The sequence below is a fragment of the Trichomycterus rosablanca genome, chromosome 8 (assembly GCF_030014385.1).
Source record: "Trichomycterus rosablanca isolate fTriRos1 chromosome 8, fTriRos1.hap1, whole genome shotgun sequence".
NCBI lineage: Eukaryota > Metazoa > Chordata > Actinopteri > Siluriformes > Trichomycteridae > Trichomycterus > Trichomycterus rosablanca.
Window position 1 is genome coordinate 11116893 of NC_085995.1, and position 72089 is coordinate 11188981.

The 72089-nt window shown below is 38.8% G+C and overlaps 1 protein-coding gene across 1 annotated transcript; it reads left to right on the forward strand.

The window, feature by feature from the left end:
• Nucleotides 1-4794: 4794 nt before the first annotated feature.
• Nucleotides 4795-52744, forward strand: slc7a11 (solute carrier family 7 member 11). Its single transcript, XM_063000971.1, has 12 exons — nucleotides 4795-5035; nucleotides 18938-19064; nucleotides 37820-37935; nucleotides 39494-39619; nucleotides 40893-40992; nucleotides 41082-41126; nucleotides 43399-43522; nucleotides 44266-44369; nucleotides 45906-46002; nucleotides 48190-48339; nucleotides 49720-49897; nucleotides 52573-52744. The coding sequence occupies exons 1-12, from the start codon at nucleotides 4795-4797 to the stop codon at nucleotides 52626-52628; spliced, it is 1464 nt and encodes a 487-aa protein (XP_062857041.1). The 3' UTR covers nucleotides 52629-52744.
• The last annotated feature ends 19345 nt before the right edge of the window (nucleotides 52745-72089 follow it).

A 72089-nucleotide genomic window follows, 5' to 3' on the forward strand; every position in this document is an offset into this window, starting at 1 on the left:
ATGCTGATTCTTTTAGAAGTTTTTTCCAATTACAAAAAAACTTTTTTTGCATTGTCATTATGATGGTAGCTAATACTGAAACAGTTCTGGGTTTGGCTTGTTGTGTGGTTCTATATAAAATACCAAAAATACTATAGACAAAATGACTTTAGGAGTAGATTGTATTCTCAAATAGAGAACAAGATTATGTATGTTGGGCATCACCTAATGGACATAAGGGAGTGTTTGTTTTATAGGTGTTTATTGTAGAGAAATTTACTCCTAGTGACACAGAAGGTTTGTTAAAGGTGGTGAGAGGTCAGTTCTAATATTTGTTTTTTAATTATTACTATTATTTATTGCAATATAATTAAAAAAAACATACATACCTGATCAGCCATAACATTAAAACCACCTCCTTGTTTCTATACACACTTCCCATTTTATCAGCTCCACTTACCATAAAGAAGCACTTTGTAGTTCTACAATTACTGACTGTAGTCCATCTGTTTCTCTGCATGCTTTGTTAGCCCCCTTTCATCATGTTCTTCAATGGTCAAGACCACTGATGTCTGACCACATTCTTCAGTAACGAGTAATCTAACGCGTTACTTTTTCCAATCCAGTAATCAGATTAAAGTTACTTATCCAAGTTACTGTGTGTTACTATTTTTGTCATTTTCCTTAGTAAAAAGATATATTTTTGCTTTCTTCTTGCGTCTCGGGGAGTGACGTCTGTCCTATGCGACAATTAAGTCACGGGCTGCGTCCGGAATCGCATACTTATAGTTACAGACTCATTACAAACCCCACTCGCCAAAATGTAGGATATTTATCGTCTTTTTGTTATTTATTTGTCTTTAAAAAATTTTATTTTATTTATCTTACTTACACTTGTGAACAGAGGACTCCGTTTTCCGCTATCTTTCTTGTTTCTTATTCCGCTTCAATCGCCTACGCAGCTCCAGTTGCATTATGGGATACATTAGCGGACCGCATTATATAACTAATAAAGTAACTTGTAATCTAACTTAGTTACTTTGAAAATCAAGTAATCCATAAAGTAACTACTGATTACTGATTACTCCTTTAAAAAGTAACTTAATCAGATTACTTTTTCAAGGTAACTATGCCATCACTGGTCAGGACCCACAGGACCACAACAGAGCAGGTATTATTTGGGTGGTGGATCATTCTCAGCACTGCAGTGTTGCTGATGGTGGTGTGTTAGTGTGTGCTGTGCTGGTATGAGTGGATAAGACACTGCAGTGCTGATGGAGTTTTTTAAAACATCTCACTGTCACTGCAGGACTGAGAATAGTCCACCAACCAAAAATATATCCAGTCAACAGCGCCCCATAGGCAGCGTCCTGTGACCACTGATGAAGGTCTAGAAGATAACCAACTCAAACAGCAGCAATAGATGAGCGATCGTCTCTGACTTTACATCTACAAGGTGGACCAACTAGGTAGGAATGTCTAATAGAGTGGACAGTGAGTGGACACGGTATACAAAAACTCCAGCAACACTGCTGTGTCTGATCCACTCATACCAGCACAACACACACTAACACACCACCAACATGTCAGTGTCACTGCAGTGCTGAGAGTGGTCCACCACCTACATAATACCTGCTCTATGGTGGTCCTGTGGGGGTCCTGACCATTGAAGAACAGGGTGAAAGCAGGCTAAAAAAGCATGCAGAGAAACAGATGAACTACAGTCAGTAATTGTAGAACTACAACTCCATGGTAAGTGAAGCTGATAAAATGGATGGTGTGTGTAGAAACAATGAGGTGGTTTTAATGTAATGGCTGATCAGTGTAAATGTATACATAAATGTCACCTGTATGTTAGGTGTAGCTAATAAAAATTTAAATCATTTAATCACAAACTTACAAAGATTTTTATTCCAGTCTGAATTGCATACTCTCTGGACAATAGTTTCCATAACACTGGATAAGCTATTACACAATCTGGCAAAATGACAAACTGATTCCTGGCATTTCCTAATTGCATAAATGCACACTGAATGATGATACGGCAACTTTTTGAATGAAACAATTATAAGCTACAACATGTTCCACTGCATTCCGTGTGGGCATGTTCCTACATTTTTCAGTTATGAGCTGGTAGCACCATTAAAGTAAAATGTAGCTTATAAATACATTAGAAATTGGCCAAATGTCTGTTTTGAGATCAATGTTTTAATTTATCCCAAACTGGTTTGATGGGGTCGAGATCAGAGCTCTGTACAAGTCACGTAGATTTCTTCACATAAAACCATGTCTTTATAAAGCTTGCTTCATGTACAAGGCCACAGCAATGCTTAAACAAGTGAAGGTCATTTTCTCTACTGTTTTCATGCTGTTTACATTGTTTACACCTGTTAGCAATGGTTGTGGCTAAAACACCCTAAACCTTTAATGGTCTCACCAAGAAAATAATGTTTAAAAATGATTTATTTTTATTTATTAGTTTCTTGAGACTATACCAACAACAAGAAATTAATATTTTTCTAGTGCACACAGTATTTTTTAATGAACCTCTACCAAACAGTTGAGATGATCATAAAATAATGGATGACTTTTCAACTGCTAGCTTCAAGTTAACATAAAGGTTAAAAACGCTGTTTTCTTAAAACCAACTTCTAATTTTTTGAGTTTAACATGTGTCAACCAAAGAGTAGATATGGCCCAACCAAGATTATTTAAATACAACGTATTTTTTACCCAAGTATTTAGACTCAAAGTAAGCTCAACCAAATGGGTTAAGACAAGAATTTAAAAAGGAGGGTTGTCCACATACTTTTGGCCATGTTGTGAATAATTGCTTTGGTTCTGATTTAGTGTGATTAAAATTATTGCCTGATATAAGCAATTTATAGTATTCCTATGCCATAATAGATTTTCAACTGTTCGCCCCAGCTCTGTTTTCCAAAATAAATTTGAATATCTGCTGAACGTTTTCTGCATGTTGTTATGATGGTTGCTAATGCTATAACATTTCTGGGTTCAACTTTAATTAGACAGACAAAATGACTTTAGGCCATATTTGGACACATAGAGAATAAGGTTATGTATGTTTTGCATCACCCAATGAACATAAGGGAGTATTTGTTTTGTAGGTGTTGGTTGTAAATAAATTTACTCCCAGTGAAACAAAGGGTTTGTTAAAGGTGGTGTGAGGTCAGTTGTAATATTTTATATTATTATTATTTTAATGCATTAGAATAAAATTAAAATAATATAAAATAATATTTATTATTATTATTTTATTGCAGAGCTTTGCATTAAACTAATATTAAAACAATATAAAACAATTACTATTGATAATATAATAAATAATATAGTAATATACTATTAAAATAATAAATAAAATGCATAATAATTAAATAATGAAATAATTAAAAGTACATTTAAATTAAAAATAAATAAAATTAAAAAATTAAAAATAATGCTTTAAAATAATATTAACACAAAATAATATTTATTGTCATTATTATTTTATTGCAGAGCTTTGCATTAAATTAATATAAAATAATATCTATTATTATTCTTATAATTATAATTATTATTACTATTGATTATAATATAGTAACATAATATTACAATAATAAAAAAATGCATAATAATAAATAATAAATAATTACCATAAAATTAAAAATAAATCAAATTAAATAAAAAAAAATTAAAAATAATGCTTTAAAATAATATTAAAATAAAATAATATTTATTGTCATTATTATTATTTAGTTATTTTTTATTGCAGTAGCTCCATATACCCACAGATGGGAGGGATTAAACATACACACAGCATTTACCTGTACACAGAAAGGAAGAATCGAGATAATAGAATAATTTATTTCAATAGAATTAAGAAAATATAAATATTTTATTTTGTAATAGAAATATTACAAAAGGGCAGTGATAGCTCAGTGGTTAAGGTACTGGACTAGTAAACAGAAGGTTGCCGGTTCAAGCCCCGCCACCACCAAGTTGCCACTGTTGGGTCCCTGAGCAAGACCCTTAACCCTCAATTGCTCATTGTGTTCAGCTCATTGTGTAAGTTGCTTTGGATAAAGGCGTCTGCTAAATGCTGAAAATGTAAATGTAAATATATTAGTGTTAATTTTATACACCTGCTAATGTTTAACTTTATCACAGCTTGGCCTCAAAATCTATTTAGCGCCTGTGTGAGCAGACAACCTAAAGCAACATTAAAAAGCATTCCATGGGGGTTTTATACAACAGTTAAAAAGAAAGCCTTCCTTTCAGCTCTTTTTTGCTTTGTAAGAAGAATTCGCCTTTAGGCCGGTGCTCAAGAACTTAGTAATCAGGACACATGAGCTAGAAACTGGGAAAAAAAAGTGCATAGAACCATGTTTGACCAGTAAGAAAAAAAGAGAAGAAAAAGGAACTGGTTCCTTCCTCCAACCGTCTGAGTAAGTGTTATGTTTGCTCACGTAAACGAGAGCCTGTGACACTCTGCTGTTGCATCATGACTAAGACTCTTTTGATCTACACGCAGCAGCCACTCCTCCCCAGCCCTCCTAATTTAAGGACAGGACTGAAAAAAGGAGGACTGTGAGTGTACAAAGGAAATGGGGAAAAGGACTTTAACTTTTCAGCAGTTAGTTTAGTCTGCAGGCAGCGTATTTTTATTTATTTATTTATTTGAATAGTGGAAATACCTAGTTCCTTTCAGAAGAGGCCCAACTCTGACGAGTATAAAACGCTAGCCGAGTGTGTGAGACTGTGTGTGTGTGTATGCGTGCATCCTAGTGTGACTGTATGCTTGTGTGAGTGAATAAGATGGCGCCTTTGATTCAGAATGGGCATGCAAACAACTTTACAAAGGCAAGTGGGAGCCCCCAGAAAGAGAAAAAAGTGGAGCTCAAGAAGAAAGTCACGCTACTGCGGGGAATCTCCATCATCGTTGGGACCATCATTGGCGCAGGGATCTTCATCTCACCGAAGGGGATCCTGAAGAACTCGGGCAGCGTGGGCATGTCCCTGGTGATGTGGGTGGCCTGCGGGGTCTTGTCATTATTCGGTGAGTACTGATGAATCACCCAATATGTGCTTAGGTCTTGTGTTGTGAAGTTGAAAGCTTACTAATGCAAATCTAAACACAATGTTGCCCAAAGTCACAGTCAAGAACTTTCCAGTTCTGAGTGTATCATTTTTAACGTTCATGACACACTCTTATTGTCCTAGAACTAGTTATGTCTGCTGGGAAGGAACACCCATCTGACCACATGTTGAAACCATGTGTAGTAATTTAACAGCTTCCTCACTGTGAGCTGCAGTCAGTCATTAGCTTAGCGGCACACACTATACTACGCTAAGAAGAGAACGGGTGTTCTTAAAGGGACATGACCCTTTTTTCCATGGTTTATTTATAACACACTCAAAAAAGAGGCCTCAGATAAGAAACACAAACAAAACACTTCTTCTTGGCTTTTATTAGCCTCTTATTGTTCTAACTGCAAATTTAGATCAACACTGTAAGGAATATATCTGCCTATATTTCAGATGTTATAACTTTTTTAAATAGCATTTTCTACAATCAAGTTATCATAACATTACATTAAGTTGAACTTCATGGACAAAAGTATGTGGACACCTGACCATAAAATTGTTTGATAATCTAAAACCATGGGCATTTATATAGAGTTTACTCACTCTAAACAGTGAAACCGGCGTACTACATTTACATTTATAGCATTTAGCAGACACTTTTATCCAAACCGACTTATTATTATGACTTAATATGATATGAGCAACTGAGGGGTAAGGGCCTTGATAAGGGGCCTAACAACGTAGAGCTTGAACCGGCAAACTTCTCATTACTAGTCCAGTATATTAATTAAAATAAACCAAATCATTTGAATAAAATATTTGGATAATAATATAACAAAGATCTGGCTACATTTTTAAATAAAATTTAAATTAAGGCATTAACATTTACAAATGACTTTAACACTTATATAACACTTATATAACACTTGGGTGTTGCAATTGTTAATTACACCAGCCCACCACTGCTGGGATCCAGAGTTCGAATCCCCAGTGGTGCTATCGGCCGGTTTCTGTCTACACCAGAGGTGGGCAATTAAATTTTTAAAGGGGCCACATAAGAAACTGAGACTGTTGTGAAGGGCCGGACCTATATGATGAACTTAATTGGTTCCAAAGGGCTGTTCTTAAGTCAAAATGTTCATTAGTTAAACCTATTTTTCCCATAAGAAATAATGTAAATAGAATTAATCCGTGCCAGACCTCCCAAACCACCGTCTTACCTAACCTTTCTAATGTCTTAAATGGTCTTTTTTATTATAAATACAACTATATTTGGCCTTAAATCTTAAATTATTATTATTATTATTTCCTTCTTTATTTTAATAGCGTTGTATTTTGTAGGTGTAATTTCATGAAAGAATAACTTCCTTCTTCTCTCTTACTCACTGTCTTCTCTGTCTGATACACAGTGACAGCTACTGGCAGGAGTAATTTTACAACAACAAAAAACTGCGCTTTTTCTGCACTCTCTCTGGGGACATTTTAATATAGAATTTTACAAAATATAAAGAAAACATCGGAAAAACACCGTCCGCTGTCCAAATGTTTGCTCACTGAGAGAGAGAGAGAGACGCTTGGAGTCAACTTGCTCGTGATGTCACTTGTTTCGCGGTTCGGTTCGTAATCCGAAATTTGTTCATACGTTAAGTTGAAAAAGATCGCTCGTAACCCAAAATGTTCGTATGGTAAACCGTTTGTAACTCAAGGGTCTACTGTATTATTTACAAAAATAATACAAAAATCTTGGATTTCACAGGTTTTTAAAGAGAATTACCAAATTTTACAACAGTCATTAAATAACTCTTATAAATTAAATTATAGAATCAATGGAAGTTACAAAACACAGCACAGCCTACCTTAACAGCTCCCTCTTAAAGGCAAAAATATTCGTCTGTAATATGACACACTCCCCTTTGCTTCCACATAATAGGTTGGGACTTTTCCAAATTCATTTTTCTGAGTCATGTTTTTAGCTGCTTTAGATTTCAACATCTTGGACATTTTTTCTAACCGATTGCTAGTGTAACCGAGCGTCTTTAGAGTTTGCTGAGTTTATAAAGTAGGAAATAAACTGTACATAGACTAATTATTGGAAGCGTAACACTTAACAGGCTTGTTCTTTTGAACAAGCGCAGCACAGACTACATGTGAGATGATCACATGTGTAGAGAAGCACACTTTAAAGGGACAAAATGCATTCAATACGTAAACACATCAAACATTATCAGCACACTACAGCATAGAAAAGTTTGTTACACTAACATGATTGCTAGGACAACCTCTCTCTCTGGGGACATTTTAATATAGAATTTTACAAAATATAAAGAAAACATCGGAAAAACACCGTCCGCTGTCCAAATGTTTGCTCACTGAGAGAGAGAGAGAGAGAGAGAGAGAGACGCTTGGAGTCAACTTGCTCGTGATGTCACTTGTTTCGCGGTTTGGTTCGTAATCCGAAATTTGTTCATACGTTAAGTTGAAAAAGATCGCTCGTAACCCAAAATGTTCGTATGGTAAACCGTTTGTAACTCAAGGGTCTACTGTATTATAACAAGCAGTGCATTAGTTGTATTATGAAAAGCAGTACATTGTACAGTTCTGATAAGCTGTTACTGTTAAGAGTAGATGTTACAATTCAGGCAATGAAAATAAAAAGTAGGAAGAGCAAAAACATCAACATTATTTCACTATTTAATCAACTTTTTTGAAAACAAGTGCAGGCTTTTAAATTAGTTTTACACACTTTAGTGCTATCGCTATTTAGTTTGGAGTCTATTTACCTTATTTGCTGTTTTTCAGTCCTTTGTTAATGTTGGATATTCTTTTTGAATATCACAAAGCTGGTCTTGTCTGCCTCAGTCCTGGATGTGTAAGACTTAGTAAAAAGTCCTTGTTGATTTTGCAGTTTAGCTAGCAAAGCTTCAGGTGTGACGCTCTGCATCAGTCAAGTTCTTGTATTTCTCTGTGTGTTTAGTACCATAATGGCGATTTTAACCCTAGATTTAAATTGTGAGCCTTAAACAGCTTTACATCTGAGTAAATACTTAGACCTCCATGTCTTATTAAAACTCGACCGTCCCTATGAATCACATTCAGTTCTGTTCGCCAACACATTACGGTGAAGCTGGATACACTCATACACATTGAAACTTACATACATTTAAATAAATAGTGGTCTAAATAAGAACAATCCTATTGTATTAAATATGTGATGTACATTCATTTACGCCACTGACCTCATGCGGGCCGGTTGGGGACAGCCAAAGGGCCAGAAATGGCCCGTGGGCCTTTCAATGCCCAGGTGTGGTCCACACACACCTTGGATTGGCATCCTGTCTGGGGTGCGTCACTGCATTGTGCACAGGGAATCCAGGGAAGACATAGTCACTGTGAGCCTGACCAGGATACAGCATTGGTTAAAAATGAAAATAAAGTGAAAATAACACTAATCATGTTGATTAATCTCTACTTATAATTGCAGACTAATTTTAAGGTAACCGCTTAAACTCCATAATATTGTATATTTTCCTCTAGAAGAACTTTTTATTTATTTATGTTTACTTATAAACATAAGCTATTCACTTAACTTTAATATATTCACTTTATTTTTTTAATTGTTATTTATGTGAACTTCATGAGTTTTGAACCACATAAACACCTTAGACTGTTAGACTGAGCATAATTACCCATTTAAAGTATCTCTAGATTTTGTAAAAAAAAAAAAAATAATAATAATTTGGTTGCAGTATTTAATTGCTATAAATGTTGAGCAGTTGTACTCCACCAGTTAAGGTACTGGCCTGGTAATTAGACAGTCGCTGGTTCAAGCCCCACCACTGCCAGGTTGCTGCTGTTGGGTTCCTGAGCAAGGCCCTTAACCTTCAATTGCTCAGACAGTATACTGTCCCAGTACTGTAAGTCGCTTTGGATAAAGGGGTCTGCTAAATGCAGTAAATGTAACTTTTTCCTTATTATCAAAACACTATTTCCCAAGAGTGGCACTGCAAATAATGTGGGTGCCACAAAGCTCCAGAGTACCTGGGTTTCAATCTTGAAATGTGCCCAGCATGTGCCCAGTGTTTCCAGGTACAGTCTATTTGCAAATACAAAGGATAAATGTGCATAATACATTATAATCCTCATTTTACAGTATATGCAATTTTAAATCAGTTATAGCACCAAAGAAAATGTATGCTAAAATGCAATTCCTGCTGTTTAGTTTGGTTGAGCAATAATACAATATAACTAAGGTCTAAAATAGAAAAAAGGTCACTTGTGCAACAAAAAACAACCCTGACCCAGGGCATGGATTTTCCAAGACCTTTGAAGGTGTGCTGTGGTATCTGGCACCCAGTTTTATGATAGGGCCTCTGTGGATCTGACTTATTTGTTCAGCACACCCATTGTAGGTGGCTGTGGCTACCCAACCTCATACAAGCAGCTGACATTTTTGCAGACAGATTTTTGTCAGCAATTTGTGCTACATTAGCCCTGCGGAATTTGACAAGATGGGCTAGCCTTCGCTTCGCACTAGCATCGGGCACCCCTGGCCCTGTCGCCAGACTAGTTTTTTTTAATACTGTTTATTAGTTGGAAGGAATGCTGTGTATATAAAGTCTTATTCTTTTTTTACCATTCCTTTATAGCATTTACCAGTTGTTTTATTATGGTGAACTTATATATGCATTTTCAGTCTCATAGTTGCAAGTTTCTGCTTTGTCTTGGTTTAAAAAAAAATCCTAGTTGATTATTGTTGTCTCTCTTGTAGGTATCTGGGGCATTCTGTACACTAATGTTCTATAGTATTCAGGGTTTGTCAGGTCTTGCAGACTGGAGGTTCTTCATCCTTTATCAGGTGTGAATGTTGTCTTGTGTGCCCAATGAGTAGGATCCTACTTAGTTTAAGGGAAAATGTGCTTAATTTCACAGACCCCGTTTTACAAAAATCTTGGATTTCACAGGTTTTTAAAGAGAACTACCAAATTTTACAACAGTCATTAAATAACTCTTATAAATTAAATGATAGAATCAATGGAAGTTACAAAACACAGCACAGCCTACCTTAATAGCTCCCTCTTAAAGGCAAAAATATTCGTCCGTAATATGACACACTCCCCTTTGCGTCCACATAATAGGTTGGGAGTTTTCCAAATTCATTTTTCTGAGTCATGTTTTTAGCTGCTTTAGATTTCAACATCTTGGACATTTTTTCTAACCGATTGCTAGTGTAACCGAGCGTCTTTAGAGTTTGCTGAGTTTATAAAGTAGGAAATAAACTGTACATAGACTAATTATTGGAAGCGTAACACTTAACAGGCTTGTTCTTTTGAACAAGCGCAGCACAGACTACAGTGAGATGATCACATGTGTAGAGAAGCACACTTTAAAGGGACAAAATGCATTCAATACGTAAACATCAAACATTATCAGCACGCTACAGCATAGAAAAGTTTGTTACACTAACATGATTGCTAGGACAACCTCATATTGCATACTCCGCCTCTTATACGCTACTCGAATGAAAATCAGGTAGGATCTTACCGATGAGACATCTAGTGCACACCACTTAGTTCCCTAGATTTCCTGGGAATGTCTTTAGTCAGAAACCTATGTTGGGACATATTTCATTTAATTTCTTTCTGATGTATGTGTTACATTCTGTCTGCTATTTATTTTTAATGTATGGGGCTTTGTGTCGTTGCATTGAGCCATTCAATATTTCTATTTAATAAAATTTTATATATTTCATTTTTTTAGACAGTTTTTTTCAGCATCTTAATGTGTGGGAGAAAAAGACAACTTGGTGGTTGTCATTCTATGGTGCTCATATTTTTTTTTTGGTATCCAATGCTTAGGTCATCTACAGGGGTTGGACAAAATAACTGAAACACCTGGTTTTAGACCACAATAATTTATTAGTATGGTGTAGGGCCTCCTTTTGCGGCCAATACAGCGTCAATTCGTCTTGGAAATGACATATACAAGTCCTGCACAGTGGTCAGAGGGATTTTGAGCCATTCTTCTTGCAGGATAGTGGCCAGGTCACTACGTGATGCTGGTGGAGGAAAACGTTTCCTGACTCGCTTCTCCAAAACACCCCAAAGTGGCTCAATAATATTTAGATCTGGTGACTGTGCAGGCCATGGGAGATGTTCAACTTCACTTTCATGTTCATCAAACCAATCTTTCACCAGTCTTGCTGTGTGTATTGGTGCATTGTCATCCTGATACACGGCACCGCCATTGGATGCACATGGTCCTCCAGAATGGTTCGGTAGTCCTTGGCAGTGACGCGCCCATCTAGCACAAGTATTGGGCCAAGGGAATGCCATGATATGGCAGCCCAAACCATCACTGATCCACCCCCATGCTTCACTCTGGGCATGCAACAGTCTGGGTGGTACGCTTCTTTGGGGCTTCTCCACACCGTAACTCTCCCGGATGTGGGGAAAACAGTAAAGGTGGACTCATCAGAGAACAATACATGTTTCACATTGTCCACAGCCCAAGATTTGCGCTCCTTGCACCATTGAAACCGACGTTTGGCATCGGCACGAGTGACCAAAGGTTTGGCTATAGCAGCCCGGCCGTGTATATTGACCCTGTGGAGCTCCCGACGGACAGTTCTGGTGGAAACAGGAGAGTTGAGGTGCACATTTAATTCTGCCGTGATTTGGGCAGCCGTGGTTTTATGTTTTTTGGATACAATCTGGGTTAGCACCCGAACATCCCTTTCAGACAGCTTCCTCTTGCGTCCACAGTTAATCCTGTTGGATGTGGTTTGTCCTTCTTGGTGGTATGCTGACATTACCCTGGATACCGTGGCTCTTGATACATCACAAAGACTTGCTGTCTTGGTCACAGATGCGCCAGCAAGACGTGTACCAACAATTTGTCCTCTTTTGAACTCTGGTGTGTCACCCATAATGTTGTGTGCATTGCAATATTTTGAGCAAAAATGTGCTCTTACCCTGCTAATTGAACCTTCACACTCTGCTCTTACTGGTGCAATGTGCAATTAATGAAGATTGGCCACCAGACTGGTCCAATTTAGCCATGAAACCTACCACACTAAAATGACAGGTGTTTCAGTTATTTTGTCCAACCCCTGTATGTACAAGCTTCAGAAAGTGCACAGTGGTATCTCACATGCTACAGTGTTTATTTTGAGGTTTAAGAGGTTAACTCCTATTTCCTGTGTGTGAGCAGGTATTGTTGACTTTTACTTTTAGTGCCTGTTTGTTAAGAAGCTATAAAACTCGAGAGACAGCCCCTAAAGCCAGTGTGGTCTAGGTCTCTTAGGATGCAGAGTCTCCAGGTAGTGGTATACACCTTATCTAGGTTAAAGAATACTACCACGGCATGCTCTTTCCTAAAGAGTGCATCTCAGATAAATGGTACATGGTCCATTGTCTTACAAATGTTGCTTGTCAGCATGATCACTTTGGGTCTTTTCCTAGTTGGGGAAATGAATGACCATTGCTTCCATCCATGTGGAGCTGGCTTTTCCAGATTTCCATATCCAGTCAAAGACTTGAAGTAATAGGGACAGAAAACCGTTGCTGTGCTTTGGAATTTCTGGAAAGTCTTAGTCATCTGGTTCAGTGTTATTGGAGAATAAAATGATCTTGTTTTCCTCTATCCACATCCAGAATGGAGTTGAGTTTCCGCTAGCTGTTTCACAGTTCCCTTTTTACTGCTATTACTGGATTTGTGATCACACACCTGCCTTTTTTTGCAGTTGGGGTGCTTGCTGTTATGCTGTTAATTATGGTTCTCCAGCTTTGCTTTATAGCTGTGTTGATTGTCTTTTGGAATAGGGCATGGATATTCTTTAAGATAGTTAGGTTTTCGTTGTAGGTTTGTAAACTATTTTATAAAGTCGGGGAAGCCATGTGGCTCAGTGGATAGCACTGTCGCCTCACAGCAAGAAGGTCCTGGGTTCGAGTCCCTGGTGAAACAGTCTGGGTCCTTTCTGTGCAGAGTTTGCATGTTCTCCCCTTGTCCACATGGGTTTCCTCCCACAGTCCAAAGACGTGCAAGTGAGTTGAACTGGAGATACAAAATTGTCCATGACTGTGTTTGGTTACATGCATGACAGAAACGGTAGTTACTGGTTACACAAGATTCATCAGTTCAGGTCTTTAATGTCAAAATGTGTAAAACATGACATTAAAATCCTAAATAAATACATTTCATTTGGTCCGCAGTTAGAGTTGGTAGGGTGAGAGGGATTAGAATATTGGACATGTGAACTGCTGTTGCTTGAAGCTAAATGTTAGAATAGATATTTAGCCACACTGCCTATGCACATTCAGTCCATAGTTGTGATAGGTGGTAAAGCACTTCAGCAATTTGGTAATGTCTTGTGTCAGCCGAGTGTCCTGGAGACAAATAACTATTGGATTATGGGTTGTAGCTCTTTGCTGCAGTTAAGTGAAACTGGCTTATAGGCTTTGAGAGTTCCATTGTATGATCGGGTTTGTCAGCAACTGGTTCGGGGACAGGGATATACAAGATTTACTTCTGCCTCTAGGGGATGCGCTTCGGTTTTAGGGTGGTCTGTCTTCTTTCATCTTGATGTTTTTGCAGGCGTCTCTTCTCTGTAGGGTATGGTTTTTTATTTGTATTGGGTTGTTGTTATAGATGGCCTATCTTTTTCGGGGCCTTGTTGCTGCTATGGATTGACTCACTTTGAATATTAGAGTCACCCTCACCACTGTTGCAGATGTTTTAAGGGAATCTTTTTTTCTCATGCAGCAGAAGGTTGGAGTTCTCTTGCATGTGTCTGATCCGTGTCCATATTTCAGATATTTGCAGCACCTAGGGTTAGGGTATAAAGCTCTTTGTCAACTATCTGGTATCCAGTCAGGGGTTTTGCAGAGGGGAGGGGGTTATTTTTTTAAAAGTCTTCAGTCTTCATGAGTTTGTTTTGTCTCTATTTATAGCACAAGGGGTAAATCCTGCAGCCGGATCTAGGTTATTTACATAGTCCGACAGTTTTCTTCCTAGGTTATAGCTGGTAAACTACAAAGGCTTCTGAGATACATAACCAAATGCAGGGTTTACAAGCATGATACAATGTATCAAAATAGATCTCTTTAGATTGAGAGTGCAAGGAACCAGACTCAGATACTCAACCAATGCAGAGGAGTTCAGTCCATTACAAAGAAGTGGACGGAATATTAAATTACAGCCACACTGCTTAAGCAAGTCCATTCTCCTTAAAACTAAAGGGGGGTTGTTAGAATGGGAACTGTGTTACTCTGTTTATTCTAATTGTGGTCCTGAATATGCTGTTCATACATCAACCATACCTGAGTGGCCTTTAGTATCAAGGATAAAGCCCTTACTAAATAATTATATGGAATATGTGTAATGTAAATCTAACAAGGCATTTCCATTCCTACTGTAAAACATGGTGGTGGTAGCATGATGTAAAATTATTGCAGCTGAATGGATTGATGGTAAAGTAAACCGTTTACAGTGAAAACCTGTTCTGTCTGCCAGGTACTTAAATGAGTGAAAATCTCAGTTGTTGGCAAGACAATGAGCATAGTTTAATAAAGAATAAAGAAAATTGATGCCCCAGTCAGAGCCCTGAATTAAACCAAACCTGCTCCAACTAATGTAGCACCGGTTGTAGCATAACAACTCATTACTCATTACATTATGCAAAACTTAAAGTTATAAAAAAAGGCTTTTTCTAGGCAATTTAGGTAAAAAGATAAGTTGATGTGCAGGGTAGTGTAGATCGGGATAAAGCATGTACTAAATAATTGTATGTAATTCCATTCTTACTGTAAAACATGGTGGTGGTAGCATGATGTAAAATTATTGCAGCTGAATGGATTTATTTACAGTTTACAGTGAAACCCTGTTCTCTCTGCCAGCTACTTAAATTAGTGAAAATCTCAGTTGTTGGCAAGACAGTGAGATAAAAAATGGGCATTGTTTAATAAAGAATAAAGAAAACTGATGCCCGAGTGAGTCAGAGCCCTGAATTCAACCAAACCTCCTCTAACTCAAGGGTTTTCACGGGCGCGACATTACGAGATATTTAATAACTAATACTAAAGCAATTAATTTTTTACCATATTTATTTAGTCTCTCTGACCACACACACACACACACACACATTTAATACGTTAATCCAGCTCGATCTGAAAAAAGGACCGTTAGCTAGCAAAACTTAAAAATAAGGCAAACAGTGAAGATAAATCGGTGACAAAAACAATGACTGGTGTTATAGGACATGTGTGTGTGTCTTTAAGAGAGGTGTATAGTGGGAGATGCTCTGTTCACAATATCGCTATAAGTGATTCAGGAGTCGATTCGTATGAAGTAAAGCGTGTGCATGTTCTGAGTTTCTCTCCTCAGTCATCTCTCCGTTTTCACTGTTATTAATGAATGCTGCAGTTTCAAATAAACACCAGCTACTACGGAACATTTTGTGTGACTCGCTTTTCTTACAGGTGGAACGCTTAATTAAATTGGCTATTAACACAGAGTGGTAGATCGGCAATTCGAGGTCGGCACACGGAATGTCCAAAAAGGTTGAAAACCCTTGCTCTAACTAATGTAGCACTGGTTGTAGCATAATAAAAAAATAATTCCATCACATTGTGCAAAACTGCAAGAGTTATTTTTTTAGGCAATTTAGGTGGGAAGATAAGTTGATGTGCAGGGTAGTGTGCAACATGATAGCCAGTTTGGTGTCTTATCATCTGAACTAAAATAAACAGCTTGTTTAGGATTTTGGCTGCAAACCTTATTTGCAACACCTTGTTTACCAGCAAGATGAACAAACGAGATTGATAATTACCCTACATGAAAAACATGTAATTGTGACTGTTTGCCTTCCTCTAATAGCAGGCGTTCTTGTTTGTCTTCATCTAATGACAGGTGGCATTCTGCCCTTTCATGTTTTCAGTCAGTTACTCATCAAATAGCTTATCTAGAGCGACTGGATTTCTTGTGTAGTCATGTAGGATCATGTAATGTTAATTAACACCAATTAAAACCTGCTGTGAGATTAGAATAAAATGTCTAATATATGCTTCACGGCTAAGTGAACATATATGGCTAAAAATGTGTGGTTCAGGTTTAGACAGACCTAACAGACAAACCCCATTTCCGGTTTCAATATGACTGTGCTACTCTGCACAATGGAAAGTCCCTAAAGTCAGGGTTTGAAAGGTTAAGCATTGGGAAAACAATGGGCTGAACAGAGCCATGATCTCAACCATATTTATCACACTCTTGGCATGAATTGGAACATTGGAATTGGAACATTAGTTGAGAGCCAGGCCTTCTCCACACGACCTCAAGAATGGCACAAATTCCCAAAAAATATAACCAATATCCTATAAAAAGCCTTTCCAGAGGAGTAAAGATTGTTAACGCCACAACAAAAGATGCCCATGATTTTGAAAGAGAATGTCCAACAAGCTCATTATCAGGAGTCCACATACTTTTGTCTCGATAATACATGTCTGAGCGCATTAGAATGATGTATACAGTCTTGACAGTTATTTTCTTAGCAGAACCAAGCCAGTCAACTTTGATGGCTGTGTGTAAGGACCATGAACTTATTTGTTTGTCAGAGCAGCATTGTTTAACTGTGTGTGTATTCATGTGCAGGGATAATTTTAAACGTGTTAGGGCTCTGTGCCGCTGCTTTCAGGCTTTGAGAAGCACAGGAATTCAAGGCTGGTGTTTTGGCTAAAGCTTTTAGGCTAATCTATTACTGCTATCATTTGGAAACAATACTAGGGCTCAGGGTGAACAAACAAGCCATACACCATATGCTCACAAATGGGTCATTCCCACTAAAGTAATACATTTAACGAGTATATATAGGTCATACATACTCAAAGTATATGCACACAAGTTATATATTAATCAGGCAAAACATACTTACATGCTTACTTTTAAATGAAGCAATACTAAAAAAGAGGAACCACAAAGAGGAACAAAAATACTAGTGACATACTGTAGAATATTGTTAAATGCTTATTATTATTATTATTTTTAGAAGTTCTAAATGTGTATACATTTATAATTAAATGATACTTTATAAACTAAAACATTGCAAAATCAGAATACTTTGTAGTGTTTAAGCACAGGAAATTAATTTACATACAGTATTTGGTATCAACTCTCAAAGGTTTGGGGTTTAAGAATTCAGCGCCGGAAATTTACTACCAACAATTTAATTATGTAAATATATAAACTTAATCCAGGATGGGAATTTGTTGCATAGAATGCTGTGAAAATATATTTGGTAACTTACTAAATAAATACAACCCCAAATCAGAGAAAAAGTTGGGACAGTATAGGAAAAAAACAACAACCTAACTCTTTAACTAACTAACTAACTAAATAAAGATTGAAATAGAGATTTCAAGAAGTCATCTTTTCCAGGAACATCCACACATTTACAACAAGACAATGCAAAACCACATGCTGCACACATTACAAAGGCATGGTTGCAGAGGAAGAGGGTACAGGTACTGGACTGGCCTGCCTGCAGTCCTGACCTGTTCTCAATAAAAAAAAAAAATAATGCGACGACAACCCCATATCGTTTCACACCTTAACGCGTGTTTGCAAGAAGAATAGAAAAAAATAACACCTGAAAAAGTGTGAAAAAGTAAGAAAATACATAAATAAATGATGATCATATTTCTACCTTAGGAGCCTGTATTACATCGCTTGGTTTGCTCTGTGCCAAAACATCTTTGTGAGAAGACGTGTTGTGAGAAGAAACGGCAAATGTAGTTAATCTAATAACACCCACTAAGCTAATTATATATTGGTCATTCTTTTAAAAACACAAAACATACACATCAGTACCATTTACACTGAAGCTATCTACTTGTATTTAAGTTTTTAGGTCATACATACACACACACACACACACACAAATAGCACACACATGGACAAAATATACTTAAAACAGATGACAGTTCTTCAACTTGTATTTACTGCTGTCTTTAATTCATGTCACTCCTCAATTAACAATAAAAGGAAAAACAATAATTATACAAGCTCATAGAGACGTGTATAAAATGTAAATATTCATAAAATTAAACGAAAACAGTCATGGACAATTTTGTATCTTTAATTCACCTCACTTGCATGTCTGTGGGTGGAAACTGGAGCTCCCAGAAGAAACCCACGCAGACACGGGGAGAACAAGCAAACTCCACACAGAAAGGACCCGGGCCGCTCCACCTGGGGATCGAACCCAGGACCTTCCTGTTGTGAGGTGCTACCCACACATGGATGATACAAGTTTTTCTGCATTTGACCATTAATAATAGCGCATTGGTCCACTATATTCAGGTAACATCCACTTAAAATATAGATTATCTTCTAAACACCCCAGTTTAGAAGATACCATATTCTTGGCACCATCTAGTAGGCATAATTGGCAGTGCCTGCAGCAGACAGAATTGGCCAACGAGTCTGCTGAGTGGGAAATGGCCGGACTCAGTGGATGTGTAAGGACCCTGGTTAGCAGACCTAGGCGTCTGTGCAAAAGTGGATGAGTCTCATGTGCGATTCCAACAAAGCAAAGGGGTTGAGGAGTGCGCACGCATCGGAAGGGGCAAATATACCATCCTCGAATGCAATCAGGGATCCCCAGCAGCGGAAAACTATTCGGCTACGCTAAATCGAGAGAAAAAGTGAGAAAATACATAAATAAATGATGATGATAATATTTCTACCTTAGGAGCCTGTATTACATATTTTTTTACACATGGTTTTCCAAAATTTAAAGTAGTGTTAATATAATTCCACTGTGCTTAACATGTGCTGTTAAAATTGCTCAACAAAACTGTCCCTCTGTTTATCTCTCCTTTAGGTGCTCTGTCCTATGCGGAGTTAGGGACCTGCATTAAGAAGTCTGGTGGTCACTACACCTACATTCTAGAGGCATTCGGTCCGCAGGTGGCTTTCCTAAGATTATGGGTGGACATAATTGCTGTAAGGTCAGTTAAACTTCTTTCAAGTCCGTCTTTATCCAGTTGCTTATGAAACTGAACCAAAACAAACACTGAACACGGACGAGTGCTATACATGGGAAGTTGTGGGAATGCAGAGGCTTATGTTAGGAAATGTAAAGCAAATACAGTAGTACTGCACTTTACTATTCACTGAGCTTAAACAGTAGAAGGTGGTCTAATGCATGATCATCTTAGATAAACTCAGGCATACGATAAGGAACAGACACAGACTAGGAAGAGAATCTCAAGTACAGTGCGATTAAAAAAAAGTTTACATTTTAATTAATTTAATAAAATTTTAATAATTAAAAATCTCTTCAAAAAAAGTTTTTACATTTTAATTAATTTGATAACATTTTAATAATTAAAAATACTTCTTCAAAAAAAGTTTTTACATTTTAATTAATTTAATAAAATTTTAATAATTAAAAATACTTCTTCAAAAAAGTTTTTACATTTTAATTTGATAAAATTTTTATAATTAAAAATATTTCTTCAAAAAGTTTTTACATTTTAATTAATTTGATAAAGTTTTTATAATTAAAATATTTCTTCAAAAAAAGTTTTTACATTTTAATTAATTTAATAAAATTTTAATAATTAAAAATACTTCAAAAAAAGCTTTTACATTTTAATTAATTTGATACAATTTTAATAATTAAAAATACTTCTTCAAAAAAAGTTTCCGCACTTTTTTAACTCTATTTTTTAAGGTTTTCAAAAACAAATGACATCACTTTACTACATAATCACCTTCCAATGCATTTTTCCCAGCGTTTTACCAACTTTTTAATGCCATCAGCAATAAAATGTTTTTGGTTAAACGCATAGCCACTGATGCACCACTGCTTTCACATCATCATCATCACATGAAAATCTTCTTCCCCTTAAAGCTTTTTTGAGTGGCCAAAAAAGGTGAAAATCAGATGGTGTGCCACTCAGGTGGCACAGCGGTAAAAACACACGCTGGAACCAGAGCTGGGATCTCGAATACATTATATCAAATCTGAGCTCTGCCTAAGGCTGAGCGGCCACATGAACAACGGTTGGCCTGTTGTTCAGATTTGGGCGGGACTAAGCAGGATGGGGTCTCTCTCCCATGACTGGTGCAATTATGACTGGCTAAGCTGCACTGTTCTCGTCAAAAGTGCAGGTGATAAAATGCATACGGCATGCTGCCCATGTGTCAGAGGGGCGTGGGTTAGCTTTGTTCTCCTCAATCAAAGCAGGGATCGGCATTGGTGGAGAGGAAGCATGATGCAATCGGGCAATTGGACGTGCTAAAAGGGAGAAAATGCATTTAAAAAAAAAAAGAAAATCAGATGGTGCTAAATTCGGACTATAAGCTCTCTCTCAGTCTCCCAGACACGACCAATTACTACTCCTCCAGCCCTCACCGTTTCCAACCAAAATATAAAAGTGCGGAAACTTTTTGAAGATCCCTCGTATATAATACAATGGTTATAAATACAGTTAACATATTCTCTGAATTTGTCTTTGCTATGCAGTAACACACCTGGACAGGATGCTAATCCACACAGAAACTCACCCCCACCCCCACCAGGCACATAGCAAACATAGCATGCCTGACCATCCAATAGCACTGCTGGAGATTTGAACCCTAAATCCCAGCAGTAGTGTGCTAGCGCAATTTACTGCTGCCACTCGAGCACACTCATTAGACACTAATGCTTAACAAAAAGTCCTGGCTAACAATCAGCATCCTAATTCATGCCAGAGGTGTTCATTGGGGTTGAAGGATTAAGGGCAGGACATTTAGCAGGTCACTGGATTTCCTTCATATTCAACTTGTCAGGCTTATATACCCCTTTTCCACTGACATGGAACGGTTCCAGTTATGGTTCACAAACTTGATTTTGAACCGGTTCTGCGTGTTTCCACCAAAAAAAGAGCTTCCAAACAGCAAACTAGCATTCTAATCTGGCACCACGGAATACTAGGTTTTTCAGCGAGAACCGCGATGTCATCTGTGGGCGTGTCAAAGTGTAGAGGTTTGGGTGCTTTCAAATTAAAAGCTGCAAAACCGCTGTGCTGTTGTCTTGTATAGAGCTTGACTCTGCACTTCCATCTTTTAAAGTTCACCTGATTGTATTTTGAGCCAGTTTGCTGCTGATATTCGCTGATATTTCTAAAGCGCCTGGAATGAGATAACCTGTGTGATATGACGTGGTAAAAGTGACCCAGACAGTACAAAAAGTGCTTAATGTGAAAAATAAAGCGGAACGTGGCTTGTTGTACTGAAACAAAAACGCATGACAACGAACATCTGTACCAACAGCACAAATGCTCGCATATAATCTACACACTCCGCCATCATGTTACAACTCTTTACTTTTGTTGCGCAATGCCCACCGTTGATGACGCATGATTGGCTCTCAAAAACAGGTGGAAACGCTGGTCGGTTCTCTAAAAACGCCAAGGTAAAAAAAAACCAGAACAGAACCGGTTCAAGAACCAGAGTTCTTTTGGTGGAAAAGCGCTACTAGGGGCATTTTATGGGCCTTGCTGTGCACAGAGACAAAGTAAAGCTAAAACTGTAATGGGCCTTATTAAAACTATTGCCACAAAGTTGGAGGCATTCAAGTTACGTATATAATTACTTAGCATACCTATTACTGATAAGTATAACTGAAGCAACTGAACTCCACATGGGTGTCCACATACTTGTGACCATAGTCATTGAATGAGTAACTGTGTGCTAACATTATCTTGATAAAATCACATGTATTGTAGTATATTCTGAAATATTTAGCTGTTACATGACTCATATTCAACTTTTAATACTGGAAATTGCACTCTTGCTTTGCACAAGCCTGATATGCAGAGGCAGTTACCCCTCTGTCTATTTGTCACCATTGTTATATTAACATCAGATATTAAGAAATATTCTGAAATATTTCATCACTAATACTTTTTTTTTTTAGCTTAAGACTCTGATACACAAAGCAGCACATATACTCAAATCTGTGCTTCCCTTTATCTTAAATTGCTTATAAGCTGTTCTAGTTTAAATTCTTTAGTTTACTGCATACTGTGATAATGCGCTGGTGTGACACACTATTCAGGACAGTTGTTGTGGTTTGAAACAGAGTCAAAGTGGTGAATACTGGCAAACAACCTGGTTTCATCCATCTGTTTTATTATTTTTAGCAAAAATGCCAAAACCAAAAACCATATTAAATAAGAATTCCAGAGATAAAAATACCACTGAGTTAAAGTACACTTGAAAGGGACATGATTGTAATTACAGTTTTGTTATTTTAATGATTTTTGGAGCTGTCCTTTTTGTCTTCTTTTTGTGACCTTGTGTGTGTGTGTGTGTGTGTGTGTGTGTGTGTGTGTGAGAGTGTGAGTGTGAGTGTCTTTTTTGTGACGTCTTAAGCTTGTTAATAAACAATGTCCTAAACTATGACAGTGATGCACAGTTGGCTGTTGGATATCAATACTGTATTATTATTATTATTATTATTATTATTATTATTATTATTATTATTATTATTATTATTATTATTATTAACCTTTGTAGCTATTAATACTATATTTTCAATATATATAAGTTCAATTATTATATTATTATAATTCTTATTATTATTGTTATTATATTATTTACTATTGTAGCTATTATTATTATTATTATTTACTATTGTAGCTATTATTATTATTATTATTATAACTATTTACTATTGTAGCTATTATTATTACTATTATTACTATTATTATTATTGCTATTATTATTATTGTAGCTATTATTATTAATGCTATTATTATTATTATTATTATTACTATTATTATTATTGTAGCTATTATTATTATTATTATTACTATTTACTTTTGTAGCTATTATTATTACTATTACTATTATTACTATTATTATTATTACTATTATTATTATTGTAGCTATTATTATTAATACTATTATTATTATTATTATTACTATTATTATTATTACTACTTACTATTGTAGCTATTATTATTACTATTATTATTTTTTTATTTTTTATTATTACTATTATTATTGTTGTAGCTATTATTATTATTATTATTATTAACATTTATAATCCACTTTCTTTCATCTCCACAGACCCTCATACAATGTGTGTCATAGTTAAAAAGATGCAGTCAAACAAACCTTGTTAATATAATATAAAGTAATTATTAAAAAACCAGGACTGTTATAAATGTCTCATACAAGTGTATGGAAGCTGTAAAAAGGTCTATTATCTTCAGGGACAAGAAAACAATTATTAACTGTTCCTCTAAGAATCTTTATCATTAGTTATCGTTTTTGTGTTGTCTTCTCACTAGGATTTTGGAATATCCTGTTCTAGTAAGAGTAGCAACTGTTGTGCATTAATGCCGTGTGAACCAGTTATGTAGTCATAAGTCTGTAATACTTCTATAGCTATTTCAAGTTCTTTGCCTTTAAAAGTTGGGACAGCACAGAGACACAGCTGGAGGAGTGGGTGATGTTTAGCAAAATGGGTCTTAAACACCTGGTTCCATTCTCAACTCCAGTTAATGTGTGTAATGTACACCGATCAGGCATCACATTATGACCACCTTCCTAATATTGTGTTGGTTAGCCTTTTGCAGCCCCATACGCAACAAACTGTGATGAACTGTGTATTCTGACACCTTTCTATCAGAACCAGCATTAACTTCTTCAGCAATTTGAGCTACAGTAGCTTGTCAGTTGGATCGGACCACATGGGCCAGCCTTCGCAAACTGTTTGCTTTAAATTGTCTCACTTGTAAATAAGTAGGTGATTGTGGGCGCCCAGGTGGTGCAGTGGAATAATCCGCTAGCACACCAGCGCTGGGATTCTGAACTCCCGAATTTGAATCTCTGCTACCGGTCAGCTGGGCGCCCCCCTAGTGGACATAATTGGCAGTGCCTGCAGCAGACAAAATTGGTCTGCCGGGTGGGAAAAATACCAGACTGAAAAGTGGGTTGGGTGTTCGAGGCTGTATAAGGACCCTGGTTAGTAGCCTGAGGTGCCTGTACAGAAAGTGGAGGAGCACGGAGATCAGTGCATGACTCTCCTCGCACGAATACGGACTGAGTGGGCGAATAAGAAGGGGTCGGTGGACTGCGCACAAGTCGGATGGAGCATGAGGCAGGTTAAAATACCCTCCTCGGACATGACCGGAGTCTTCAGCAGCGGAAGACAAATTGACTACACTAAATTGGGAGAAAAGGGGTAAAAATAAACAAAAAATAAATCAGTTAGTAAAGATTAATGAAAACTGATTTCTAAAAGGACGCTCAGATGGCGCAGTGGTCTATTATTACGCTAGCATACCCAGGTCTAACCTAGACCCAGGTTCGAATCCTGGCAGTGCTATAGGCCAGTTGGGCATCTACATGCATGATTGGCTATGTTTACGCTCTGCAGTAAACTGGCACCCTGTCCAGGTTATTCCTGCCTTGTGCATCATGTTAAAATGAGGATAAAGTGGTGATCAACATTAAATGAAGTAATCTATAAAAAGATTTGTCAAAAATTTATCACATTTAATGGTACACTTAATTTTCATTATCTTTCCAAGAATTCATTCATTTTCTGGATTTAAATAAATAAATGAGGGGGAAAAAACTGTCAAAGACTTTAATAGGCTTCTTTTGTGAATCCCACACAGTGAGAGAATATATAATTGGAGCTTTTTGCATAGCTTCATCTGTTGCCATGTTTCATCTGAGGAGGCAATATTGTGAACAAACCCAATTATCACCTTCAATGCTACACAGTTATGTTATTCTAAACAATTAGCACATGACAGCTATGCTGCTAATGAACAGAAAAACATGATGTTAACATGCATGTATGCTCCTTTCATACATCATAATGCATTTTTATTACATTTGTGCTGTTTTTAAACACAACCTCAGACATATAAGCCAGTCACGTCAGATATTACTGGATCAATTTTATACAGTATGTAGTACATGGCCGAAGGTATGTACATGAACCTGCTAATTAGTGACTTCGTCTTTCAGCAACACCACTGGTTAACAGGTGTATTAAATGAAATACAATTTTATGGCAACCGTTTGGGAGGGGCCCCTATCCTGTTATAGCATGGCTTGATGAGTTTTGTGTGGAGGAGCTACGCTGACCTGCACAGAGCCATTGGTCTTAAGCCAGGCCTCTTCATCTTACAGTAAATCCTGACCTTTATTGTTTGTTTGACAGGATGAGCTCAAAAATTATACTACAAAATACAGAGGAACCTTGATTTAACAGACTTCAGATTAAACGAACAAAATATGGAAAACCGAATGTCCGTGATGATTGTTTAAAATTTTTGTGAGAAGCTTACAAAGACCAGTAGTTCAGTAATTGTCCGCTAGCCGGCGCACATCTCCCCGTTTACATGAGTGATAGGCTTTGTTTTGTTGGGAGGCTTGCTTTGTTCTCATCTTTTTATTGTGTGTTTTGGTTACAGGATGGGGGGGTGGCGAACACAAGAGCAGAACTCCTGGTTTATTTATTTTAGGGTAAACCGTGAAAGTGAACTGATATGACAAAGAAAACAAGGTATGAGGTGTGGAGACTGTGTTTGTGTGCTTTTACTGTTGGGTGTGTTAGGATGAATCTTTTGGTTCAAAAAGGTCCTGAAGAAAGCAGTCGAGAAGTCCAGAAAGTACTCTTTAAAACACTTTATTAAGTGTAAAAATAATCTGTGAATATATATCAGAGCTAAGCCGGCCGGCGCTCCTTACTCCTGCAGTCTAGACACACCACGTAAGAAAGAGGGCTCCTCTGAGCCCGCCGTCCTTTTTTAAACTAGTCTAGGCTCCTCCTCTTTTACTGCTGGTGGAGCCAATGAAGTGTGCTAACAAGCCCCGGGCTCTGCCTCCCCCCCCCTCTGTAAGAGTCAGGGAGAGAGCCTAGCCGGCGACATGTTGGACAAAAGACCACATGGCCTGGATGTAAAACTTCCCATATTAAATGTACGTTTTTATGTTCCGAAAAACCTAACAATCCCCCCCTTGAAAGCATCTTAATGCTTTCACAATAACTTTTAACTATAGGTTAGGTGTTTCTAGATCCCAGGAGATAAGGATAGCTGTCAGCAACCCCCCAATTTAACCCCTTCTGACTACATGGCCACTGGGCTGAATTTTATACAATAAAACGTTTCTAAAAATAAAAAGGCTACCAGTTAAACTAAAGGAACCGTACCTATCGCAACAGCTCCTAACCCTGAAACAAACAAACAAACAAAAAATAATAAAAACAGGAAATCAAAATAAAGTAATTTAAAAAATAGGAAATCAAACACGAGAAAAATAAAATAAAAACAATGGGTGCGTGGCTTCTACAGGAAGTCCGTTCAGGTTGTCCTCCACCAGACAGAGCTGCAGATATTCAGAAGGGGCCCATAGCTCCTGTGTCTCTGCATGACTCCTAATGTCTTATGGATTCTCCCCTGTCGGTCTTACCTGTTTCCACAGCAGCACAAACATTTCCTAAAAATAGCAGAGTACCAAACATATATACATTGTAAACAATCCTGAACTAACCCCTTGCGTTTTGTAGCTAAACTATGTGTGTTGCACTTAACTAGTGTTTTCAAAGATGGTCTATGTGTCTGCGAACTATATGTTTATGTTTTTTTTTCTCCTAGTCTAACTAAATTCTCCCCCCTCGTCTTGTTCCGCTCCGTTGATTCCGCTGGACTCTTCTTCCACATAGTCGGTTTTGTCGGGCTTTCTGCTGTGTTTAGTTCCCTGTAGGCAGGTCCAGTTAGTGCCACTTCTGTCCCTTGGAGTGGGTCTTCCAGTCCCCTCAGTGTCTGCCTCTGCCAGTCCTTCCAAGTCTCCTTCCTTCATCACGGTGTGTGATTAGTAGTGCTGGTCCTCTCTCCTCATCTTGTCTGGTCGGTTTTACCTTTAATTAAGCAGAGTTAGTAGCACTTATACTGCTCGAAGTGGGTCTTCCGGCCCACCTTCAAGGGTATCCTCCTCATCATCATCTACCTGATATCTCGACAAATCAGCCAACACCATCTGGATAACTGGTGGATCCTGCCCCCCTCTGCTTCCTCTACACACTACTTCTATCACAAATTTTTCTATTAATACCCTGATGCACGGGATACCACAACAACAACATATCACTAAAATTATCAATCCTACACATACTGACCTCACCAAGACCCCGGTAAGTAGTTTCCCTGACCAGTTCTAGCCTCACTGACTTTACTAACCAATTGCTAACCATGCAATAGGAAACTTAATCAATTCCACTGATTATTCCACAAAGCAATTGCTATATTGGTTTTCAGGGCCGACTGCTCGACACGGACCAGAAAATAACTTACCACACAAACGGTTGGACTTTAACCAACCGACCTGAACCCGTTCAGGCTTTCACAGTTGGACTCGGACCAACTGACCTGGTACCAGGCTTTGAGTTTGGACTCTAACCAAACTGGCATGGACTCTAACCACACCGGATCCTTTGGACTCACCAGGAGTCAAGGCATGCCCACCATACCTTTGTCAGTGAAAGAGGAACCACACCTTAACATTTATCAGTAATTATTTCTAATTATCTACAAGAGAATTCTCAACATACCACTAAAATTGCCAATCCCACACTCTCATACTGACATCACTAAACCCGTAATAACTTCCTTCCATGGCCCAAACATCCCTTCTAGCCACTTAACCCATTCATACACACATACAATCATACAACAGACAAACATATAAGCTACTTACCCAGCCCTCACCGCAGCCACCCCACTCCCAACAACGGGATACACGGCCACGGTGAGCTTAGACACCACTGCCGCAAGGCTTTCTGGGTAAAGCCCGTGCCAAACCCAGTGGCGACGCTACACTGCCCCCTCCCTAATGGTCAACCGTCCCGGTGACCCACTCACCAGCGTCCACTGGGTGGCTCCATGTCCGGACCGCACCCCATTACACTGCCGAGTCGCTCTTCCACCCACTGCTGGACCGGGCACCCTGCCCCTACAGCCACCTGGGCTAGCGCACTCCGACAGACCGGGCATATTGGCTCACCAAACCATCAGAGCCACCCAAACACCACGATCCCACTTCTGACACCAATGTGGCACCGGCGAGCAAGGAAGGTTAGCGTCAGGGCCGCAAGTGAGCTGCCTTTGGCAGTTCATTCAGTGTTTTAGGACTTACACTCATTCATTCACACATCCCTTCTGAAAAATGTCCCCTGTTTATCGGTTCTGGTTTGTTGCTCCTGAAACAGGTGTAATTGTCTTTATAAGCTTTGATGTTGGTTGGAGTTGGTTCCTGAGTTAGTGGGTGAGATATGGATAAATTCTCTGTGTGTTAAATTAGACATTTTAGACCGCTTTAAACAACCTTTCGAGCATAGATAAACTAATAGGTTTTAACGAGACACACCCTAGAACAGAAGATTCCTGCCTAGTCGAAGAATACGAGTATTCTTTTAACATTCACTGGCACAACTCACTCGGTTGTCCAAACACAACTCAGACAAAAGAACGTAAACCTCAGTACAACAACAGTGTCTACTGGAAACAAACAATTACTTCACCGCGACCGACAATGGCCCTATGGAAACAAACATATACTTCAAGGCAATCGACAGTGATCCCCTGGAAACAAACAATCACTTCACCGCGACCGACAATGGTCCTATGGCAACAAACAATCACTTCAAGGCAATCGACAGTGATCCCCTGGAAACAAACAATTACTTCACCGCGACCGACAATGGCCCTATGGAAACAAACATATAGTTCAGGGCAATCGACAGTGATCCCCTGGAAACAAACAATTACTTCACCGCGACCGACAATGGCCCTATGGAAACAAACATATACTTCAGGGCAATCGACAGTGATCCCCTGGAAACAAACAATTACTTCACCGCGACCGACAATGGCCCTATGGAAACAAACATATACTTCAGGGCAATCGACAGTGATCCCCTGGAAACAAACAATTACTTCACCGCGACCGACAATGGTCCTATGGAAACAAACATATACTTCACAGCGACCGACAATGGTCCTATGGAAACAAACATATACTTCAGGGCAATCGACAGTGATCCCCTGGAAACAAACAGTCACTTCACAATTTGTCTCTCATACTGCATTAACCCGTCCTGCTATATAAAATTCCACTTCAAACAGTTCAAACTGATCAGAGCAGAAGGTGCATACACATTACATCTAACATTTTCTACACTTATTCTACTTCATCATCATCGCATGCTAGAGAGCCTTCAAATTTTCTAAATCACATTTTTTCCAATACAAAATCACCAATCCACTATTTATTATTTACTCTGCCATACTTAAAATAACAACAGCTCTGCTATATCAACTTCCATCAGTCCTACAAACCCCTGACTTATATTATTTATTCATTCAGATTTTTACCCCAACTTTTGGTCACTGGTACTAACACACCTCCTGCTTCTAACAATACAGACTCCATTTCCCACAATCCAACAGACTCTCACATGATCATCTCCTGCTCCTAGTCAGCCAATCCCTCATGCTCATCATCACCAGCGCTTTGATCCACTTTGGCTTTCTTGAATCACATTAAACTCTACTTAAACAGTTCCATTTAGTTAACTCACTGCAAAGTACTACCAACCTATACTATCTCTATTGTATTATTGTTACATCTCCCTACAAATGTCATTAACCCCACATCACTATGGTACCTGCATCCCTACTCTCACTAAAACACAAGCACTTGTAACTCTTTCTAATTTACTCTTGTAACCAAAACTTTTTCTACACGAATTATTGTTATTCTAATACCTTACTGTAAAATACATCCAAAACCTCTATAAGATGTTACCGAACCCCTCACTTTTTATTATGGAACCCAGATCTTCAGGTGGATGTCTATTAAAACACACTACTGTCCCACACGGTCACGATCAGCTTTCCCTTCCTCTTGTCTGATGATGTCATTACTTTGGCATTCTGTACCTCAGCACCCCATATGCCTCTTGAACACTGCTTTACTCAAACATCAGAATGCAACAACAGCCATGACACACATCTGCAAGATCTGGTATTCATAATTTTTTACATCATCTTTGGTACTGCATAAGTGTCCACCATCCTCAGCCAGTACACAGTAGATTAAATATCAGACTTCTCTTTACTCATGCAGGGCCTGCAGTTTATGGCCTCAACCCCCCGCTGGGTTGCTGTGTGTCTGTGAAACCTATGACCTGGGTCTCCAGTCACCCCCCTTCATGTACTTCTCTCCTAACAAGTTATTTTCTTCTCACTATTCCCTCAATCTTTAAACTGCACTCATCTATGATCATGCATAGTATTGCCACAAGGTTTACTGCACCACATTGAACCAATCTAACTTCTTCAATAAACTATATAGTATAAACTGAGTGAGTTGACCTGATCAATTAGCTAGAAAAGATTCATCGGATACAACACAAGCATCAAATATTAACAATTGTCAATTAACAATTTCCAAAAATATTACCAATTAAATTGAATCTTACCGGAGTCCGTGTAAGCAATTATATTTAATCTCCTGAGACCCGAGCTTTGATTTTTTCAATGCATTTTTCCTATTCCTTTTGTTTTTAACCTTATTAGTTGGGCGACACGGTGGCTCAGTGGGTAGTACCGTCGCACACTGTCACAGCAAGAAGGTCCCCCCTCCGCGGAGCCCGCATGTTGTCGCGTGGGCCTCCCCCGGGTGCTCCGGTTTCCTCCCACAGTCCAAAGACATGCCAGCGAGGCGAACCAGAGACACTGAACTGTCCATGTCTGTGCCCGATATAACCTGAATCCCGTGCAATGAGCATCCACCGCTCCCTGTCATAAATGTAACCAAAGTGCAAAACATAACGTCAAAATCCCAATAAAGAAGCAAACAAACTTTATTAGTGTTCTAGTACTTTTGCTACCACTAGCTGGCAGACAAAAGTGTCCACTAATGGGGACAATCGATCGAAGTTTAGCAGGTCAAGGAATAAGGCATAACAAAACCAAAATTTAATGTCCTCATATGTGACCGCAGGGTCGCAAAAGGTTAATCTCACCTGAGTCCATCTCATCTGAGTCCGTGCAAGCAGCAGCGCTGAGAGATACTACAGATTGCTACAACTCGCTTTTCTCTAAACAGGAGGTAAGACTGAAGATTACCTTCACCAGGCGTCCCTAAATCTGCATGCATATACGTACCTGAATCTGCATGCATATCCGTAGGTCTGCCAGTCCAGCTGCCCCAGCACAATGTATCACAGGATTTAATACACAAAGCGGCATATTAAACATAAATTCTTATTCCTGCCATAATACTCCCCCCTTTTTCAAATTTTACAATCAAATCTTGAAAATAAAATATTAAATAAACCTTCTAAATGTGTTTATCCTGTTGGAAAGCACAGAATTTTAAAGTTAGTTCAATCAAAGTCTGGTGTTAGCTGGACCTGTAAACAAATAATGTCGTTAGTGAGCAGTGGAAGGTGTGCAACAGCTTTGTCGGCAGTGTCACCTCTGGCATTGTCCTGTAAAATTGGAACAAAACTTTACTTAAATAGTTCCACTTAAATTGAATAGGAGGGACAATGACACAAAGTTAAAATTTTTAACTAAGCCCACTTGTTTCCTGTCTGTGGCAGCATCTCTGGATGCAAATCCTTTCACAAACATTTCCAATTCAGGATTCCTATCAGGCCCAGAAAAAATAGATAGAGTAATACAGTCATGATGTTCACCATCTCCTGCAATTAGTAAAAAGTGGTAGAATTAAGTATATTACAGCATTTGATAATAATGTTCAATTTTAGAAGTAAACTGTAGTATTTATACAATCATTAACTTGATACGTGAGATGTTTTCCTTTCAGTTATAGAACATAATTTGGCACTAACCGAGTTAGATAAGTATAACCCTCAAGATCACTTAGTATAACTACGGATATTTCTGTAGCAGACAAAGACAGAAAGAAAATTCTGCACAAATCCAGAAGGGATCAGAGTCCCTGTCTTGTACAGAAATCGTGGTACCTTCAGGCATTATTTCCAATTTAATTCAAGAGGCAAACAAATGATCACACCTCATAAGATTTATAGGGCTATGAAATCTCACTCTTTACAACTACACAATATTTTAGTAACAGTAACATATTAGCTTTTACCTTTTACTTGTATTCAGCATTTGTACACAGTGAAAAACACGACATCACTCTCAAATAAACATAAGCTTTGACAATATATAATCTAATATATTACCATATGTCCTAATCAGAGGTGGAAAGAGTACCAAAAAATTGTATTCAAGTAAAAGTACTATTACTTTAATTAATCTTTACTTAATTACAAGTAAAGTTACTACTCTGAAAATCCACTCAAGCAAAAAGTAGAAAATAACTCATTTAAAATGTACTCACCGAGTAAACAGCAGGGGGTCTCCTCTGTGTAATGTAAACGGGAGTGGATACAAACCTCAACAGTAGTTTTTAATTCAAATGTAATAGAAGAAACGTTGTCCTTAACTCAAATGCAATAGAAGAAACATGTTGATACAACAATTAAAACAGTTAGGGATGTGTAATGCGTCATTTCAAAAGACATAAAACTTTTTCAAACTGTATAAACACTAGCGATGTGTCGCAAAATGATTCGAATCTATGAATCGGCTCTTCTAACCGAAACAAAGGAACCGACTCTTCCGGCAGTCGCCATGTAAACACGCGGCTCTTCAAAAGGAACCGAGACAAAAGACTCGACTTACTGTCGCAAAATTCGCTGCAGCAGTTTCACAGCCGCGATTTCTTTCGATTTTTTTTTTTATTTATTTTGCTCGGTAACAGATGCTATTCAAAATGTAACAATTACTAATACAAAACATACTTAAGCAAAAGCAAAATTACAGTCTGTGAAATGTGCTTTAAAAACTACTGTGTTACAGTAACCAGTGCGATCAGAGCGGTAACACTAAGCACTGGATTCGTGTATGTATGTGTATTGATCGAATTTGTTTAAAATCATATCCCCGCTATTGAAACATTCCCCACTTGCGACATATTGATGTCGAATTATTGCCCAGCATTACCCCACACATTAAAACAAAAAACAATATAACAATCTCTCAACAATACATGCAAAGCTCCTAACACGATTAACAAGCGTTGGGTTAGTCAAAATTTTTTTTAATCTTATTCACTATAACAACTCTGATTAAGGAGATTTTCCTTAACTATTTGTGTGAAAATGTCCTATGTCACACATGGATGAATTCCACTCTTTCCTGGTTTAAGAACCTTAAAGTTCAAGAGCGCTATCTACCTTAAAACACACTTAATAAGGTACCATAAATACTTCATCTTAACTCAGTTATCTTAAGATTATAAAAATAAAGTTGATTATAAAATTAACTGCAGCACTTACCCAATCCAGGCGTACAAAGACAAAGATAGCCGATGGACAAGATACGGCAAGCTGCTCACATGGAGCCAAAAAGGCGGATACACAGAAAAATACGCTCAGCTCTCCCAGAGCCAAAATGGTGGACAGACAGAAAACCACGCTCAGCTCTCCCAGAGCCAAAATGGTGGACAGACAGAAAACCACGCTCAGCTCTCCCAGAGCCAAAATGGTGGACAGACAGAAAACCACGCTCAGCTCTCTGGTCCAAAATGGCCGCCGAACAAAAGAAACCACGCTGCGCAACCCAGAGCCAAAATGGCGGACAGACAAAGCCACGCTGCGTTCTCAAGAAACAAAATGGCGGATAGACGGGAGACCACGTTGCATTCCCAAGACAAAATGGCGTACAGACAGAAAGCCAAAATGGCGGACAGACAGAAAAACACGCGTGTGCAAGATGGCGGACAAACAAAAGGTTACATATAAATACGCACAGAAACACTGACAAACAAACTCCCGATGTACTGTTTTCGAACCAAATTTAGAATTTAAAGTAGTCTAATTAACCGAACTCCGTTCCCAAAACAGTCAAGTCCGAATTTTAGGACAATCTTTTTCATAGAATCCCGTTTTTTTAAACTGCCAGACGCCTAAGATTTCCACGTTCAAATCATAGAACCCCGTCCTTTGAACTGCCAGGTAATAGATTTCCAACGTTCGCTCATTCATAGAATCCCGTTTTTTAAAACTGCCAGACCCTAGGTTTTACAACGCTCGAATTATAGAATCTCGTTTTTAAAACTGCCAGACCCTATTATTTCCAACGCTCGAATCATAGAATCTCGTTTTTCAAACTGCCAGACTTCTAGATCCAACGCTCGAAAATTTGAGATCTATAGAATTAACCCAGTCCCAGACTCGTTAAAACTTAGATCTTTCGAATCACGCGCCCCTGCTTTTGAAACAGACAGACACGTTTCGCTCCAATGGTGTTCCGGGTGAAGCCTCTGCCGAACAGCCCTTTACCGTTTATTTTGCTCGGTCTGATTCAAACTCAGCAATCAGGAAACATAAATTTTTTAGCTCCAACATATATTCACAGTTTTAAACTATCTAATGATACTTTAGTAATTTAATCAGACACTTACGGATTCTGAGATTCACTTTCACACTCAGTACGCTAAATAATAAATGCATCTAATATATATACAGAGAACGTCTGTTTACCTTAAGCAGGCGCGCGCCTTGTACTGAGTACAAAAGATTTTTTCAGAATTCCTGGTCTTACCTCAGTCAGCTGAATTAATTCGATGCTATCCTCAGACCTCCTGAACCATCCTCTGGCTACCATTTGTTAGGATGAATCTTTTGGTTCAAAAAGGTCCTGAAGAAAGCAGTCGAGAAGTCCAGAAAGTACTCTTTAAAACACTTTATTAAGTGTAAAAATAATCTGTGAATATATATATCAGAGCTAAGCCGGCCGGCGCTCCTTACTCCTGCAGTCTAGACACACCACGTAAGAAAGAGGGCTCCTCTGAGCCCGCCGTCCTTTTTTAAACTAGTCTAGGCTCCTCCTCTTTTACTGCTGGTGGAGCCAATGAAGTGTGCTAACAAGCCCCGGGCTCTGCCTCCCCCCCCCTCTGTAAGAGTCAGGGAGAGAGCCTAGCCGGCGACATGTTGGACAAAAGACCACATGGCCTGGATGTAAAACTTCCCATATTAAATGTTCGTTTTTATGTTCCGAAAAACCTAACAGGTGCTTGAGGCTAGATTCGAACCAGCAACTCACTGAACTGAAGAGCAGTACTTTACCACTGCTCTACTTGGAACATGTACAAACAGCTGGGAAAAGCACTTGAAAAGGTGGTAGTAAAAAAGGCGGTAGTAAAAAAGACGGGAACCGGCAAACAAAGGAGACGCCGAAAATGGCGTGCTCAAACAAAGGGAGACAATAATAAATAGTCCAATACAAAATTATCCTCAGCCTTAGGGCTGAAAATATGCCTTTAACTAAAATTGTATTTTCTCAGAAATAAACTTAGACAGGGAGCAGAACCATTTAAGTTCAGCTCACACAGATTTTCTTTCTGAGTTTATATCTCAGTTAACCTACTTTATTTTTTCTTTGTTTCAGCTTTATGTTCTTGTTCTTTTTCTCTTTTCTTGTTCTTGTCTTTCTCTTTTCGCTACATACTATACCGTCTGCCCCTCTACAAAGGTGCAGCACTGAGCAACAGTTTGTGTGAGCTTTTATGCAGCACCCTGCAGGTGTGTCTGATTAGTAGTAATCAGTGCTGGGGCTTCTGGGAACTGGAGTTCTGCAGGGTTCTGCTGGGAGCAGCTCTCTTACTGCACCGCCCAGGCCCCCTGCTGGTGACCCGCAGCGTGGACTGATTAACTGTTAACTGTATTTAAACACATCTTTTTGGTATTTAAACAAATTTTTGGGTATTTAAACACATCTTTTGGTATAAGACACATAAATCGATCCAAAAATAACAAATATGGTAAACCTGGTCATAATATTATATCATTGCCTTTATGAATGAATATGATGTTTTATTTTCTGGTGCATTTAGCAACTGTTTTGTACTTTTTGCTAATAATGTTTTAAATATGATTTCATGTCTATTGAGACTATACGTTTTGATAATTGGCCAAAAGAATATGGACACCTAACAATGGGGGAAAAAGTTGGTTGGACACCCTATTCCTTTTTTTTTTCTAATGAATGTAACTACCTCCACTCCTCTGTTAAAGCTTTTTACCAGATATTGGAGTGCTTGAGAACATTTGTCTCAATTCATTCTACAGACTCCTAGGTCCTCTATTGTGGATTCTTCTCTTTAACTTACAACACAGATCTTTCTTAAGGTTTGGGTTAGGTGCCTGAGATGACCATGGCAAAGCTTGATTTTGTGGCTCTGGATATATATTTTTACAACCCCAAATCAGAAAAAGTTGGGACAGTATAGAAGATGCTAATAAAATAAAAATGCAGTGTTCCTTACATTTACTTTGACTTTTACTTGATTGCAGACAGTTTGAACCCAAAATATTTCATGTTTTGTCTGCTCAACTTCATTTTATTTGTTAATAAACATCCATTCCTGCATGTCAGGTCTGCAACACATTCCAAAAAAAGTTGGGGTGGGGGCAATTTAGGGCTAGTAAGGAGGTGAAAAAACTAAATTATGATGTGATTCCAAACAGGTGATGTCAACAGGCGATTGTACAGGTACAAACGCAGCATCCAGGAAAGGCTGAGTCTTTGATGAGCAAAGATGACCAGAAGATCTCCAGTTTGTCAACAAATGCATAAAAAATGATTGAAATTTTTTACAACAATGTACATCAAAGAAAGATTACAGTGCATAATATCATTAAACTATTCAAAGAATTGGTAGGAATTTCAGTGCGTAAAGGCCAAGGGCGCAAGCTTAAGCTGAACAGTTTCCATGTTGTCTCAACTTTTTCTGATTTAGGGTTGTAATTTTTACTGCTTGACGATCCAGCATTAAGCCATATCCAGACACATTTCAATTAAACCGTGGGCCGTGTATTCTTGGGAAAAACAATAAAAGCATTTATTTCTTTATAATGATCCTCTGTTTCATTCAAAGCCATAAAAGCTGTATTTATTCAGCTCTATGGGTGGTTAGTTAAAGGAAAGTCTCTCTAACCATTTGCATTGTTGGTTAGATAAAGACAAAGGCTCTCTTTGAGCAAAACTTCCAAATACACAATCACACTGAATTAAGGCAGTTTCAAATTTTTAGCTATTGTCTGATTTATTTGGCCTGTCTTGTGTCATATTCACACCCAAACAAAATGGTAAGTCATGGGTGACCAATGAGTTTTGTGTTCCAAACACTTAAAGAAGTAAAATATTGCAATGTTAATGAACTTACAACAGAAATGTGGTTTTCTTGAACTTTGTTTGATTTTATAACGGGCGGCACGGTGGCTCGGTGGGTAGCATTGTCTCACAGCAAGAAGGTCCTGGGTTCGATTCCCAGGTGGGGGGGTCTGTGTCCTTTCTGTGTGGTGTTTGCATGTTCATGTTTGCGTGGGTTTACTCCGGGTGCTCCGGTTTCCTCCTACAGTCCAAAGACATGCTAGTGAATTGGAGACACTAAATTGTCCATGACTGTGTTCAATATAACCTTGTAAACTGATGATGTCATGAATGTAACCAAAGTGTAAAACATGACATTAAAATCCTAATAAACAAACACACAACTATTCTCTCTAAACCAAACTTTCTTTTTATTTTATTTATTTATTCATATAATTTAATTATTATTATTTTATCTTTACTCCAAGGCCTGCAGCATTAGCTGTAATTGCTCTGGCGTTTGGACGTTACATATTGGAGCCAATCTTCATGCCTTGTGGAGTGCCTGAGATGGCAATCAAGATCACAACAGCAATTGGAATCAGTAAGTCTATGCTGCATGATCATTCGTCTTTAAAAATGTAACTATGTCACTTAAAAAAAATATTAATACACACTCAAACACATTTTTTTTGCCCAAGATAAATAGATTAGATTATAAATAGATGCCCTAACTAAAAGTTCAAAGAAGTGCAACAATAGGAAAAAAAAATACATACATACATACTGTATATACTGCCTGGGCAAAAAAAAAGTCACACACTCTAATATTTCGCCTTTAGCTTTGATTACGGCACACATTTGCTGTGGCATCGTTTCCACAAGCTTCTGCAACGTCACAACATTTATTTCTGTCCAGAGTTGCATTAATTTTTCCCCAAGATCTTGTATTGATGATGGGAGATTTGGACCACTGCTCAAAGTCTTCTCCAGCACATCCCAAAGATTCTCAATGGGGTTCAGGTCTGGACCCTGTGGTGCCCAATCCATGTGTGAAAATGATGTCTCATGCTCCCTGAACCACTCTTTCACAATCTGAGCCCGATAAATCCTGGCATTGTCATCTTGGAATATGCCCGAGCCATCAGGGAAGAAAAAAATCCATTGATGGAATAACCTGGTCGTTCAGTATTTTCAGGTAGTCAGCTGACCTCATTCTTTGGGCACATAACGTTGCTGAACCTAGACCTGACCAACTGCAGCAACCCCAGATCATAGCACTGCCCACACAGGCTTGTACGGTAAGCACTAGGCATGATGGGTGCATCACTTCAGCCACCTCTCTTCTTACCCTGATGCGCCCATCACTCTGGAACAGGGTAAATCTGGACTCATCAGACCACAGGACCTTCTTCCATTGCTCCAGAGTCCAATCTTTATGCTCCCTAGCAAATTGAAGTTGTGTTTGCCGGTTAGCCTCACTGACAAGTGGTTTTCTTAAGGCTACACAGCTGTTTAGTCCCAATCCCTCGAGTTCCCTTCTCATTGTGCGTGTGGAAATGCTCTTACTTTCACTATTAAACATCTCCCTGAGTTCTATTGTAGTTTTTCTACCATTTGATTTCACCAAACGTTTACGTGATCGCCGATCACGATCATTCAAGATTTTTTTCTGACCACATTCCTTCCTCGAAGAAGATGAAGTTTCCCCACTGCCCTTCCACTTTTTAATAATGTGTTGGACAGTTCTTAACCCGATTTTAGTAGTTTCAGCTTCTCCTTAGATGTTTTCTCTGCTTGATGCATGCCAATAATTTGACCCTTCTGAAACAGATTAACATCTTTTCCACGACCAGAGGATGTGTCCTTACACATGGTTGTTTAACAAATGAAAAGCTACTCACTGCATCAGTTAGGGTTAAAAAACTTGTTGCCAGCTGAAACATAATCATCCATGCAGTAATTATCCAATGGGAGGCTCTTACCTATTTGATTAGTTAAATCCAGATGGTGACCTTTTTTTTGGCCAGGCAGCGTATATACTGTATTGTATTTGCAGCTAAATATTATATTCTGCAACTGTTTATATTTTTTCATGGTAATGAATTTGTAAGATCCTAATTTGTGATATTAAAGCAAATATTTGATGTGATGTCTTGCAGCTTCAGTCATGTACATAAACAGTATGAGTGTAAGCTGGACTGCCAGGTTGCAGATCCTTCTTACCTTCTGTAAACTTCTTGCCATGGCTGCCATCATAATTCCTGGAATCTACCAGCTTTGTAAAGGTAAGTACTGCACAACACTTATCATCTAGCTTTATATCTAGCTGTTCATTCAAACTGAAAAACTTCAGCATAAAAATTTTTTGCACTTCTTAATGCTTTCAAATATGGTCTTATATTTGCCAAAATGACTGACACTTACAGTAGGATGAAGCTCTGCAGGTAAATGTATTGCAAGTTTAAAAGGCACTGTCTATTTTATCTATTAGACATTTAGCAGACACATTTATATACGGTGGCTGTGAAAGGCTTAGGGCCTTGTTCAAAGGCACAAAAGTGGCAACTTTGCGAGATTTAAAACAGCTATCTTCTGATCGATAGTCTAGAATCTAAACCACTAAATGACCACTGCCCTTTTATGGAATATGCATAAAATCTAGAAGGGGAGCTAGTGACACAGTCCGTGCAGTGAAGCAACATGGGTCATGGCAGTTTTACTGTGTCTATGGTCAGCGTCTGTAAGAAGTTTTGCATCTTCTTCCTGTTTTTGTAAACTTTTTGTACTACTTGTTTCCCTAATAGCACTGTCACCTCACAGCAAGAAGGTCCTGGGTTTGATCCCCAGATGGGGCGATCCGGGTCCTTTCTGTGCGGTTTTTGCATTTACATTTTACATTTACATTTTCGGTATTCAGCAGTCGCTTTTATCCAAAGCGACTTACAGTCTAAACAATTAAGGGTTAAGGGCCTTGTATACTGATTTCCAGTTATACACAAAAGGTATATTGGTATTTGAAATTTACCTTTGGTGCAAGAAATTATTAGTGATTGTATGCATCAATAAGCCTTGACCGCCCATGACCCTGTCGCCGGTTTACCACTGTTCCTTCCTTGGACCACTTTTGATAGGTACTGACCACCGCAGACCGGGAACACCCCACATAGGCTGCAGTTTTGGAGATGCTCTGACCCAGTCGTCTAGCCATCACAATTTGGCCCTTGTCAAACTCGCTCAAATCCTTACGCTTGTCCATTTTTCCTGTTTCTAACACATCAACTTAAAATGTTCACTTGCTGCCTAATATATCCCACCCACTAACAGGTGCCGTGATGAAGAGATAATCAGTGTTATTCACTTCACCTGTCAGTGGTCATAATGTTATGCCTCTTAAGTGTAAAAAAGTGGCACTTCTTAGAGGAAGCATATGTTACTACTAACCCTTTCCAGATTAGCTAAATAAATATGGTAGCTTAGCAAAATGAGAATTGTTTGAAAATTAAATAATAATAATAATAAGAAGAGGAATACATGTTTGTGTATTGTGTATTTCTGTAGGAGAAACCAAAAACTTCCAGAATGCATTTCAGGTGGACACTGTAAAGCTGGCCGACCTTCCTCTTGCCTTCTACTCGGGAATGTATGCTTATGCTGGCTGGTGGGTCCAACCTAATCTTACAAAGTCTTTGTATATATATTTAAGAGTTAAAATAACAAAGTTAATAAAAAAGCTTTTTTTCTATCTAGGTTTTATTTAAATTTTGTGACAGAGGAGGTGGATCGGCCGGAAAGGTAAGCATATTCTAATGTTTAATACATTAAATCAGACACAGCTATATATAATGGCATATAGCATTCCATTAGTAAGAGAAAAATATAATTTAATTTGATTTTACCGTCTTGCCTTAAAAGCCTCTTCTCTTACATGTAGGATTAAATGTAGTGAAACGTATATGTAACTGTATATATAACCAGATTATATGTATATCATATATTACAAAAACATATTCTGTAGAACAGTCATACTAATGTACTCAGTCTATAAGTGAGCAGGGCAAATGTGATTTATTCCTTTTAGATATGAGATTTAGGCTGAATGTCTGCACTAAAAATAATTACAAATTTAATTTGTCTTTTTTACTGTAGTCACATTTACAGTACATACATATCAAAAGAAAGACAGCATATTGTATAATACATTAAAAAGAAAAAATAACACAAAAAGAAGACTATGATTTGTTTATTATTTTGAATATTTATTAAACTAATATATTTATATAATTATTATTAAACTAATATATTTATATAACTATTATTAAACTAATATATTTATATAACTATTATTAAACTAATATATTTATATAATTATTATTAAACTAATATATTTATATAATTATTATTAAACTAGTATATTTATATAATTATTATTACACTAATATTATATAATTATTATTAAACTAGTATTATATAATTATTATTAAACTAATATATTTATATAATTATTATTAAACTAATATATTTATATAATTATTTTTAAACTAGTATATTTATATAATTGTTGTTTTTGTGCCTACAATAACAAATCTAGAACAGAGTAAAAAAAAGTTTTATTTTATTGCAGACAGTATGAACCCATGTTCACAGTATAAAGATATTCCATGTTTTGTCTAATCAGTTTCATTGTATATGTTAAAATACAGTACATCCATTCCTGCATTTCAGGCCTGCAACACATTCCAAAAAAGTTTAACACTTTTGGACGTGTTACTGGATGGTCCTTTTCATTTTTGGTTCAGAGCACACTGTGTCAATTTCTTCCAAAAAAGATCTGACAAACTGATTTGTCTGATCACAGTACACGTTTCCACTGTGTGATGGTCCATCCCAGATGCCTTTGAGCCCAGAAAACCTGACACTACCTCTGGTTAACATTAGGCCTTTTTTATTTACAGTAAAGCTTAAGTGCCATTTGTGAATGCACCTGCATATTGTAGTGTTGAAGTTATCCCTTGTCCCTGTGTTTATATCAGCTATTGATAAATGACAATTTTTGATGCAGTGTCGTCTAAGGGATTAGAGATCACAGGTATCCAGCTTAGACCACCTTGCCCTTTATGCACTGAAATTCCTCAAGACTTGAATCATTTAATGATATTATGCACTGTAGAGGGAGAAATATGCAAATCCCTTTCAATCTTTCTTTGAGATTTCTTTGTTTTTAAACATTTTAATACTTTTCTCACACATTGTTGACAAACTGGAGATCCTCTGATCATCTTTGCTCATCAAAGACTCAAACCATGATTACAATCACCTGTTGACATCACCTGTTTGGAATCACATCATTATTTAGTTTTTTCACCTCATTACTAGCCCTGAATTGTCCCCGTCCCAACTTTTTTTGGAATGTGTTGCAGGCCTGAAATGCAGGAATGAAGGTACATTAACAAATGAAATGAAGTTGAGCAGATAAAACATGAAATATCTTGTGTTCAAACTGTCTGCAATCAAGTAAAAATCAAAGTAAATGTAAGGAACACTGCATTTTTATTTTATTTGCATTTTCCATACTGTCCTAACCTTTTCTGATTTGGGGTTGTAGATCTGTAGCCCAACTAGGCTACCACTGTGCCCTGGCACCTTACACTATGGCCCGGGTCCTTTCTGTGTGGAGTTTGCATGTCCTCCCCGTGTCCGCGTGGGTTTCCTCCGTGTGCTCCGGTTTCCTCCCACAGTCCAAAGACATGCAAGTGAGGTGAATTGAAGACATTAAAATTGTCCAAGACTGTGTTCAATATAACCTTGTGCACTCATTACTGATGTGTAATGAGTAACTACCGTTTATGTCATGAATGTAACCAAAAGTGTAAAACATGACGTTAAACTCCTATTAAACAAACAAACAAACACCTTACACTATAAGACCTCATCAGGACTTGTGAAGTCCATACCTTAACAAGTCACAGCTGCTTTGACAGCTTATTATGCAGGTTTTATCAGTGTTTTAATAATAAAGGAACATTTTTAGTTATATGAATGATTAAGTGATTCGTATGTTTTCCAGGACCGTCCCACTTGCCATCTGTATTTCCATGGCAATTGTAACTGTGTGTTACACGCTGACCAACGTTGCGTATTACACTGTAATGTCAGCAGAGGAGCTACTCTCATCGAGTGCTGTGGCTGTGGTGAGTGCTCATCAAGATCACTACCATGTCACAACCCATGCCCGGGCTATCACTTCATTTCTGAAAATCTCTTAATGAGAAAATCTGCCGCTGTTCCATACTGCGATTTCATCTCCGGTGCTTATGTTGTGCCCCGCTTTGTTTCACTCATCATGTTCGACGTCCAGGTTTACAAATAAACATGTTTGTCAATTTCACAAGTCTGATCACTGTAATCAAGCAGCTTTCCACCTGCTGGCAAATCTCACTCCATATTATCCGTCCCTACGCGTATGTAGAGAGAGAGAGAGAGACTGGATCTATAACAGAGACTCCAGCACTTTAAAATCACACTCTACACCATCATTAATGACTGCAATATTCGACACCTTCTTTCTCAGGGAAGTAAATGCAATTTCATAGAGCTGTTCGTGTCTGTATGTTTCTGTTCTGCAGTAATCACATATCTCTCAGTTAAACTGACAGTGCCAGAACAGTGGGGGTGTGTGGGGAGGTGTTTGGAGATCCAGCCTGGTTCAGGGATGCTCTAAAAGCTTTTTCATCCCATTAGTCCAGTGTAATGCACTCATTATGGCTGTTACTCACACTCCACACAGTGCTCGCATAGCCCAGATAAAACCTTTTTACCACACTGCTTATTCATAAACACAAACGGCATCCAAAATCTAGGGAAATAAAAGATCAATGCTGTTTTCATATTTTTTTAAACAAAGTATTCAATATTCTCTTTTTTCTTTCTTCAGACGTTTGCTGAGAAACTGTTTGGAAACTTCTCAATGGCAGTTCCAATTTTTGTGTCCCTCTCTTGCTTTGGTTCTATGAATGGAAGTATTTTTGCCGTCTCTAGGTGAGCAGTTTGTCATTTAAATTGCATTTTTTTTTATATTTGGTTGATATTTATCTTCATTATTTTACCCTCAGTTACTAAACTATGCACCTGTAAGGGAGGAATACACTCCAGTCTGTTGTAATGCATCACACTCATCTTTTAACTTACTCACATCCAGGAACATTTAAGGGTATCTGTTTCACCCAGTGGCCACTTATTCTGATCAGGGTTGCGGTCCGATTCTGGAAACTCTACCAAAAATACATCATGACATCACATTTTCAATTATTATGAGTACTCAGTTCACCTACTGCAATGTTTACTGAATATGGTTGGGACCAGATGAACAGAATGAATCCCAGATGTTCAGGACTTGTAGGCACTCACATTGAGTGTGCCATGGTGTCACCCCAACTGACATTTGAAAGTAACCCTCCCCATTTTTTACCCAATAAGGTCATTTTCAATTCCCCTATTGCAGTTCTGCTGTCATTAGTACCACACCTGTTCTGGCCAAGGATGCCATTATTTGACAATTATGGTGTGAAGGAATCTCACCTCTGGGATGAATTAGAACATTACAACTGGAAACCAATCCTTCTCATCCAACAATACAGATGCACAGTTCTTGTGAAAGTCCTCCCAGAAGAGTGGAGTGTTATAGAAGCAGTGTGGGCGAGCTCATATGAATGCTTATCTACAGTATTTCGCAATAGGATGTCCAACGTGCTCATGGTCAGATGTCCACATATTTTTTTTTTAAAATATAGTTGCACCAGGTCATAAAACTAGGATTTATAAAAGCAACCAATTTTAGTAAAATCCTCCAGCAGTAACAGCAAGAAATGTCTGTAAATCACAGTATTCACCCCTTTAACCTTTTTATTAATTTATCTATTTATTTGTTTGTTTATTTATTTATTTTTATTTACTATTTAACACTTTTGTAGTGGGACAAATTCAAATTTGTACCATGTTGTTAAAAAAGCGACATGCAAGTGAGGTGAACTGGAGATACAAAATTGTCCATGACTGTGAACTGATGAGTCTTGTGTAACGAGTAACTACCGTTTCTGTCATTGATGTAACAGAAGGGTGTAAAACATGATGTTAAATCCTAATACACAAACAAACAAATTTAAAAAAGCATTTGGGCCAGTGTCTGGTCAAAGGTCTTGAAATGAATGAATGAATGAAGCTTTGCACATCTGAATCCCAAAATGTATGCCCATTATTATAAGCAAAATTGCTCAGCTGTATTACATTGAGAGGTGACTGGTTGTTAAGCAGCAATCTTGCTACATATTCTCAGTTGTTTTAAGGTTTGGTATTGCAACACATTGAGGCTTTTGGTTTAAAACCACTTTGGTAAACTTCCACCCAGCTATCAAATAGTAGGTGTGGTCTTCAGTATCTTGGCAGCCAGCAAGAAGAGCTTTAACTACATGTAATATTTTGCAAGGCAAAAGCTGTTTAATTCATTATCTAGACACATGACAGAGAGTGCTGTTATTATTCATTGATGCCCCCAACCGTTTCACATTTTTTTCCTAGAATGTTTTATGTTGCTTCCCGAGAAGGTCAACTTCCAGAAGTACTTTCTATGATTCACATCCGTCGCCACACACCAATACCTGCTGTAACTATCTTGGTGAGTCACACATGAAATTAATAATTAATAAATAAACCAAACTATACATAATAATATACTGCTCCTACTAACATGCTTGTTTATCTGTTGTTCAGCCTTTCTACTCTGGGCTGTAAATGTTGATATGGTTTCTTTTTTGTTACATTTTCTATGATTTTTGCCACTTGTTATTTTTACTACTATTGTACTACTGTATATATGGACTATTGTATAATACCTTCCAATCTTTCTTTGAGGTACATTGTTTTTAAACATTTCAATCATTTTCTCACACATTTGTTGACCAACTGGAGATCCTCTGATCATCTTTGTTCATCAAAGACTCAGCCTTTTCTGGATGCTGATTTTGTACCAAACCATGATTACAATCACCTGTTGACATCACCTGTTTGGAATCACATCATTATTTATTTTTTTCACCTCATTACTAGCCCTAAATTTCCCCTGTCCCAACGTTTTTTGAAATGTGTTGCAGACCTGAATTGCAGGAATGGAGGTATATTAACAAATGAAATGAAGTTGAGCATTGGTTTAAACTGTCTGAAAATCAAATAAAAGTCAAAGTAAATGTAAAGAACACTGCATTTTTATTTTATTTGCATTTTCCATACTGTCCCAACTTTTTCTGATTTGGGGTTGTATGTTTTTAATATTTCCTTGAAAATTGAGATTGAGTTTGAACAATGAATAGAGGCAGGACCTATAAGGAACTATAAGTAACCCTGAACCTTGTGAATAAAATATGCAGGGGTTTAGTGCTCAATAAGTTCATTTAAATTTTGTGGTGCCAGTCTATGTAGAGCTTTATTAGTTAGTAAAAGTATTTTGTAATTAATGTAAAATTTAATTGGCCGCCTGTGCAGATATGATATGATCAAACTTCTTAGTTCTAGTTAGCGCTCAAGCTTCTGCATTTTGAACCAAATGGAGCTAGTTTATGGATCTACCAGAGCATCCAGTGAGAAGGGCATTGAAATAATCTAGCTTGTGTGGGTGTCACAGCTGGAGTCACCCTGGATGAGTGAGTGACCCCAGAGGCGGTGTGACAAACCCTTTTTCCTGAGGGGTCCCCACAGATGGAGCCACACTGTGCACAGACTGTACCAGTCTGTGGTATGGGCTTACCGCTTTACTTCTTACCAACATGTTTTGTCATCCCCAGCTTGTGTTAAGAGTAAATAAGTAGTAATGGTCTAATGCGAATAATCAAATTGGTTGGAAAACCTTTTAACTAAATGGATATGTTTTTAAGCTACACTTTCTGCCAACAACTGCAGTTAGTTCCTCATATTTTTTGACCTGATATGACTGTGCCGGTAAACTGTATTTAATTTAATGCTTCACCATCTGGTCACAGAAGAATTTAAGTTTGGAAGAAGCCCAGAGACTGCTACTTGTCTGACTGCATACATTAGTGCCATTGGAGAAGGAATGATGTCAGATTTGCCATTTTCTTGACTGTTTGGACCCCCTAGTTAGAGTAAACAAAATAAAAGGCACTGCATACAATAATGTTAAAAATAAATACATAAAAAAATCTGCCTCTTATGTTATGAGGATAAACTAATGATTTGGTGTTTAAGAATTGGTCTGTGCAGTGCTGACCTCAACCTCATTGGGAACCTTGGTGCAAATTGGTACACAACCATACTCACAATATTTCACTAAGTAAAAACAAATTTGTATATTCATGTTCCAAACTCCAATTAAAATCCTTCCAGTGAAACTAGAAGCAACATTATGAAACCAGTTCTATAATAATGCACATAATTTTAAAATATAAAGCTTTGGTGCTGACATCTTAAACTCACACGAACTACACTCACAACTGCCTACACGAGCTACGATTGGCTGTTGTTCAAGAGGGGTGACAGTGGAGATTTCTCATAACTGATGCAATTGGGACCTCTGCTGGCTGATTGATGACACCTGCACAGAGACGAGGGATAAGAAGGATCAGGGTGTGTCTCTCCGTACACAAAGCTGATCCACATACAGTATGAACTCGCCTTATGCAGGTGAAAAGATGCAGTCGGCTACTGCACGTGTCGGAGGGAGTCTCCTCAGTCAGTGTGGAGGTCAACATCAGTAGAGAGGATACATATGGATATGATGCTCTGTCTTGTATTACTGTGTTTTATATGTTTATATACATAAATATGTGCCTTTCATTTTTTCTTGATTTAGTACCCTATTACAATGCTTATCCTGTTCTTGGGGGACATCTACAGTCTGCTGAATTTCATGAGCTTCCTGCGCTGGCTCTTTATTGGTGTGGCTGTGGTTGGGCTCATTTACATGAGATACTCAAGACCCAACATGCACAGACCTTTCAAGGTAATATTAACCATGCATTTTTTTAAACAACTTTACCAATGTTTGCCCAACCCAACTGACAGTTGTTGGGGATATTACCAATTGTTGGGGATAGTCTTACTAAATTGTGATCACCTTATCGAGGGGTGCACAATGCCATTAATCAGTTGTTCATTGCATAATCTCTCAATAAGCATGTGTTTGCGTTAACCAAGCCTTGCAAAAGTTTTATCCAGTTAGTCAAAAGAGCATTTGTTTGGTACTGATGCTGCATGAAAGATGTGAAACTTCGATTTAGTTCTCATGGAATTACATGTTCATGAAACTAAATTCTAAGCGACATTTGTGTATATTATGACCTGTGCATACTTTCCAACAAGCACCTGATGGAAAAATCTTAATGAAATAGTTCAGAGATTGGATTGTGAGTAGAAAAGAGTTTGAATCTTGTCTGCAGAGAGGGATCACGCTGACATAGTCTCACACAGAGACATTAAGCGATACCATTGGGAAAAATCATTATATACTGTATCTTGTTGGTGACCTTGTGAGACAGTAGAAGATTCCACCGTTAACAGAGATTTCTCAGATAGAACATAGGAACTGGTCTAAATCAGCTTATCTTATCTCGTACACTGTGTACACATCCAGTGACATTCTATTGTTTGAGTATTCTAGGAATATTGGAACATGACTACTGGCCCTAACCATACCCTAAGCATATCTACATCTTCTAAGTAGTAACTGATTATGTATTAATACTTCTAGTGTCCATTTACATTTTTCTCTCACATTTGTAGTGGCACCTGAACACAGTAAACTTCTCTCACACAATTCTTCAAACCATTTATTCTGATTATTACATCCCACCTTGCTCTGAGGCACATAATAAAGACGCTCACCTATCACTAAACACAAGTAAACCCCTGCATAGAATATCACAGTGATGTGTATGATATTTGAATGGAAATACACTGATCAGGCATAACGTTATGACCAACTTCCTAATATTGTGTTGGTCCCCCTTTTGCTGCCAAAACAGCCCTGCAATGCACTGAGTATTCTGACACCGTTCTATCAGAACCAGCATTAACTTCTTCAGCAATTTAAGCTATAGTAGCTCGTCTGTTGGATCAGACCCTACAGGCCAGCCTTCGCTCCCCAAGTGCATCAATGAGCCTTGGCCGCCCATGACCCTGTCGTCAGTTTACTACTGTTCCTTCCTTGGACCACTTTTGATATGCCATAATGAAGAGAGAATCAGTGTTATTAACTTCACCTGTCAGTGGTCATTTTGTTATGCCTAGTCGGTGTAAGTAATCATGGCAAGAAGAAATTCAACTCTACACTGGTTATTATCAATAATCTTAATATATTGTATAATTCTCTCTTTCCCCTCAGGTCCCAATTTTCATCCCGGCCATTTTCTCCTTCTCTTGCTTCTTCATGGTCATCCTTTCTCTGTACTCTGACCCGGTCAACACCGGCATTGGATTTGCCATCCTACTCACAGGACTACCAGCCTACTACATTTTCTTCATTTTCAACAAGAAGCCCAGGTGGCTCCAGAGATTTGCAGGTAAGAATCACATTCTGTTTAGTCTGTAACCAATATTAGAATCCTTTCTTTGTAGTGCAATTTACCTGCAATATATGTCAAAAGTGTATTTTCTAATTGTTGGGTATAGTTTTTAGTTATTCTCAGTGATAAAATGTCTATAAAGGTAATTATATAACATAAATAAAATTCCAAAACACTCTGAAAAGGGCGTTTTTGTTCCAGCATGACTACATCCATGTGCACAAAGAGAAACTCTTCAGTGGCTAGCACAGAGCCCGACCTCAACCCCATTCAAAAACATTCAGATACTATTACCCCTCAGACATAGCCAGTCATGTCTGTGTAGGCATTCAGCCAGGATATAGCACATGCCGAGATTCAAACCAGGATTTCTGTGGTAGTGGGCACAGTGTGGTATACTGCTATATCACCTGATCATCCCTTGTTGTTAGTAACTGTAACAAATGGGCTTCAGACAGGAGACAAGAGCAGACACATGCAGAGGTGTTATATAGGGTTTATTTTTAATGACAATACACAAGAGAAGACCAGACACAAACACATGAACTATGCTAAACTCTAAGCTAAATGCTAACAATCAATGCTAATTGCGAAAAAAAACATGGAACATAACTAAACTACCCTAAGCTAAGCTAAACCCTACACACTAACACAATGCTAAGGCTAATCATGAACTAGATTCTAATACTAAACATGAACAAGACTATAACACTAAATAAGATTCCTAAGCAAGAGCAATCAACCAAACATCATGACTATCACAAGCCTGACCACAACCATAGCAAAATAATTCCCACTAAATGAGCCACTGCTCAGTCCTAAAATACTTTGAGTATACAACCTAATAAGGTTCAGCTGTGGATCATTGGCTTCACTGACCAATAATCTTGAGGGGGAGTCAACTTAAAACCATAAAAAAGACCACCCCAACCATGTGCTCCCGAAGGCAGGGGCGTGGCACATAAACATGAACTCCGGGAGCACAGAGAGGCTTGATTTGTGACAGTAATACAGTACCTAAAAAATTTCTGTTAACTGATTTTGCTGTGAAGTTTACTCCAGGTTTTAAAATGTACAATTTCACGTGCAAATTTACACTCACTTCAGGCAGACTTTCATGTACACTGATCAGCCATAACATTAAAACACCTCCTTGTTTCTACACTCACTGTTTATTTTCTCAGCTCCACTTACCATGAAGAAGCACTTTGTAGTTCTACAATTACTGACTGTAGTCCATTTGTTTCTCTACATACTTTTTTACCCTGCTTTCACCCTGTCAGGACCCCCACAGTACCACCACAGAACAGGTATTATTTAGGTGGTGGATCATTCTCAGCACTGCAATGACAATGACATGGTGGTGGTGTGTTAGTGTGTGTTGTGCTGGTATGAGTGGATCAGACACAGCAGCGCTGCTGGAGTTTTTAAATACTGGGTCCACTCACTGTCCACTCTATTAGACACTCCTACCTAGTTGGTCCACCTTGTAGATGTAAAGTAGATGATCGCTCATTTATTGCTGCTGTTTGAGTTGGTCATCTTCTAGACCTTCATCAGTGGTCACAGGACGCTGCCCATGGGGTGCCAGTGGCTGGATATTTTTGGTTGGTGGACTATTCTCAGTCCAGCAGTGACAGTGAGGTGTTTAAAAACTCCATCAGCATTGCTGTGTCTTATCCACTCATACCAGCACAACACACACTAACACACCACCACCATGTCAGTGTCACTACAGTGCTGAGAATGATCCACCACCCAAATAATACACTGTAGTGGTCCTGGAAGAGTCCTGACCATTGAAGAACAGCATGAAAGGGGGCTAAAAAAGCATGCAGAGAAACAGTAATTGTAGAACTACAAAGTGCTTCTATATGGTAAGTGGAGCTGATAAAATGGACAGTGAGTGTAGAAACAAGGAGGTGGTTTTAATGTTATGGCTGATCAGTGTACAATTCTAACAGTTAGGAGCTTTATCCTGGTTTAGGATGTGGTGGGTCTTGTTTTATGAGAAATACTGGGTTCAATGCAGAAGCACACCCCTGACAAGTCGCTAGTACATTGTGGGGCTTTGACCCCACCAGACATAGCCAGTCATGTCTGATCCTTAACTGATCAATAACACTGCTGGGGATTTAAACCCTGGATCCCAGTGGTAGTGGGCTAGCACAATGTACAGCTGTCTACTTAATAGCCTTTAAAGAATGTGCATTATATGTGCAAAAAAAATAAAATAATAATCTGTCAAACAGACTTTCTGAACTAGTAAAAATTAGTGCATTAAAAAAGATTTTTAATTATTAAATAAGACAGCTTTGGATCAATGAATATTATTTTTGAATACTAAACTTTTTCCAGTTTACCCCTCGCTAACTCTAATGTCATCCCTGGAGTTGAAGAACAGCATGAAAGGGGGCTAACAAAGCATGTAGAGAAACAGATGGACTACAGTCAGTAATTGTAGAATTACAAAGTGCTGATAAAATGGACAGTGAGTGTAGAAACAAATAGGTGGTCATAATGTTATGCCTGATCGATGTACAGTATATCCAGCTTTGCTGTTTAAAAAATTATGCAGTGCTTATGAATGTCGTATAATGGCCTATACCTGTACAAATACAATGCTAGTGTGGAATATCTAATCTTGTGTTCATTTCTGGGCTCTTTTGCAGACTCAATGAACAGATCCCTACAGATCCTCATGGAAGTGGTTCCTACTGAGAACTGACCTTTCCTCACGCCCCTCATGCCTGGCTCCGTCTTTCATTCCTCAAGCTTTTATAGAACACGCTCCCTTCATCCCACTCTCATTTTCATTCCTCTTTTATGTTTTATAGAAAACACTCCCCCGAGTGACCAGTTCTCTCTCCGTCACTCCACCAGAGAATGAGAAAGACCTTTGGATACCTTTGCAGCAACACTTTTAATCTCATGGTTCTTGCTATACACAGTACACAGTATACTTCTCTCGCTTTTATTGTAGCCTTATATTATTTCAGGGCCATTTCAGAGAAGTCGATAGGGAATATGTATACCCTGAAGCAGTGGTCACCAGTTGTTCTGCTGCAGCACTATGTTCCTAAAGAGTTTAGTTTTCTTGCTATTGAAAGGGAACTGCAAAATTGAGTTGAACTTTGTAGGGCTATTTGTTACATATATTGATGAAGCAGTCTTGGATATGGATAGCCTATTAATGTTTGTACTTTTGCACTTTTTACTATTTAAGGTGCCAGGTTAGTAGTCAACCAGGTCACAGTGGTAAACTGTTAATGGCACCGGTTGAGCCACTGAGTATAGAGTTTTATTATTATCATTATTATTTTTTATTCATTCATTCATTGTCTGTTTTACCACTGCTTTAACCTGGTCTGGGTCGCAGTGAATCAGATTCATTGGGCGAAAGGCAGGAAACCCTGGACAGGTCACCAGTCTATTACAGGGCAGACACACTTAAACCTAGGGCAATTTTGGTGAAGCCAATTGACCTAACTACATGTCTTTGGACTTGTAGAAGAAAACCGGAGCACCCAGAGGAAACCCACGCAGACACAGGGAGAATATGCAGACACAGGGAGGACATGCAAACTCCACACAGAAAAGACCCTGACAGTCTGGTCAGGGAATCAAAGCCCCTCTTGCTGTGAGGTAGCAGCACTACCCACAGCACCACTGTTCTGCCAATTACTCTAATCATTATTATTATTATCACTGTTCCTCTAAATTCAAGTCTAAACTCACCATATTTTATATATGAACATAAACAAAGTCCTGTAAATATCTGACCCAAATTACTGACCCCAGTGCTACTTTCAAATGATGACTGTTTTGCAGTTGCTGGCTGCATTTCACATTTTGCAGCAAAATCACTTTCTACTAGCTGTGCCACTAAGCAACAAGCTCGAAATCAATACACAGTACTGACTGACAGTTTAGGCAGTTTATTTACATACAGTTTTGTTAATGTACTTAAGTTTAAAACAAGCTCTGGCAGTGGTTGTCATTTGCAATTTAGTCAGCTTGTGCTTTGATTGGATTTCTGTTTGCTTTTTTTTCCCTCTCTTTTTCTTTTCAAAAATCCACTCATACCAAAACAACACACACTAACACACCACCACCATGTCAGTGTCACTGTAGTGCTGAGAATGATCCACCACCTAAATAATTCCTGCTCTATAGTGGTCATGGGAGAGTCCTGACCACTGAAGAACAGAGTGAAAGCAGGTTAAAAGCATATGTAGAGAAACAGATGGACTACAGTCAGTAGTAGACTTACAAAGTGCTTCTATATGGGAAGTGGAGCTGATAAAATAGACAGTGAGTGTAGAAACAAGGAGGTGGTTTTAATGTTATGGCTGATCGGTGTAAGTTCATGTGCGAATCAGCTTTGTGCATGGGGAGCCACACTCTGATCAGCATTATTCCTCAACTCTGTGCAGGCACCATCAATAAGCCAGCAGAGGTCGTAAGTGCACCAGTTATGAGGAACACACCCTGTGAACAACAGCTAATTGTTGTTTATGTAGGCGCCCAGCCTAGCCGGATGGCAGAGCTGAGATTCCCAGCTCTAATGTGCTAGCGTATTTTACCGCTGCGCCACCTGAGCGCCGTTTGCATTTTTATTCAAAGAAGGGCATTGCAGTCTCTCAAAACACAAATGTGACGATAGTGACGATTAATCATAACATTTGTTAGCTCTCTTTTGCCACGGACACCAAACAACCAAAACACCCAGCAGTAATGTCACTAAGAACATTTTGTGTACACTAAACCTGATTGCATTTTTTTTTATTTTAGTGATTATTGTGATGTAGAAAAGTCATTCTTTAAAACGTTAGCATCAAAACATACCACACACAGCTGTGATAAGCCAGTAAGGATGATAAATGGGATGAAGCAGGTGCTTTAGCTCTGCTGCTGTGACAAGATTAGTACATCTGAGACTGTAGTTAATGGCTGTGTCTCAAACCATATGCTACTGTATTGGTAACACCGGTTAAAAAAATTTGGCCATTCCACAAAAAGTTTAGTTATTTAAGATTTTTTGTAAGGAAACTGAAGTAAACTGTTGAAAGCCATTTAAATCCACCTTGAATTTGAGCCGGGCCATTTCAATCAATATTAATACCTATCCTTACAAATGCTTTATGAACACAAGGTGGACAAAATAACATCAATATGAGCTCACTCAGTCATTCAGTCGTCGACATGTTTTAACCCTCACAGTCATTTACTAATAGAAGTGCCAAGAGAAAACACCACCAAATGGCTGGTCACCGTGGACCACTGGTACTATGGAGTAGTAGTTTGGGGCATGATTTGCAAAGTGACTACTAAGTTTGACAAATAAGAACTAATCACTAGTCTACTACATCAAAAGCCTTCACAAGTTTGTTTTCATGATGCTTAAACAAGCTTTTATGCTGTAGTAACATCCTGATCTGGCATGCTTACAGTAGCTGTCAGATAAGGGGGACACAGGTTGATGGAACATGTAGAATTACACTCCAAAGCATTCACTATGCCATATAAGGGCAGCAACGCTTTAAAATAATACTTGGAAATCAGCTCTGGACAGAGCTTTTTGACTCCCTGATGTACTCCCTGTGTCTCCCGCTGGCTCTCTTGCTTGCGTTTTAGCTCTGGTTTCCGGAAATCAGTCAAGGAATGGGTTTTCTGGTTTCTGTTGCTGCCACAGGCATTATTTAGTTTTCATCTTCCCCATGGGTGGCGTTCTGGGTTCCCATTTTGTTTCCTTGGTGAGCGTTTGTGCTGTAACTCACCAGTTGACTGACACCAGTTAACGCACCCAAGCGATTTTCTGTAGTCGCTATACACAGATCAGCCATAACATTAAAACCACCTCCTTGTTTCTACACACACTGTCTATTTTATCAGCTCCACTTACCATATAGGAGCACTTTGTAGTTCTACAATTACTGACTGTAGTCCATCTGTTTCCCTTTCATGCTGTTCTTCAATGGTCAGGACTCTCCCAGGACCACTGCAGAGTAGGTATTATTTGGGTGGTGGATCATTCTCAGCACTGCAGTGACACTGACATGGTCAGCTCGATCGTCTCTGACTTTACATCTACATGGTGGACCAACTAGGTCTAATAGAGTGGACAGTGAGTGGACCCAGTATTTTAAAACTCCATCAGCGCTGCTGTGTCTGATCCACTCATAACAGCACAACACACACTAACACACCACCACCATGTCAGTGTCACTGCAGTGCTGAGAATGATCCACCACCCAAATAATACCTGCTCTGTGGTGGTCATGTGGGGGTCCTGACCATTGAAGAACAGGGTGAAAGCATGTTTAAAAAGTATGTAGAGAAATAGATGAACTAGTCAGTAATTGTAGAACTACAAAGTGCTTCTATATAGTAAGTGGAGCTGATAAAATGGACAGTGAGTGTAGAAAAAAAGGAGGTGGTTTTAATGTTATGGCTTATGTTATATTTATTATTATTATTTTCTTATTCTTTATTGTTACATCCAGCACCCTTGTCACAAAGCGCACACCACCCTGTGACAGCTGTGAACCAGAATCATTTAGCTTTACCATCTTTGATCTTAAGCAAATCCATTTCATGAAGGTGATGCCATAAAAGTGCATCTTTGACAAAATGACATTTAGGAGTAGATATAATTATTATGATTACACTTGCCACGTGTGATGGTTTCGTAGAAGCTAAAAGCAGGAGCACTCTGCTCTAGGCTATGACATCACTCTAGCTTAAATGGTCAACTTGACATAATTGTAGAGAAAATTATCAGTCCCAGATGCTCTGAATTCCAAATAGCTCAACCTTAACTGCCAACCTGGTAAGATAAAGTGTTTGATTGCTGCTAGCTTTAATTTATTAGAGACAGTGTTAACATGATGAATTTAAAAGTGCTTTATTGGATTCGGATGTATTGATGAGGTGGGCATTAAAGTAAGCCAATGTTCATGTTTCATGTTTATAAAACCAGTATAAAATGACTTGTTTTTTTGTGAAATGTAACTTAGATGTGCTGAAGGAAGCCTTGTATGGATTATATTGGTAAATTTGTGGCCATAATGAGATGCACACAGTCAGCAACGATGCTTTGGCCTGCGTTCAAACAGTGCTTGATTGCTTTTTACACAAAGTAAACTTGGTTCATGAATTCATGCTGTTTAAGCAATATTTAGACATCAAAACTCTTTAACTATTCAGTTTTAGTAAACATGTGCGCACATATTGCTGTTCTTGTCTAACAGTATGGATTTAACCAGTCTCTGCTTCAAAGTTTCACATGCTGTGCATTCTGAGATTCGTTTTTGTCTGGCACCCTTGTAGAGAGCGGATGTTTTAAGTTCCTATCCATTTTTGTCTGACGTCTCTCATCAACTGCTGCTTACTGGATGTTTTTTCATGTCTTTTTCCCCAAATGTATTTAAAACGTGTAGAAATCTTTGTGAGTTAACCTCGACAGATCTGCACTTCCCTAACATGCTTAAACCAGCCTAACTGGCACAGTCAACTAATGCCTAGTTCACACTACTTGATTTCTGCCCTGATTTTTGGTCGACTGGTCACCGCTAGATGTGGCAGCTCGGAAGCAACTCGGCGTTCTGGGATCGAAACTCGGCTCTTGAAATTCAGCTCTCGAAACTCGGCTCTCGATCACTATGTGTGAACTGTTCAACGACTCATTCCGAGCGGAAAAATATCTAGCATGTTAATTATCTGGACCTGTCGGCCGACTGGCAATGAGTGCGGTGTCGAACTATAGCCAGTGAGAATGTGGGGTGAGGGGAAACGCGGGAAAGGAGTTGTAAAAACGTGGGGCAGGGGCATAATATAGTTTCTATCAGATTACATTGGCACACACACAAGCTTTACAGTATTTCTGACCTTATAGTTCTCGACAAAACATAATACCAACAATGCATTGCAAAAAAATATTTATTAACCTTCAACTCACTACAGTACAGACAATCCATGCTGGTCACGTAGCCCAATCCACTCAGATTCATTTATTTTTTTTCCTTGATTTTACGCTGCACATCAGCGCACAAACAGCTTTGATCACTCTCTTAATGTTGACGTGCATTTTTAGACTGTATCATTAAACCCCTCGTCTTTTTCCGCATGTGTTTTTGTGACAAAACGTAGTTTGGGAGACCAGATAGAATGATGGTAGATTGTGTAGTGTGTGACCCCCTATCACCAATCAGTTGTATACTGTGAAATACACAACGACTAAAAAGACTCCCGGGTATAAGAGATCCACTTGTGTAGTGTGAACTATACAGCGATCTGAACAACCTGAAAGTCGTGTATAAGTCGGCATAAGTCATTGTCACTTTAAAGACCCACCACCACCACCACCACCATTCTGATATGTGATGTAAACAATAACAGTATCTTGTGTCTGTTTGATTTTACATGTTGAGTTGCTGATTGGGTGATTAAATAGTTACATGAATGTATACGTTTACAGGTGTTCCTAAGAAAGTGGCTTTCAAATGTAGACCAGTACAGAAAACACTGTAATTATTACATTGTAATACAATTTTGACATTTGTTTGTAATTTGTGTATGCTACTGCTGTATGAAGTTATTTTAGTGTGTTACAGTTTGTACAAATAATGTGGTAGGATCTTTAGTCTTGCTTCATTAACACTACCATTTTAAATGATTTATTAGGTACTGTGTAAGCCTTAGCAGTGCACTATTCATCTTTTTAATAGATTTGATTAGTTGTTTTTGAATCAAAATCTCTATTTTTGTCACATTTTAGTGGCAAAATGGCACTGTTTTGTTTTTCTGTAGTTTAGTAGATTAAAATGTCCATGTTTAAATACTCAAGCACTGGAAAAACTAATTCCTGGTTGGAATTTATATGTAGAACATGCTCGTTAGTTTTAACATATGATTTAAGCCTAGTCAAATTATTTAATTCAGGACATTTGTATTTTTAAAAAAATATGTACATCATCACAACCCTTGTTTAACTGTCAGAATGTGTCAGTATTTGAAATTGTACATACATTTATTGGTGTGTTTACATACTGATAATTTCAACATTCTTAAATAAACCTCTTAAAATGAATTTACTAAGACTTTTGTGTGATATTTCACTATAGTAGAGTGCAGTTTTCAAACCTTTAACAATATCATAACCTCTGATACCCCTTTGCCACCTCTGTGGAACGGTTTCGGTTCGCGAACTTGATTTTGAACCGCGTGTTTCCGCCGAAAAAAAAAAGGTTCCAGGCAGCGAACTTGTGTTTCAGTCTGGCACCACAGAATACTTGGTTTTTCAGCTCATCATGATGTCATATGTGGGCGTGTCAAAGTGTAGCGGTTTGGGTGCTTTCACATGAAAAGCTGCTGTTGTCTTGTATGGAGCTTGATGCTGCACTTCTATCTTTTAAACTTTTGGCACTGATATTTTTTAAAGTGCATCAAATGAGACGATCTGTGTGATACGACGTGATAGAAGGACCCAGACAGTACGAAAAACGCTTAGCGTGAAAATTAAAGCTTAACGTGGCTTGTCATACTTAAACAACCGAGCAAGGAATTTTGGCACTTATAACCAGTAATAACTGAGAGACGTTCAGTGTTCCTGTGTCGTACTTTTAGTACATTCAGCCACGCTTTTTTTACGTTGCGCTTTTTCGACTTTCCCGAGGCTCGCATAAACAGCTGCATAAACACCACACGTGAAGTGAATACAGCTAAACATAGATACATGTATTGTATTTTAGAGTAGGTCTGATGGTTATTTTACACAAATAGATGCTTGTGTTGTGGAACACTTTAGCCGAGGTGTCGCAGTGAGAGCGAAGCGCAAAACCGCTTCTCACATGAATGCACTAAAGAAAGCAACAATGGCGACAAACACGTCTACGTCTTCTTATTACCAATAGTTGATTGATGCTTTTTGCATAAAACAAACATCTGTAACAACAGCACAAATGTTTGGAGGTAATCTACACGCTCCACCATCATGTTAATACACTTTACTTTCGTTGCGCAATGCCCACCACTGATGACGCATGCTTGGTTCCCAAAAACTGGTGGAAACGCAGACTGGTTCTCTAAAAAACACCAAGATTTGAAGAAACCCGAACAGAACCGGTTCAAGAACCAGAGTTCTTTTGGTGGAAAAGCACTATGAGCCATTAGTTCCCATCTGTCTCCATACACCCCCAAACATTCACACATGCAAAGACATGTTTTTCAAATCTAGTATTGGCTTAAAATTGTTGTTAGGCTTCTTTGTTAAAGAGTTTGGGGAAATTGGGGTGCAGGGGTGGGTAAAAGAGAAAGGATTATGATTCCAGTTGTTTGTGGCTTGAGCATCTGCATAACTGTAAAGCTCAACAGGAGTTTGTATTAGGATCATAGGTCATCTTGTGGCACACACATAAAAAGACATCTTAGTTCGATCGGTCTCACTGACAGTTGACATGATAGGGCAGTCGTAGCCTAGTGATTAAGGTACTGGACTAGTAATTGAAAGGCTACTGGTTCAAGCACCACCACTGCCAGGTAGCCACTGTTGGGCCCTTAAGCAAGGCCCTTAACCCTCAATTGCTTAGATGATATACTGTCACAGTACTAACTAGTCATTTGGGTGCACAAATTCAAGGTGGGCTATGCCCAACATGGTTAAACCGTATCAGAGCCTGGTTGGCCATTTATCTTTTAAATTATCTTGTTTATAGATTAGCTAAAAATCAACACCTACCTTCAAAAACATGCATTTTATGTTAAACTGTGTGTAAACAGAAGGGTGCTTGGTTGGTGCAGCAGTTTAATGAGCTTGCACACCACTGTTGAGATATGAGTTCAAATTTCAGGGACGTTGAAGCCTAGTGATAAAAATACTGGACTAGTAATCAGAAGGTCACTGGTTCAAGCCTCACCCCTGCCAGGTTGCTGCTGTTGGGCCCTTGAGCAATGCCTTTAACCCTCAATTGCTTGGACTGTAGGGTGTCACAATACTGTAAGTCGCTTTGCATAAAAGAGTCTGCTTAATGCAGAAAATGTAAATGTACATTTCAGCTGTGCCACTGATCTGCCTTGGATGCCCGACAAACAGTTGCCCGTCTGATATGCCATCTCCTGCAGCTAGAGCAGAATGGATTTCACTTTGTGCACAGGGATACACTCATACTTGAACAATAAAAAGGTCTTCCCCAAACTTTTGCCACAAGGTTGGGAATGCAATTGATTTTATATAATTGATTTTATACAAGGGCGGCACGGTGGCTCGGTGGGTAGCGCTGTCGCCTCACAGCAAGAAGGTCCTGGGTTCGATCCCCAGGCGGCGCGGTCCGGGTCCTTTCTGTGTGGAGTTTGCATGTTCTTCCCGTGTCTGCGTGGGTTTCCTACGGGAGCTTCGGTATCATCCCACAGTCCAAAAACATGCAGTCAGGTTAATTGGAGACACTGAATTGCCCTATAGGTGAATGGGTGTGTGTATGCGCCCCGTCCAGGGTGTTACTGTGTGCTTTGCGCCTATTGAAAAGCGACCCTAATTGGATAAGCGGTTAAGAAAGTGAGTGAGTGAGTGATTTTGTACAACTGGGTGCTCAGGTGACACAGCAGTCTATTACACCAGCCCACCACCTATCAGCCGGTCGGTCGTCTAGTCAGGAATTGGTGTCCTGTCCACAGTGCTGTACCATGTAAATACACACACATTTATTGATCAGTGCTGATATAAAGAGTAAGTAGATTTGGGATTTTGATATAGACGTTACAGTTGTACTGCTATAAAAACTAAATAGACGGCTTGGGGCAGTGGGACACATGGGTTAAAAGTTTTTGATTCAGGGGTAATAGACCTCAGCAAGACTAGTATGAAAAGCTTAGATCTTTAGCTGACCTTGTGTGAGTTAAATAATGTGGTATAAAAAACAGGCAGGTAAATAGCAAGCTGTGTATCAGACATGAATGGGGGATAACGCAGTAAGTGAAAGCATTAAGTGTGCACTTGCTGTCATGCTGCGGTGTTGTTGTACGCCCCTGCGGTGCTCAATCAATAAACCAGGCTCAATGTGCGCAGCCCAGGGCTTTAAAGAAAGGCAGCAATCGATGGAATAACAGTAGAAATGTTGAAAATCTAGAGAACGGGTGTATTTGGGCATGTGTGTGTTTCTGATGCCTGGATTTGGAGTGTGAAGGGGATTTGGGGGGCAGAATGATTGATCCGTTGAAGCAGGATGATTGCATTACCCCTTTAATGCCCCAGATACTCACACAGGCCTCCTGAGAGTCAGAGCGAGGGGGAGGTAATAAAAAAAATGTATATAAATATTGAAACTTTGGAAAGCAGGGAAATGTTTCTTTACCACCGCCATCATGTCATCCATCTTCATGTCTGTGAGTAATGTTTGTGTTGCAAAAATAAATAAATAAAATAAATAAAAATAAACAGTGTCACTTGCTGTGCAGTTCAGATGACTGATGTGAGGATATGTTGTTGATGTTCAACTCTTGAAGCACCTTGTGTTCCATGTTGGCTCTGAACCAAAAAAAACATTTAATATACAGTATAATTCTGCCATTTTATTATTGGACAAATGCCAATAGCTATGTGGCACCTTATAAATGGTGTCCGGGTTTGTGTGTCCATAGTAAATTGAATTGCAATTTGTTAAGTACACTTACTTCCTATTTTCCTATTTATTTATGTATTTTCTCCTCATTTTACTCCCGATTTAGCGTAGTCAATTTGTCTTCCACTGCTGGGGGATCCCTGATTGCAGTCGAGGAGGGTATATTTTCTGCTCACGCGTCCTCCAACCTGCGCACACCCCTTAGCGAACCTCTTCTTTTCGCCCATGCACTCTGCACAGGCGCCTCTATCTGCCAATCAGGGTCCTTGCACAACATTTGAAGACCCCACCTACGTAGTCCGGTCATCCCGCCCTAGCAGACACGGTGGCCAATTAGTGTCTGCTGCAGGCACTGCCAATTGTGCCAGCTAGATGGCGCCCAGCCGACCGGTGGCAACGCCGAGTTTCGAACAGAAGAATTCAGAATCTCGGCGCTGGAGTGCTAGGAGAATATCCCGCTGCGCCACCTGGGTGCCGGACATACAGTTTTAAAGACTATGCTAGCATGTTGTTGTAAATTTCTCATGCATCTAGTCCCTCATTTTCATTATTTAAATTTTTTGCTATTATTTTTTTGGCCAATTAGACAAATTTAATAAACTTTATTACCAAAAGTATGTGGACACCATTCAAACGACTGACACTGACTTCAGTTGTTTTAGCCATCCTCATCACTAACTTTGTATGAAATCAGTGCTATTCTTTCAGCTGTGAAACAACAGTTTAATAAAATGCCCTTTTTGCTCCTGTGGACAAAACAAGGTCCATAAAGACATGGTTTGGCCAGTTTGATGTGGAGGAACTTCAGTGGCCTTACCTCATCCACATTAAACAACTTTAGATGACTGCAAGCCAGGTATTTTTGTCCAACATAAGTGCATGACCTCATGAGTGCTCGTTTGACTAAATGGACACAGATGTCCACTGACATACTTCAAATTTAGTGGCAACGCCTTTCCAAAAGAGTGGAGGAGAAGTTATGGCTGCAAAGGTCAGGGCAACTCTATATTAATGCTTCATAATTAGGTACCCACATATTTTTGGCCAATAAGTGCATTTCCTTTCTTTCTTCTTTCCATCCCTACACCTTTGCTCACTCTCTGTCTCTATGCTGCACTCCCCTGCATGATCACTTGATGGCGATATAGTGTTTGAAAAATCCAGACGTTATAATGGAAAATACAAGCGCGTAACCTGCTTGCTGAGATTGTCATCCATCAGCACATTCACCACAGCCAAACATCCCCCCCAACACACACACACACACACACACACACACACAACTGAGGTCTTTTCCTAATCCATCTATTCATCTCCACACTCTTTCATTTCTTTTACCGCGTTTGGTCTCACTTGCCTGGATTATGATGACATCTCGGTCTGTGTGGAAGCAATAGCAGCTATTTCTACTGTAATAAAGAAGTTGCTTTTCAAACATTCATTCATTGCTAGATCTACATCTTTCTCTATTTCTTTCAGAAATCAGTATTCATCATATAGTCAAAAGTATGTGGACACCCTGTCTAAATTTTGAGTTGTGTTTAGTTGCTAACTGGTGAAATGAAAATTTTTACAGTGGTACCTTGTAACTCAATGTCCCCTAAACTCAAAATCTTTGAAACTCAACGGACTTTGTTGAGAAATGTGTACCCTTAAACTTAACATTTACCTTAAACTTAACATGTTCAGTTTGTTTAAAAAAAAAAAGTATTTATTTAATGTTAAATTAACAATGAACAGTCGCTTTGTTCAGCTAAAAATAAATAAATAAAATAATAAGCGAATGTACAAAACAGGGACGGCTCGGTGGGTAGCACTGTCGCCTCACAGCAAGAAGGTCCTGGGTTCGATCCCCAGGCGGTCAGGTCTGGGTCCTTTGCATGTTCTCCCTGTGTCTGCGTGGGTTTCCTCCGGAAGCTCCGGTTTTCATGCAGTCAGGTTAATTGAAGACACTGAATTGCCCTATAGGTAAATGAGTGTGTGTAATACGTCAAAGTGTGCATATGAGACGAAACTGTGTTTGTTTGGAATAACCATCAGGTTCACTCTGAAAGCTCCACAGGTATCTGTGTTTAGCTGTATTTTTTTTCACTGTTTCTCTTTTAAACTTGTGTTACAGCTCGGGGTTCTGAGAAATTGTAAGAATCAGCTTTTTATTTAGGTGTTTTTATATTATATTTGTGTTCTTTTTAGTGTATAAGTGTCAAAAACAACTCCATTATTTTACATTAACCTAAAATATATGCAGTTTCACAGGACCATGGAACGCATTGACAGGTTTCCCAAACATCCTTATAGGAAAAAATACCTTGAAACTCAATGCCTTTTAAACTCAACGCCAGTCCCAGAACGAATTGACATTGAGTTTCAAGATACCAGTGTATTTGCTTTCAGCCTTGGCAACAGTTGAATAAAAGCGCTTCACTGTCCTACTATCATTGTGCCTTTGAGCATAAGGCATGTTCCATGAGTACCTGACAACTTTCCAAAACCCTTTGGGATTAATTTTGAAATAGCAAGCCAGGCCTTTTTGACAACATCAATTTCTGACCTCACATATGGTCTTGTAAATAAATAAGCACACCATGGTTGAGTGATGGATTTAATGCTCATGGTTCTAAAATACAATGTCTAACAGGCTTATGGTTAGTTTCAACATATGTTTGGCCAAATAGTGTATTTCTGCTCCCACTGGTGCTTCTAAACTTTGGGGTTGTGGGGAACTGGGTTCAATCCTTGCATCTGGTCACTCTGTGTGTGGTGGCACAGTGACTCGATGGGTAGCTTTGTCGCCTCACAGCCTTATACCAAAACAATTACAGTTACTCATTACAATGTTAGAGTCAATGCAGTGTTAGGAATGGCCACCCAACCAAACATCAATATCATCTGTTTAAGGGAAGTCTTATAAAGGTCTCTTTTAATGCACTACAGAGCAAAAGATGGGCTACAGTTAGTAATTGTATGCTCACAATGTTCATCTGTATTAAATATGTTGCTTATAAAAAAATTAACACATCCAGGTGGTTCAGCGGCATAATCTGCTAGCACACCAGTGCTGGGATTAGTGATGGGAATTCCGGCTCTTTTTAGAGAGCCGGTTCTTTTGGCTCGGCTCACTGAAAAGAGCCGGCTCTTTCGGCTCCCAAGTGGCTCCTTAGATTTTTTTTTTGCTTAAATTAATTTATTAACAAATTACATGTAAAATTAATTACTAATGTAAAAACATTGTATCAAATGTTTATTATTTAAATGGCTTTATTTATATACTCAACATGGAACAGAGTGCTCCAACAATAAATTATAAAATACAAAAACAAAGACCCATCTCAATTAGACAAAAAGATCAGATTGTGTACAGTATATTACTTGTAAATTTGCATCTAGAGTGAAAGAACACATCAACAAAGCATCACTCAACAAAATATAAATGAAAATGTGCAAAAAAAAAAAAAAAAAGCAGCATCCAGGTGACAGTATTTGTAAGTCTTTAGCGAAGATCCTGTTTCTCCTTTCTGTTATGATCTGTCCTGTTTTTTGAAAAGATTCTATCTGAGGGGACAGATGTTGCTATAATACACAGTCTATGTGCCATCACATGTATAAGATGTGGGTAGGCTGAACACTTGGTCTCCCACCAGCTCAGTGGGTCTGAACTTCTCTGTAAAAGAGACTTCTCGTGTCCAAACTTTACTATGTTTCCTCTCACTCATTTTCCTCACCTTTCCAGCGTGTAATGTCTGGCTGTGTAAAGCGCTATGTAAAACTTAATCAAGTGCTCTCTCTCTCTCTCTCTCTCCCTCCCTCCCTCCTGTTCATGTGCATGCTGTCTGTGCACGCCACCACGCATCTTGACCAATCACGTGCGGCTTTAAAAGAGAAAAAAAAGGAAAAAAAACCCGGAAAAAAACGAATCGGCTCCCAATCAGGAGCCGGATCCCGTCGTTCACTTTAAAGAGCCGGCTCTTAGAGCCGGATCGTTCGCGACGACCCATCACTAGCTGGGATTCTGAACTCCCAAGTTTGAACCTTAGCTCTGCTACCGGTTGGCTGGGCTCCCTCTAGCAGGCATAATTGGCAGTGCCTGCAGAAGACAAAATTGGCCATTAAAGTCTGCCGGGTGCAAAAAGACTGGACTGAAGGCTGTGTAAGGACCCTGGTTAGCAGTCCGAGGTGCCTGTACAGAAAGTGGAGGAGCATGAACATCAGTGCATGGCAAATTGGAAGAAAAGGGGGAAAATGCATACACAAAATAGCAAAATAAATAAAGAAAGAAAGTAATCAACAAATGTGCAAAACAAATTGGTTTACTACACTCATCGTGTATGAGGAAAGGGTTCCTGTCACATTTCAGAATATGTCAGGAGGTGGACTGGCTGTGCAAAACATCAAGGAGTCTGAATATTTTTCGACTATACTGTATATAACAATGTTTTAATCAAAGCTTTGGTAAAAAAAAAAAAAAAAAAGCATCACTGCTTTTGAAAGCATCATTTTCTCACTGCTTATGTGGTATACACTGATGCACAAAAAAGGCCAAGCACATTTAGAACTTTAAGACTTTTGATACATCCAGGCAATAAAGAAGTTCTAGAAACATTCCACTAGAGAAATGACGAGACTGTCGAATGTTAACATTAGCTCAAGTGTGGCTGAGTGTGTGTGGGTGGAGTGTAAGGCTGAGAGGATGACTAGACCCTCCGGCATTCACTAAGGGCATCAGTGTCTCAGCCAGCTAATGAGTTCATCATGAGTCCAATCAGGCCAGGCTCCGCTATGAGCCCACACACTTCCCCTTATTAAACCTGCGATATTTCCACTCTCCAAATATTCATAATGTAAACTTGCTTTGTGTTCTGAAAAATGGCAGTGAATTCAAGCATTATTATCTACAGAGCTAGATAACTTCTCCTAAATGTTCTTTGCAAATGTGGCACCAAAAAAAAATTATTATTTTTCTCTCCATAGTCTCTATATGTGCAAAAGCTTTATCAAGATTCATCAGTTCACAAGTCTTTAATGGGAGGAAACCGGAGCTATGCAAACTCCACACAGAAAGGACCCGGACCGCCCCACCTGGGGATCGAATCCAGGACCTTCTTGCTGTGAGGCGACAGTGCTACTCACTGAGAAAATCATCATTAAAAGAGTAGCAGGGTGACCTATTCAAAAAACATGTTTCTTAGTGTATTACTGAGTGTCCCTTTTTTGTGTGTGTTTGCACATGTGTGTTTTAGTAAGCCATCACCCCCAGACATAGTCAATCATGTCTGTCCGGCCAACAGCACCACTGAAATTTGAACCTGTATCTCGGTGGAGGTAGCCTAGAGCAGGAGTTTCCAACCCCCAGGAGTACCTGTCCAGAGGGGCGCGAATGTACAAGATTTTTTTACTTTTAAAACTAAAGCAATTCCTTTTTCTCCCACAGGAGACATATTTAATTAGTCTCACTGACCACGCACACACACGCTAGCAAAACTTAAAATAATAGGGCTAACAGTAAAGATAAATCAGTGACAAAAGCAATGACTGCTGTTATAGAACATGGGTGCGTGTATGTCTTTAAGAGAGGTGTATAGTGGGAGATGCTCTGTTCACAATATGTGATTCAGGAGTCAATTCATATGAAGTGAAGTGTAAGTTTCTTTTCTCAGCCAGCTCTCTGGCCACTGTTATTAATGAATGCTGCGGCTTCAAACAAACTCTAGCTACTACTGAACTTTTTGTGTGACTCACTTTTCTTACAGGTGGGAGGCTTAATTAAATTGGTCATTACCACAGAGCAGTGATCAAGTCAGACTCGCTCTGTCCGTGGAGCTAAAATTTCCCCCGAGTTTTCTGTCAGTCAAAGCAGAGTATCCTGAACTAGTGAACTTTTGATGTACTTTTGCCTCTACTTGGCTCTGTGAAGTAACATTTTCTACTCTTGCTACATCAAAAGCAAGTACCGCTTACGATTTGTTACTAGTTGTAACTGTAATTGAATCACACATTTCTATAATGTGCTCAGCCATCACATTGAATAAGATCAGGTTGTATTATCTTTTTAAAGACCTTAGCAAGTGATTTTGCTTTGTCTGTCTGTCTGTCTGTCTGTCTGTCTGTCTGTCTGTCTGTCTGTCTGTCAGTTCAGCCTTTGCCTTTGTTTGTTAGCCTTAGCCTTTGTTTGTTAGCCTTTGCTTTAGCTCTGTGTAGTCCTGTTTAGCTCTGTTAAGTTTTGTTTAGCTCTGTTTGTTCCTGTTAGCCCCTGTTACCTTATGTTCTGTTTGTCTTAGTCTAGTGCTTGTTTAGTTTAGGATTCATGTTTAACAGTTAGCGTAGCATTTAGCTTAGGTCATGTCTTGTGTCCGTTTGTTTTGTCTTGTCTTTAGTTATTAATAAAAGTTTTGTTTGACATCTCTGCGTGTGCATCTGCCGCCTCTTGTCTTGTCATGCCCATATATCGTTACAAAATAGTCTCCCATAAGTCCTTTAAAGCTGCCTCCTTATATCTCCTTAAACAAGGTACAGCTGTAGATGATTAGCTGGAGACCAATCACAGTGAAAGGGGGCATGGCAGGAGACTGAAAGTGCTCCCAGAGAAAAGGGCGTGGCACATAGGAGCACAAAGAGGCTGGATTTATGACACTACTCTATGGAAGTTTGACAAGAAGGCCTGGCCATAAATTTTTCCCCCCAAAAAGGTCCATGTCCCTATGGACCATTCCTTGTAAAAAGAGACCCAGTTATGCTGAAATGGCTAAAGGCCTTGCCCAAACTGTTACCTTATGCATGACAGTTATGGTGGTTGAGGAGGAGCACAGACTAGCACTTACTCTATCCAACAGGCTCTTCTTTTTACCAGCCAGCAGCCAACTCCTACATAGAATAGAATGGCTTTATTTGTCATATATACAGTGTATCACAAAAGTGAGTACACCCCTCACATTTCTGCAAATATTTCATTATATCTTTTCATGGGACAACACTATAGACATGAAACTTGGATATAACTTAGAGTAGTCAGTGTACAACTTGTATAGCAGTGTAGATTTACTGTCTTCTGAAAATAACTCAACACACAGCCATTAATGTCTAAATAGCTGGCAACATAAGTGAGTACACCCCACAGTGAACATGTCCAAATTGTGCCCAAATGTGTCGTTGTCCCTCCCTGGTGTCATGTGTCAAGGTCCCAGGTGTAAATGGGGAGCAGGGCTGTTAGCTGTTAAATTTGGTGTTTTGGGTACAATTCTCTCATACTGGCCACTGGATATTCAACATGGTACCTCATGGCAAAGAACTCTCTGAGGATGTGAGAAATAGAATTGTTGCTCTCTACAAAGATGGCCTGGGCTATAAGAAGATTGCTAACACCCTGAAACTGAGCTACAGCACAGTGGCCAAGGTCATACAGCGGTTTTCCAGGACAGGTTCCACTCGGAACAGGCTTCGCCAGGGTCGACCAAAGAAGTTGAGTCCATGTGTTCGGCGTCATATCCAGAGGTTGGCTTTAAAAAATAGACACATGAGTGCTGCCAGCATTGCTGCAGAGGTTGAAGACGTGGGAGGTCAGCCTGTCAGTGCTCAGACCATACGCCGCACACTGCATCAACTCAGTCTGCATGGTCGTCATCCCAGAAGGAACCTGACGTACAAGAAAGCCCGCAAACAGTTTGCTGAAGACAAGCAGTCCAAGAACATGGATTACTGGAATGCCCTGTGGTCTGACGAGACCAAGATAAACTTGTTTGGCTCAGATGGTGTCCAGCATGTGTGGCGGCGCCCTGGTGAGAAGTACCAAGACAACTGTATCTTGCCTACAGTCAAGCATGGTGGTGGTAGCATCATGGTCTTGGGCTGCATGAGTGTTGCTGGCACTGGGGAGCTGCAGTTCATTGAGGGAAACATGAATTCCAACATGTACTGTGACATTCTGAAACAGAGCATGATCCCCTCCCTTCGAAAACTCATGGCAATTTTCCAACAGGATAACGACCCCAAACACAACCTCCAAGATGACAACTGCCTTGCTGAGGAAGCTGAAGGTAAAGGTGATGGACTAAACCCAATTGAGCACCTGTGGCGCATCCTCAAGTGGAAGGTGGAGGAGTTCAAGGTGTCTAACATCCACCAGCTCCGTGATGTCATCATGGAGGAGTGGAAGAGGATTCCAGTAGCAACCTGTGCAGCTCTGGTGAATTCCATGCCCAGGAGGGTTAAGGCAGTGCTGGATAATAATGGTGGTCACACAAAATATTGACACTTTGGGCACAATTTGGACATGTTCACTGTGGGGTGTACTCACTTATGTTGCCAGCCATTTAGACATTAATGGCTGTGTGTTGAGTTATTTTCAGAAGACAGTAAATCTACACTGCTATACAAGCTGTACACTGACTACTCTAAGTTATATCCAAGTTTCATGTCTATAGTGTTGTCCCATGAAAAGATATATTGAAATATTTGCAGAAATGTGAGGGGTGTACTCACTTTTGTGATACACTGTACATATGTCATACACAATGACCTTTTTTCCCCACATCTACCAGCTTGTTTGGAAGCTTGGGTCAGCTCTTCTAAGGTGCCCTTGGAGCAGACAGTGTTAAGAGCCTTGCTTTAGGATTTAAACCCACAATCTTCTGATTGATAACCTAATGCTCTACCCACTAGGCTACCACTGTCCCAATACATAGAGTTGTTACTTGCATAGAGGAACACACAATACTGAAAATATTCCTTCCGCAACTCATGCCAAAGCTTTGACCAGACAGTGGGTGCTTTTTAGTTGCAGGAACTAGAAATCAGCTCATAATTGATGTAAAAAAATGGTTCATAAAGACAGTTCTTTATTTCTTTATTTTTGTAGGTCAAACTTCTTGTCATATCAAAACAAATCCCTGGTTGTGCGAGTGACCTCTTTTCATGGCATTGTATATCCGTGTGCACTTGACTTTATATTGACATGTGGGATCTTACAGTATATACATCCTGCTTCTGGTCCCATTCTGCATACACAATCACACATACACAATCACACATAAACCTTCTCTGACAGGAACACATTCAAAGCTTGTTGACTGAGCGCTTGACTTTCCTAAAATAAAATGCCCTTTTCAGCATACAGCTCCAAGGGTTTATTATTTGTGCATGTTCTGCAGTCAGTGACTCCTCGAGGGTTTGCTTTATGACTCACATCTACTGCTCAGAGATAGCATTCTTCATTTGTGATCAGAAGAAGACATACAACATGCAGAAACAATAAAACATTGACTAGACACTAACTAATTCTAGGGTTGAATTCACACTGGTAGATTTACAACAGAATTACAGTTTTATTTTAAGTACCGACAAATATAATCAAACTGTTGTAAACATAAGAAAATGTAACTTCTTAAATTGCATAAAATTCAGATCAATGGCTGGATCAAAATAAAACTTTGTCAGTAATTTCTTTATTTTTTTAAAATATTTTGTTTATGCATTTTCTCCCCTTTTTTCTTTCTTTTGAGCGCGTCCAATTGCCCGATTGCATCATGCTTCCTCTCCACCAATGCCGATCCCTGCTCTAATTGAGGAGAATGAAGCTAACCCAC

What these genes read in the sequence shown, in the direction of transcription:
- slc7a11 (XM_063000971.1), top strand. Translation starts at nt 4,795, where the DNA reads ATGGCGCCTTTGATTCAGAATGGGCATGCAAACAACTTTACAAAGGCA. An exon ending in AGTATTTTTGCCGTCTCTAG is followed by an intron (nt 44,370 to 45,905) that starts GTGAGCAGTTTG and finishes TTTTTTTCCTAG; the next exon opens with AATGTTTTATGTTGCTTCCC. An exon ending in GTGGCTCCAGAGATTTGCAG is followed by an intron (nt 49,898 to 52,572) that starts GTAAGAATCACA and finishes GCTCTTTTGCAG; the next exon opens with ACTCAATGAACAGATCCCTA.